We start from the raw sequence: 60,703 nt of genomic DNA on the forward strand, positions 1-60,703 counted from the left end.
CACAGAAGTATCACTTAGTATTCATCCCAAATGCTGGTGAGCAAATTAGTAACAAAACGTATGATATACAATTTATTCTTCGAAATTCAGTACTTATATCATCCACATGCATTTGTCGTAAAAAGTAAACAAGTATTATTCTAACTAATCAAAATATCACTGATTATCAGAAGAATCAGTATTCAGTGTCAAAGAAAGTGGGATTCTCTCCAACACTGTGGTGTGAGTTAAGTCCTGGTTTTCAGCATTATTTTTAGAGTATTTGTGCACAAAGGAAGTCAGTGGCTGAGGTAGAGAGATATAAGGATTGTTTTGAAGCTGTTGGACTGTTGTGAGGTTTTGGACTTAGGCGTATTTAGTAGATACATGTCGCTGGCACGAGATTCACCACTCTTAGCCAGGGAGGTGAGGAAATGGGGCATGCCCTAGAGATAACTTGGGAAAACTCATAGTTAGCTGATGTCATTCTGGCGTAATGGTCAGTGTTGCCATAACAGAGTCATGTGGTCTCTGGTGCTTCGATTGTACAAAAATCCACAACATAGATATATCAAAAGATAAGCTGGATCTAATGGCGACCTTTCACACAAAGGCGAATGAGAAGGAAGTTAACATTACTAAGACAAGTGAAGAAAAATGTGGAGAGAAAAATGGAGAAGCAAAGTGCTAAATAGACCTCAAGGGTTCACATGGACTACAACTATCTCATTTCCAGTATGCGAATCAACTACCACAATTCTGCCAATGATCACTAGCAAGCATAAATCACTTAAATAAAAGATAATTCATCAATTGAAAAGTCGAGGAGAGAAATTGCTCCTAATCCCCTGCCTAGTGGAGCAACAAGCAGTGGGGTGAATAGTGAAACCCTTGAAGACTGGCCTGCCCGAGGTCCACCGGGTAAGTTACCAAGTCCACCCGGCATGGCGGCTCAATACAACCTGGTCTCTGCATCATTTGAGTACATCTCGTGTAACAGCAGCTTATGCTCCGCGTGATATGTTAAGCTTGCTTAAGCCCTCCGCAAAAGACTCTATATACACCTCGTATATAAACACCTAGTATGTGCCGAACCCGACACTGGGAGAAATCAAGGCCTCATCACTGCAGTCTTCTGCTGTCTACATAACAAAAAACTGAGCAGATATCACCGACACAGTCGTCGCCAGTGAATAATTGGCGATCAGGTCCTGTGTTTTTCTTTTCTTTCATCTGCCTGATGACGGAAGCTACTTCATGACGGGCAAGCTCCGGTGCACTGGGCGGACCTTCTACGGAGTTAAGACATTCACATCGGTGTTAGGTTGTTTATAAGTCCTTCATCGAGCTGCTCCCTGAATGCGTGTTCAACCACTTGATCCTCCAGTCATTTGGTGGTTAGCTACTTTTGGAGGCTCGTTGCCTTCTCCGCTTTGAGGCGAAATGAAGGGGGGCATTTGCACTGATGAGCCAAGAAAAATATTCTCAGATTGGTCTAAGCCTCTCATGGTTCTTGTAAGGAAGACTTATCGTCGATCTCTTTCAATGTTTAAATATGGTGTTGGTCATATCTGTGTTCAGCACACTTACGGAGGAGTAAGCCATTGGGATTACAAGTGCCACTCCGTTTCTCCCTATGATTCCATGCCATAATTCAGTATCTCTGTATACTCTGGCAATGAAAAGTCGCCCTAGAGCACAACTTTATCTTCTCTGGAGATAAAGACTACCATTCTGATAAGGTCAGTGTGAAAAGCCTCCTTGATATCATGCTTTTGCATTTAGTGTTGGGGCTTGTACAATAATGAAGGAATCAAGACGTGTGTCGTTCAGTGGGACTCAAGAGTTATGTGGCGCTCGTTGACCCCAACAGGAATTTCAGTCAGCCTATGCAAATGGATTGGCGAATAGCAAAGTCAACTCCGTAAATGCAATTTCACTTCTTAGAGGCCTTACCCTTCCAGACGAAGGTATAGCAATTAACTCCTATTCTGTGAATCAACCCAGTTAGGTAAGTTTTAGGCAGGCGATGTTAAGGGCACCCTTTCTAGCCCCCTCCTCATGTGGGGTGAGCTGTAAAGGTCTGCTCAGTCGTATAGACAGCACCAAATTGCTCTGCTGCCAAGATCCCAATGCATAAACAACCATTTTACCTGTGTCTTCTGTGTGCAGAAATTTTGATACACACACACAAACACATACCACTACTAATTTGCTTTCACTCGGAATCGAGTATGATGATCTTCCAGCTATGGTAAAATGATATGAGTTATTATGGATTTTACCTACGTTGGTGAGCTCTGAGGTCACTAGAGAAGCCAATGCGGAACCGGCAGTGTCGATCACAGATGTTGTACGTACATGTAGAGGGAAAATGTAGTGAGGGAAGGGCGGCGGCAGCAGCGTCTTTCCAGGGTTGGCGCTTGTCTGCCATGGTTTGCAGTCGGTCTAACTCGAAAGTATTGACACCTTCTCGTGTGGTGCTCCTCCAAGCGTCATGGTGTGGAGTAATCGTCTCCTAGGTGAGGGAGTCGATTTGGCACTTTCTCAGGTTTGTCTCAACTTTTCAATTGCCCACCATCACTGCATTTACTCTTCGTTAGGTGACTGTGAAGTAGCTCCTATGGCTGTCTACTTTCGTCCATGCGAGTAACATGGCCAACCAAACGTGGTTGTTCATGGATGCTCCTACAGTTGGTGTCAGCGAGAATACTGGCATTTGTTCCCTTGTCTTCCCAGTGAACTCGGCGGACTGAAAGGAGACTACGTTAATGAAAGTTTTCAAATGCCTTGAGGTGCCTACTGTATCTGACCCATGTCTTGCTGCCATATAACAGGATAGGAAGGTCCACTCTTCGAAATACATGCAACTTTGTAGATAATTTTATCTCCCAACAGCTGAAAACATTGGTAGGGAGTCTGCTAAAGGCTTGAGATGTACAGTCTCGTTCAAGATTCTTCGAACATTGCTGGAAACAACTTGCAACTCAAGGCTGTTTATTTACTTTAGTACATAGTAAAAATTATGAATAAATGCAAAAGTGATCGGTGATTGGTTACTTAGTGCCCCGTTGCTTAATTTAACTGTTAGACTTTGTTGATTCGTATTATATTATACTACGTACTATAGTAAACAAACAGCCTTGAGTTGCCAGTTGTCTCTAGCAGTGTTCCAAGAATCTTGAATGATACTGTACATCTGATACGATGTTGAATCTCTTTATCGATGTCCGTGGTGGTGGACAGGTGGTGGCCGAGATCCCGAAAGTGGGTAACATTATAGAGGGTAGTACAGTTAAGCTGAATGGATGGTAGAGGTGTGCCTGAACCAGGGGCAGCTTTAAAGAGAGTCTGAGTATTTTGTAGACACCGCAGCTGGCGCCAGTACACATCTTTGTTTTACCCCCGTTTGGATGGGGAAGAACTCGGACTGGTTACCATTGTGCAGGACACTGCCTTTCATGCCATCATGGTGATGCCTCACAATGATCATGAATTTTGGTGGAGAGCAAAAATGGCTGAGGGTCCACCAGAGGCCTTTCATGTTGACCGGGTCGAAGGCATTATTAAAGTCGATGAAGGCCATGTACAGGTAATGACGATGTTCTTCGTAATTTTCCTGGATCTGGCGGGCAGCATAGATCACGTCAGTTGTGCTACGTGATGGTCTAAAGCCACATTGAGATTCTGGGTGAAGTCTTTTGCCTCAGGAAGAAGTCTCTTTAGGAAGACTCGGGCGATGATCTTCCAAGCTACAGACAGCAGGAGGACCCCACGGTAGTGCCACAGTCTGACTGGTCTCCTTTGTTCTTATAAATATTGACAATGGAAGCGTCTTTAGGAGCTTGGGGGGATTTCTTCCTTTTCCAGTATGTTCTCCAGGAGAGAGTGGAGACGGCTGGTAAGCAGAGGTCCTCTTGCTTTATACACCTAGGCTGTGATTCCATCAGGCCCTGAGGCATTGTTATTTTTCATCTGTTTGATGGCAGTAGCTACCTCATCCAGGGATGCAGGATAGCTGTGATAGGTCCATGCTGGATGCTCATGGACATGCTGGGTGTCAGGACATTCACATCTATGTTTCGGTTGAACAGCAAATGGTAGTGCTCTTTCCAGTGCTGAAGCATACCTTCTTCGTCTTTAATTAGGGAGTCACCGTCGGAAGAGCGGAAGGGGGCTACACCACGGGTGATTGACCTATAAAATGGTTTAGTGGAATTAAATAATTCGTGCATCTTGTGTTGATGTGCAAGTTTTCGTGCTTCACGTGCTTTATTTTTAAACCAGCTTTTGGTCCGAGACTAAGGGTTGTTCAGCCATTCAGTTAAAGCAGACTTTTATCATTGACGAGTACATTGTTTTCCGGGTCATTTTCATCAAACCATTCCTGGTGTATTCTTTCGATCTGGCCGAGGGTCTCTCTGCAGGTTTTTGTCATGACATTGTCGAAAATACACCATTCAGCCCTGGGATTTAGGTTGTTTATCAGCACATGTTCGAGCTTTTCTGTGAAAGCACGTTGCTACTGCCGGATCCTCCAGACAATTAATGTTAAAACCTCTTCTGGAGGCTTGTTTTTCGCCATTTTGGGGAAACATGAAGTGAGAGCATGGCTTTGATGAGCCGATGATCAGTGTCACAGTCGTCTGAGCCACGCATAGCTCAGGTGATGAAGACAGCTCGTCGATCTCTTTCTCTGACATGATAGAGTCAAGGAGATGCCAGTGTTTGGATCGTATGTGTTGCCACGAACCCTTGAACTTGTCTGTTTGCCAAACAAGGTATTGATGATACTTAGGTTGTGTGCAACACACTTGCTGAGGAGGAGTAGGCCGTTGGGATTAAACTTGCCAAGTTCATTTCTCCCTATGAGTCCTTGCCAAATGTTAGCATCTCTGCCAACTCTGGCATTGAAGACATCAAGGAGCACAACCTAATCTTCTCTGGGGATACAGGTTAGCACTCTGTCAAGGTCGGCGTAAAAGGCCTCCTTGATGTCATCCTCTGCATCCAGTGTTGGGGCGTATGCACTGATGAATAAGGCATTACGTAAGTGATTAAGTGGGACTCTGAGCTTCATGAAGCGCTCTTTGACCCCAATAGGCATTCCGGTTAGCCTGTGGAGGATGAACTGACAGATGGCAAAGTCAACTCCATAAATGCAGTTTTTCTCCGCAGCAAGCTTACCCTTCCGGAAGAAGGTGTAGCCAGACCCCCGTTCTGTGAGTTGGCCCTCATCTGGGAGGCGGGACTTACTATTGGCTGCTATGTCGATGTTATACCTAACAAGCTCTTTTGCCACAAGGGCGGTTTTTCTTTCAGGATGCTCATTTGTGCCAGCATCCAGAAGGGTCCTGACATTCCATGCAGTGACCATAAGAAGTTGTTTAACTTATTTTTGCTTTGATCTGTGATTAGGATTGTGTTTTCAACCGCATAAGGATGACCTTACGGGGTGTAATTGTCCAGTCAGGTTGGGTATTTAGGCAGGCTATGTTTAGGGCATCTTTTCTTGCCCCCTCCCCATGTGGGGTGAGCAGAGTGGCTCCTCAAAAATGGCTGTTCCGTCGCACAGACAGGACGGGATTGCACTGCTGCCTAGATCCCAGTGCATAAACGACCATCTTATCAGTGCCGCCCATGTTCAGAGTTGTGACTAGAGACTCCGGCAGCCATCTCTGCCTTTCCCCGTCACCGCTCGTCCATCGCCATAGGACTATTGGAGTACAGGGGTTTTGATGATGATGATGATGAGGAGTATGACGAGCTGGATAATGGCTGCGCGTGAGTCGATAATATTACCTAACCTTATCTATTCAACTGAAACTCAACGTAACAAACCTAACCGAAAGTGACATAACATCACCTATCATGATCTAATTTATTTATAATACCCTTAATTCTGTAGGAGGGGTCATTCACTATCTCACATCCCTAACTTACTATTAAAACCCATACAGTATTCGGCTTACTGGTCATCTCTTCAGTACTGCTACGAGTCCTTCGTGCGTCCAACCTACATATCGGTTCATCGTAAATACTAAGTCCTTACCTTTTTTCTGTCCTCTGGGTCTTGTACAAGCCTTAGCTATGCTGTGTGTAATAACTGAATTCTAAGAGCCCCCTACTTTTTGTGAAACACCGATCAACTAGTGACGAGACAAACTTACCTTACTGTCATTTAGTTGTGTATTTATAAGACTGTCGCCAATACGAGGGAATCTTTCTGTAACATAAGAGAATCATTGTCTTTACTTACGTGGTTCTTAGTGCCAATACACAGAGAATCACCTTCTATCATTCTTACCAGTGTTTACCTAATGTATAATCATGTACTTCTGTGATTTTAGTAAGAATACATGACAATTTTTTACCTGCTCCTAGGACTCATTATGATTATTGTTTGTACAGGTTGTAAATAAGCATTTTTAAGTATAATATAACTGTCACTGTTTGTTTTACCTACCCTCTACCATACTTAGTTGATAACAATTTAATTAACTGTTATTACCTTAAGTAAACTTTGCCTTGTCTACGGTGTTGAAACTTCTGGTGGACATCTTCCCTAATTCTCAAGTGATCATTGGAAGTGTTGTAACAAATCACTGTTAACTCGAGGTTAACCAAGCTTAACCTAACCATAGCCACCCTACCTTAATGGTTGTTAAACTAATCTAATGTACAAAGCTAAAATTCAATCTACCCGACCCCAAACTTGTCTCAGACCAACCACAGTTCATAAGATCATAAGAATGGAGACTGCAGCGGGGGCCTATTGGTCCCATACTAGGCAACCCCTATCGCTCATATATTCATGCAACCTATATGTGAAGGTATCCAGCGAGTTCGATTTAATGATGATATTTGGTAACCTGTTCCACTCATCCACTAATCTATTCCTAAATCAATGTTTACCTATTTAGCGCCTAAAGCTAAACTGTTTAATTTAAAACCATTGCTACAAGTTCGTTCCTGGTTGGATAATTTAAATACCTTTGTTATATCACATTTGTTTAACCCTGAGTTCCATTTATACACCTTTATCATATCGCCCCTCACTCTACGTCCTTACGTTTAGTGGTAGTGAAAGGAAGGTGATTGGAGAGACACATGTCATTGGGCTTAGCTAATATTAACCAAAAAATATCATGTTCAACAGGTCTGGTGTACTCTGGCCAGGGGGACGCCAAGATCCTGAAGGTGGAGGACTTCATGGTGTCTTACATGTGTGACTTTAACCTGGCTCTCTACCCCTTTGACATCCATCAGTGCTTCTTCAACTTCTCCATCATCAACCATGGCTCCTTCATCTCAGAATTTGTGGAGGAGGTATGGTCATGGTTAGGTTAGATTAACTTACGTTACGTTAAGTTACGTTAGGTTAGAGTGTCTTGCCTTCAGGTTAAGTGAGGTTAGTTTAGGTTAGGTTAAGTTAGGTTAGCATAGGCGAGATTATAAGGTTAGTCAGAGTAGGTTAGGTTAAGTTAGGTCAGGTTCGGTTAGATTAAGTTAGGTTAAGTTCGTAAGATTAATTTAGGTTATGGTAAGTTTGGTTAGAATAGGTTAAGTCATGTTAGGCTACATCAGGTTAAATTAACTTAGGTTAAGTTATCTTAGTTTAGGTTAGGTTGGGTTAGGTTAGGTTAGGTCCACATTATAGCCAGTCTCTCTGTCACCGTCACAGGCCATCAAGGTAGAATTGAGTGAGTTTTCTACTTCGGGGCTGTTTCATGTGTCAGAGCTGAGGAAGTCCAGGACGGGGTCGGCCACCTCCACCACAGTCTCCCTCAAGGTGTGTGATGGAGGGTGAGAGAGGGCGGGTGAGTGATGGCAGGTGAGTGATGGCAGTTGAGTGACTAAGGGTGAGTGACGGTGGGTGAATGATAGCGGGAGAGTGATGACAGATGAATGTCGGTAGGTGAGTGATGGTGGGTGAGTGACGGCGGGTGAATGATGGCGGGTGAGTGATGTCTGGTTTATGACGGTGGGTATGTGATGGCGGGTGAGTAACGATGAATGAGTGATGGCGGGTGTGTGATGGCGGGTAAATGACTGTGTATGAGTGACGACGGGTGAATGATGGCGGGTGAGTGCCGGTGGGCGAGTGACGAAGGGTGTTACGGCGGGTGATTGATAACGGGTAGGTGATGGAAGGTGAGTGACGGCGAGTGGGTGACCAAGGGTGAGAAACGGTGGTGTGAATGATGGTGGGTGAGTGAATACGGGTGAGTGACGACGGGTGAGTGACGGTTGGTGAATGACGGCGAGTGAGTAACGGCGGGTGTGTGACGGCACGTGTGTGCCGGTGATGTGTGATGGCGGGTGAGTGACGGTGAATGAGTGATAGCGGGTGTGTGTCGGCGGGTGAGTGACGGAGGGTGTGTGATGGCGGGTAAGTGATAGCGGGTGTGGATGGATGGTGGACGGAGTGGAATGATGGCGGATGAGTACCGGTGGGTGAGTGACGAAGGGTGTGCGACGGCGGGTGAGTGATGGCGGGTGAATGACGGTGGATGAGTGACGACGAGTGAATGATGGCGTGTGAGTGCCGGTGGGTGAGTGACGAAGGGTGTGTGACGACGGGTGAGTGATGGCGGATGATTGATGGAGGGTGAGTGATAGAGGGTGAGTGATGAAGGGTAAGTGACGGCATGTGACTGACGGCAGGTGAGTGACGGCGGTTAAGTGATGGCGAGTAGGTGACGAAGGGTGAGTGACGACTGGTGAGTAACTGTTGGAGAGTGAAGACGGGGTGAGTGACAACGGGTGAGTGCCGGTGGGTAAATGATGGCGGGTGAGTGACAGAAGGTGTGTGATGGCGGGTGAGTGACAGTGGGTATGTGACGGTGGGTGTGTGACGGCGGATGAGTGACGGTGAAAGAGTGATAGCTGGTGAATGACGGTGGATCAGTGATGACGGGTGAGTGAAGGCGGGTGAGTGGCGGTCGGTGTTTGACGGCGGATGAGTGATGGCGGGTGAGTGTTGACGGGTGAGTGATAACGGGTGAGTGACGAAGGGTGAGTGACTGTAGGTGTGTGATGACGGGTGAGTGACGAAGGGTGAATGACGGCGGGTGAGTGATGGTGGGTGAGTGACGGCGGGTGTTTGACGAAAGGTGTGTGATGGCGGATGAATGACGATGGATGAGTGATGCTGGGTGAGTGTCGGTGGATGAGTGACAGTGGGTGAGTGATGGCGGGTGAGTGACGGTGAATGTGTGACGTCACGCCACTCTTAACTACGGGGTTTCATTTGTTCCTGATCTTCAGAACAGTGACGTTCCCTCCTCCCCTGAGCACTGTGAATGAACCTTAGTGTAAGATCCATTAACCCCTTGAGTATGATAGCTTAACCCCTTGAGTACAGCCACTTATTTCCTTGAGTACAGTCAAATAAATCCACGAGTACATCCACTTAATCTCTTGAAGTTGGGATTTTCTCAGAGGTACGTGTATACAGTAGGTTAGTCTGTAACTTAATACGAGTACACCACCATGGCTCTTATATAATTACTAATTTTGTGATCGTCATTAGTTTATTCTTATTAAAGTCATCATTACAATATGTCTCATCATCCAATGCTGACAGATTAAGCGGACACGTATATTCGTGGGGACACTGCTGAAGGCCTTCCTACCCTGCGCTATCCTCAGCATGTGGGTGAGGTTAGGCTAGGCTAGGCTAGGCTAGGTTAGGATAGGTTAGTTTAATGTTATGTTATGTTAGGTTGGGTGAGGTTAGATAAGGTTATGTTATGTTAGGTTAGGTTTGGTTTGGTTTTGGGAAAATGAGATTAAATTAATGTTAGGTTCCGTTACATGCCGAAGGTTTATTTAGTTCCTTAACAAGTTCATATACAATGAGTGTATCTTCCTACCAGTCACTAATTGTCATAAGTGTTGCCACTCACACAGTCACTCACCCACTAGCAGGACCAGTCCAGGTATGCCAGTCCCCACCACACAGTCACTCACCCACTAACAGGACCAGACCAGGTATGCCAGTCCCCACCACACAGTCACTCACCCACTAACAGGACCAGACCAGGTATGCCAGTCCCCACCACACAGTCACTCACCCACTAACAGGACCAGTCCAGGAATGGAAGTCCCCACCACACAGTCAGTCACCCACTAACAGGACCAGTTCAGGTATGCCAGTTCCCACCACACAGTCAGTCACCCACAGGACCAGTCCAGGTATGCCAACACACAGGCCACTAACAGGACCAGTCCAGGTATGCCAGTTGCCCCCACACAGTCACTCACCACTAACAGTCCAGGTATGCCAGTCCCACACACAGTCACTCAACCACTAACAGGACCAGTCCAGGTATGCCAGTTCCCACCACACAGTCAGTCACCCACTAACAGGACCAGTCCAGGTATGCCAGTCCCCACCACACAGTCAGTCACCCACTAACAGGACCAGTCCAGGTATGCCAGTTGCCCCCACACAGTCAGTCACCCACTAACAGGACCAGTCCAGGTATGCCAGTTCCCACCACACAGTCAGTCACCCACTAACAGGACCAGTCCAGGTATGCCAGTCACACCACACAGTCACCCACTAACAGGACCAGTCCAGGTATGCCAGTTGCCCCCACACAGTCACTCACCCACTAACAGGACCAGTCCAGGTATGCCAGTTCCCACCACACAGTCAGTCACCCACTAACAGGACCAGTCCAGGTATGCCAGTTGCCCCCACACAGTCACTCACCCACTAACAGGACCAGTCCAGGTATGCCAGTTCCCACCACACAGTCAGTCACCCACTAACAGGACCAGTCCAGGTATGCCAGTTCCCACCACACACTAACCTCCTTCGTCAATATTAAGAGAGCCAGACTCGAAATAAATTAAGACTGCTATCATCACCTGTTCCTGTCTACTCCTTTATTCACTTCCTCACTTCACAACCTTCTAATTACGATTAATTATATCACCTGAGCACTAATTGGACTTTCATAATAGATGAGTCTCACTGACTGTATTAATGAAGGGAGTTAAACCAGGTGATTAGGGATTCTCATCTGCCTTAACTGCACCACCGACATTTATTAATGGCTAAAGTCACGGGTGAGTAATATTTTATGGTTCCGTCTACAGTTGTCTTGCTGTCTCACCTGTTGACATTTACAGAGTACATTAATTGGTAAAAGTAACTCTGAGAATAATTACTGCTGCCTCAGGAGCCACGTGCAGCTCTTTGGTCTGGTCATTATTATTAGTAGTAGTATTAGTAGTAGTAGTAGTAATAGTAGTAGTAGTTGTAGTTGTATTATTATTGTTTCTTTTTATTTATTTATTATTATTATTATTATTATTATTATTATTATTATTATTATTATTATTATTATTATTATTATTATTATTATTATTATTATTATTATTATTATTATTATTATTATTATTATTATAGTAGTTGCAGCAGTAGTAGACTAGTGTTAATAATAGTAGTTGTAATAGTAATGGTTGTAATTTAAATATGTTATCGACAATAGCATTATGCGATACGAAACCTAACCTAAATTGTCCTATCCTATCTTAACCTAATCTATATTAACTAAATCTATCATAACTTTAACTTAAGTGGTGTTGGCAGCAGATATCTAACTTCGATCACTTAATAAACTTGATATCTGTAGCGGTAATTCAAGTTTAATGTATAACTTTAACTTAAGTGGTGTTGGCAGCAGATATCTAACTTCGACGGGGGTGGTGATATCTGTAGCGGTAATTCAAGTTTAATGTAGATAGCGGCTGACGGGGTGGGTGGTACGACGGGGTGGTGGTGGCTGACAGGGTGGTGGTATTGACGGGGGGTGGTGGTGGTGGCTATCGGGGAGGGGTGGTGGTGACCGACGGGGTAGAAGGCCGGTACGATGAGGTGGGTGGTGGCTGACGGGGTGGTGGTGGCTGACGGGGTGGTGATGGCTTGACGGGAGTGGGGTGTGGGCTGACGGGGCGGTGGTGGCTGACGGGGGGTAGTAGTGGCTGGTGGCCGACGGAGGTGGTGGTGACTGACGGGGTGGTGGTGGCTGGAAGGGGGGTGAGGCTGGATTTGGAGGGGTGGCTGACGGGGCAGTGGTGTACGACGGGGGCAGTAGTGGCTGGTGGCCGACGGAGGTGGTGGTGGGGCACTGGGGTGGTGTTACGACGGGGGTGGTGCTGGCCGACGGGGCGGTGTTGGCTGACGGGGTGGTGGTGGCTGGTATTGACGGAGGTGGCGGTGGCTGACGGGGTGGTGGGTGGCTGAAGGTGGTGTTGGCTGACGGGGTGGTAGTGGCTGACGGGGTGGTGGTGGCTGACGGGGTGGTGGTGGCTGACGGGGTGGTGTTGGCTCACGGGGTGCTGGTAGCCGACGGGGAGTCGTGGTGGCTGACGGGGTTGGTGGTGGCTGACGGGATTGGTGGGAAGGACGGGGTGGTGGTGGCTGACGGGGTGGTGGCTGACGGGTGGTGATGGCTGACTGGGGTAGTGGTGGCTGACGGGGGTGGTGGCGGCAGACGGGGTACTGGTGGCTGACGGGAGTGGTGGTGGCTGACGGGGGTGTTGGTGGCTGACAGGGGTGGTGGTGGGCTGGACGGGGATGGTGGTGGCTGACGGGGGTGGTGATGGCTGACGGGAGTGGTGGTGGCTGACAGGGGTGGTGGTGGCTGACGGGGGTGGTGGTGGCTGACGGGAGTGGTGGTACTTTGATAATATTTCTTAAGAATATCAATCTGTGTGAGGCTGAGACACCGGCAACACAACAGGTCCGTTCTCCAAGATAAGGTTACCGTATAGGTGGCATAAGGCGCATGTCCGGCTCTCCCTCACGGTGGTGTAATGAACGCCTCCAGTGTGTGTAAATAGAGTGTGACGCATTGCCTGGGTCTTAGTCGGTGTGTAGCAGTGAAGTGGTGAGCTTCCCACACTCCAGCTGCTGTAGGTGAGTGGTGGTGAATGTAGTAGTAGTAGAAACAGTGGTAGTGAATGTAGCAGTACTGGTGGTTGTGGTGGTGGTTGTTTTTGTATCAATGAGCAAAAATTATGATTAACAAAGCTTTAATTCTTATGGTGATTGTGCACTATAAGTGAATCCTTAAGTATTATTATTATTATTATTATTATTATTATTATTATTATTATTATTATTATTATTATTATTATTATTATTATTATTATTATTCCTGAATTTGTAGCTTGTGTTACCAAGTTCAAGGAGTCACCAGACTGCTACCAAGGTAGATCAGAGTGACCACAGTGTTACCAAATAGGAGAGATGGCTCAGCCCCTGAGGAAAGTACTTGAGGACCCGGACGTGGTGCGTGGACTCCAGGAGAACCCCGGCACCTACAGGTAACGGGGTGGACCTGGGGTGTAAACCAACGTCCCTCGAGATGGAAGGTGAACGCTGTATCCACTCACCCACTGTGCACCGTCTATAATAATCCTATTACCATTATCATTTATATCATAGCATTTTTATCATTCTTATGACATGCTGCACAGATTACCATTATCATTGTCAATATCATAGTCATTGAATCTATGGTTATTATTTTAATCATTATTACGTCACACTCACAGATTTAAGAATGGAGCCTTCTTGGAGGTGTCAGCGGTACACTGGCCTCCCCATATAGTGGTGGAGGAGGCTGTGGGCGGAGGGGGAGAGCTCACTGTGGGCGGACCCATGGCAGATCTCCTCACTACCCTCGCCGACTCCCTTAACTTTACGTAAGTTATACTTATTTTAACACTATTCATTCTTGTCATGCTCAGTATAACATAGGTCTCTCTCTCTCTCTCTCTCTCTCTCTCTCTCTCTCTCTCTCTCTCTCTCTCTCTTAATAGAAACATACACAAGATGATAATAATGGTCATCTACTCACAGGTACAAGATTGTACAACCAGGAGACCGGGCATGGGGTGCCAAGCTGCCCAATGGTACTTGGTCTGGTATGGTCGGGCAGGTGAGCAGACAGGTAAGTGTTGGTGGTAGTACTTCCTAAGCTACACAATTGAACTTGAAATTCGCAATATCTGTATTTATGAATGCACCTTCATTATTTTTCCTTCACTTAAGAAAAACTGGACACTGAGACACAAACAACAATAACATTGTCTTCCCCCACAGGAGGTGGACATCGCTCTGGGACCTTTTGGAATCTCCGAAGCCAGATTTAAGGTTGTCGATTATACTAGCTCGTTTTATTACGACGACCGTAGTATACTGGCCATGAAGGGTCTGCCTGAGGTGGACCCCTGGGGGTTCCTGTACCCCTTTACGCCCCTGGTGTGGGCGGCGCTGGTGGCGGCGCTCCTGGTGGCCTGTCTGGCGGTGGTGGTCCTGGGCAGCAGACCCAAGACCTGGACTCACCTGTCATGGGTCTCACAGCTCCTCTTCCTACATTTCCGAATTGTCCTGCTTCAGGGTATTTTGTGCCATATTGTAATTAATGTAAAATGTTTTCTTGTTCAATATAGTCAGGTTATAGCGATATGATCATATTTCTTTCCCAGTAATGCTTTAAATCCTTAAATGTTATTTATATAACATATATTTCGCTATCTTAACGCAGCCATACTCTACTTAAATGGAGTTAAATCAGTGTGTTAGCGAAGGACAGATTTTATTCATTAATAGTTTGTATTAACTCTATGACCGTCCCTATACAGTCTACAGATGAGCTCCACATTTCAAGAAGATAATTGGTATACGGAAACTGTCGCTCAGTCTTTAGTATCCCAGGAACACATGACAGCTTCACCCGTCCCAGTGTCTTGGTCAATGTAGCGCCTCTTATACTGAACTTAAATAGGATGATATAACTTTCTATTTCATTACAATAATTTTATTCATTTGAACATTTGTCGGTTGTGTTTAAATCTTCCTGAGTACTTTAATTCTTGCTTCAAAATGTTCCGAAGACGTTAAATTTTATTACGAAAACTGTTTAACACAAATGAAAAATGTATCAGGGCTCGGTTCGACACTACCTACACGTCATTTGCATGGCTTAGTGTTGCAATATTAACTGTTTTCTTGCTAAATCTGGAGGTTTTTCTTTCAGTCTAGTGGATCTAGCGGCCACTGGGAATCTTAATACATTTGTTATAGCGGTTTTCTAGCGGGATGGCAGGGCATATCGGATGACTGTCGGTCATTTCTATTCACTCCTGGCTCTTCCATTCCCTCCCCCTGCCACACCTCTCCCGTTCCCCGTGACTCGGTCTGTTTGCTGCCCTGCTGGAAATCGGGTTTACTTTAAGTGATTAATGAATAATTAACGTTAATTGGGACAATTATTGGTTAACAGCAAAATGCCTAATACTCAGTATTCACAGAAGTTCCGAAAGGAGTGGCTACACTATCTAACGCTAGAAAACTGGTTGACTGAACAGAAAAAAGGAGGGAGGCGAGAGTATGCCACAGTGTAAATTCTTTCAGTTAGTAGTACTCGGTACTTTTAGCATACAAATTATGCGACCTGAAAGCTCATGCTAAATAAAAAGTATAAAGAATGTAAAAAAATTTTACCAGACAACCGACACTGCTATTTCAAGCTGTTAGAAAAACAAGTGAAACACAGGTGGCTAAAGGGTGAACGGCAGTGTTGATTGCAGAACATGCGTCAGTTGTAATGTAAAAAAAATTTTCACTGATAGTAAGATTGCATTTATGATACAAATTCGAAGATCAAAATGTAGTGGAGTAATTAAAAACATCATGTACCCTCATTATTTTCATGTCAGGCCTAACCATTGCTATTGGAGACAAACTGTACAGTTTACTGATAGAGGAGTCAACAGCTGTTAGTGTTTACAAATATCTTGGTATAGCAGTAGTTTACTCTGGCGAAATGAAGGTAAAAATAGTTTCTAATTGGCAGGTTAGTTGTGCGTAATGATATGCGTATGTCATTTATTTCTACAGTGTCCTTATAAAAAAAAATTTCTAATTTATTAATATTTCCATTTAGGTGATGTATGTAGGATTACCTGTTCTCTCTCTTTCGAATACTTGTGTTATTATTTTTTATGTAACCTATTTATAAAGAAATAATTCAAAGCAAATATATTTTTGGGGTTGATGTATAGGACTAACCCGCGGAGAAGTTTGTTTTATTACTGTTTTTTTATCTTACATTATTTTCATGGGTGAGTTCTGATATCATAATCATTTATTGTGGAAATTTTTCCTTTCATAGATAATTAGGCGCCTAGACGCGTACTAATTTGTTTTGCGGGCCGCAATAAGTCCTCGCTTAGCTGAGGCGCTTTTACCGCGCCCGGGGCAGTTGTTTTTCGGCATGTCGTGTGAAGGTTGTCGCCTGACTTACATGTACGTAATTTGCGAATTTAGGAATAAAAACAACGCGAGCCTTAAATTGTTCAAAGACCACGGCATTGTTCCTTTAAATAGAGACTGTCCACACCGCGGGAATTCCTTTGCTTACAGACTGTAAAGAAATTTATTCATTACTTCCTCAACGCCGTGGCTGGACGTTTCCCGCCATCAAAATAAATCACTCCACCGCCGGGGCTGCATAGTGAGGATGCGGCCGTATCATCTCACATCCAGAAAATACCTCAAATTTCACCATATCATAGTAAGTTCACGCAAGAAAATTAGGTAAAGTTAGGTAGGTTTGCATGGTTAGGTTGATAAGGTCTGTTTTTCATACCCACAAAAGTTATGTAAAGTTTATTTGAAAAATATGCAAATTTTAACATATTTCCACAAACTACAACAATGTCCACTATAATAAAACAATAAAAATCCGGCGTTTTTATTATTGTTTTCAATCAATTTCGCTCGCGTTTTAGTCCTATATAATTACCATTTGTTCTAGCAACATAAAAAAAATCAGAGGGTTTGGTCCTCAGTCAAACGTTTTAGGGGAACTAGTCTGGCAGGAACTTACATTTCCATTCATGTCATTACTGTCGCCTTATATTACAGCTCTACAAGTACCACGGTTACAGGACACACGTATATTAGGTTCCTCACCCACAACACACATCTCTTATATTACGAGTATCTGTTTGAATGTTTCCAGATCTGTCGATGAAGACAAGCAGTGGGCGGGAGAGGCTGGTGGTGGGCGGGTGGATGGTGGTGGCTATGATGTTGATGTGGAGTTACAGTGGTACTCTCATCTCCCTCCTGGCGGTGCGTCACGTGCCTCAGCCCCTACAATCTATCAGAGACGCCGTCCAAGACTCCAGCGTCACCGTCATCATGACTCCCAACACCGTCGTCACAGACATCATATCAGTGAGTGCCTGCCAAGTACCTGGTAGAGCCCAGCCATGAATTTGAAATTTACTATGTACATCGGCTAGTTTATTGTGCACCATATAGTCATCCTGTGAGCGGTAGCACAAAAGGATTACAAAGTAGAGGTCACAAGTGGTGTGTCTAACAAACCCCAGTGGTCAGGATATTATATCATTGACTGTTACAGAGTATTATATATACATTGTTTGTTTAGTTCTGTACATAGAGGGTGACTTTTTAAAAACTGCGTGAGTACAGCAGTGTGAGGCAGTATCTGGCCGTACACTGTTATTCACATCTGTGTATAATTCTGAAGGCTGTATTTTGCATTTTTGTTCGGGCCTTTTAATATCTTTACCGCCACGAAGGCCCAGGGCTGGTGCGTGGTCCATCAAAGATCTATTGAATAGCCTGGGTACTTTGTTTTAACAATTCTAATATTAGCACCATAATGTAGGTTGTACGCCGCTACACTTCTAAAACGTTTAAGTCTGTCATTGGCGGGTCAGCTGTTGTATGGCAGGTAAGGTACAGTTACTCATAAAAGTTCCTGGGGGTCCGTGTGTGTGTGCGCCAGTCCAGTCCCCACCTCTTTCTGGACGGCGAGTCTGTGTATAGCGATGTGACAACGCGCGCACACACACACAAGGCAGAACTGTGTCTTTTATGTAATCAGGTCAGACAGGATTATGTTTGTCAATCAGTTAGCCATAATCAGGTTACACATTCAGTGTTCTATGATAAGATATGAAGGTTAGAGCCCCTTTGATTTCTAAGCAGTAATTAAGCAGCAGAGACGACGGTAATGCAGGTCGAGGTGCATTCCAATCCGTTCGAAAACTTGCTTCGTATCCACATGAATAATATTGTTAACCGTTAAGAGTTCAACTCAGGCAGTATCTACCATTAACGGAGTATAATTTATCTTCTTCATATATTCCTCTATATATCCAACACAAACCCATTCTGAATAATAGGTAATAAAACATTCGAAGTAGACGAAGACTCGAAACAATGAGCAGTGAAGCGGTTGGCCAACGTCGTAATGGAACAGTCCCGAGTCTAAGGCAACAGTCTACTGGAGCAAACACACCGAGCCATTTATAGAGAGTAATCGGTCGAATTAAAAGAACGGAACTGTGAAAGTTTCGTATGCTTAACATATATAACATAACATTGTCATCTTTATTAATATAAGAATTTTACCTCAATTAGTATAGCAGAGCGGCAGCTAAACACTTCACCCCTCTCGTCTAGTCTCCACCTGGCAAGACCTCCTCTTTACCCCCTCCTCCTCCACTCCCGCTCTATGGTATTGCTTCGTCTTCACATATCGAAGCGTCTTATGGTTCAGGTAACAGAGGACTGTGGTCATATTGCCCACGACAATTTTAACCTTCATATGCTGTAACACAAATGGAAATGTGTAAACATTATATGACATAAACCAATATTTGCGTGGACAAATATTCCTGTCAAAAAAAGGTCTTAATTGAACACAGTTACAACAGTTTCACCATTTATGTTCGTGTGTGCATTGTCCCGTGCCCAGAGACCTGTCGTCCAGAAAAGGGTGAAGATGGGATTCACCCACACACACGGAGACCCCCACGAACTTTTATGAGTGACTGTACAAGGGACGGAAACACCAAGATATTTAAAAGAAGAAACATAGACAATAGTGTTGTTACCTATCTTAAACAAGGCGGGTACACATTTACCATTACCACCTTCATTGTTGAACACTTTAGGTTCTTGCAGACTGCGTGTACGTGGTTCAGGGTGGCTTGCATTTCACGATGAGATTTAGTATGTACAAGAATATCAGCATATCTGAATATGATACTGCTGGGAACTGCCTGGAAGTGACTTTGATAATGCATTCATAAGAACAGTGAACAAAGTTGTAAAAAATCTCGTCTACTGAAGTAAATGAGCTTAATAATAAGAAGACCTCTTACTAAATATTCGCAGAAAATTAAATCCGGTGATCTGAAGGACCTGAATGACCTGAAGTACGTAGGCCGTGTGCTGTACCAGCTGGCCAAGGACAACCCCCACTCCATGAACACACACGTGCGTCACCAGCGTCACGTCATCATCGGCCCCACCCTCTCGGCCGACCTCCTCATCGCTAACCTCTTCGCCAAAACAGGTACTTCGATACACATGTTCCAGTTTCACAGAATATACTCTTCTCTCTGTATACTAGAGCACCAGCTTATCTGTGATCTTGCCTAAACTGATTCAGAGAGCTGTGGTGTCTTTTGGAATCTGTTACTCTCTCTCCTCCTCTGAAATGCCTATCTTTTTTCAGAGACCTGTTCCCTTCATGGGATGTAACTCTGCCTTCTGGAGTTTGTGGTAAAATCGTGTGTGAAACGATGAGTCTAAATCAGTAATCCAGTGCTGACTCCCGTCTTCCCTTCACACCAAAACACTTGCCCATTGATCTGTTTCTCACTCTTCCATCGTAGTTTAATGTTCAATTTGTTCATAATATTTTATTATTACTTTAGTGATCCATCCCAGATCTATTAGTTGCTCACTCAACCATATACTATTTGAACACCACAAAATAAGATCTTCCTCTGCGGTGTGTTGATCTCTACACTTCTCAGCTGTTCTCTTCCCTGTGTCTCTCTTACATACACCCACAACCACATTAGTGTAAACAGTTGACTAGTAACATTCTTCTAGTCATCTTCATTTCAGCAAAGACAACAATAAGATGAAGATTACTTTGTTCATGTGTTTGCTTCTGTATTTGTCTTCTCCATGATGCTCCATTAGCAGAAAATAGGATTAGATGAAGATTAGACACCCCAGCTAATCTCACCTAATAATGAAACACTCTAATGCTAACTTAATCTAACCATACTTAACCTAACCTAACCCTTCATGTTGTTATTAGTGGTTAATCATCAGCTAAAATAAACTGGGGTGTCTTTATGTTATCCGAAAAAGATCTTTATAAATTATTATCAATAAATGGCTGTGGGTTTTAGTTATAACAACACTGATATTTGCTGGTTGTTGCAGGAAAGTGTGACTTCTACAAGGCCCGTCAGACATTTTTCACCACCCACCACTGCATGATCGGCCAGAAAGGGAACCCGATCGTACCAGCCATGAGCCACAGGTGAGCAACACACGACCTTGTTTATAAAATCCTCAACCATCATCTGGTCCTGCCTCTGAGCCCTGCATGTTGTTAGGTTAGGTTACCTTTAGGTTTGGTTAGGTCACCTTTAGGTTAGGTTAAGTTACCTTTAAGGTGTGGTTACGTTAGCTTTGTTAGGTTAAATTAAGCGAGCATTAGGCTGGTTTATATTACGATGAAATAACGTAGTCAGCTCTTAATATGTACTGAGCAGGTAATTCATAAATATTCCACTTGTGATAACTGTCTTTCTCATTGCTTATATAGTTGTTTACTTCTTTATACAGGGTTCATAAAGTATCTGGTCCAACTTAAAATTTAATAACCATAAACACATTATATATACAGCTAAGGATTTTATTAGAATTAATGAACAACTCATAAGGTTTTATTTTTCTCAGACTTCCACATGTGTACTGTGTTCTCTCTGTGATATTTGTTGAGGTCATTATGTTTAAAATTGGGTCAGCTAACATACAGACACCCTGTATAGTGATTGTTTTCTGTAGGTTACGAGGACTGGTGGAGTCTGGGGTGTACGAACACTGGCTGTTTAATAGTATTCCCTTCATGACCAGCTGTCGCCTCTCACCCTCCAAGATCACAGTCAAGGAGGCTCTCACACTCAAGAGCCTCTGGGTGAGTACCTACCTTGTCCTCACTCACTCACTCATTGAAATTTGTCATGGACATACACATGTATCCCTAAAATATCACTAAGGTAAAATTTTCGAGTGTTTAGCCCCAGTGGTCGGCCTCAACTCACAAAGGTGAAGCTTCCTTATTACAAACTCAAAGCGCTTTTCCCGTTTATTTACTTTACACGGCCACAGTTCTTAAGACAGAGCTCACATTTAGTTTGCTTATTTTTGCAAGTGTACTTAATTTTGTCTAAGGACGGACGTGGGCTATGAGATGCCTTGTTAACACTAGGACTAGGGGTTGGCCCCTGGGGGCCTACGGTCATTAATAGTAGTGTGTGTGTGTGTGTGTGTGTGTGTGTGTGTGTGTGTGTGTGTGTGTGTGTTTTCTCCCCTCCTACATCTTAACATAAAAGGGTAAAACTTACTATGGTTACGTAACTGAAGGTAGGTGTAATTGGGAGAGGAAGAAGCGGAGCCTGATGGAATTGTTTTGCTTATGCTAACTTTACGTCGTGAGAAGGAAATCCGGCCAGCCCCGGGTACTCCAGCTAGTAGTGATAATAAAGCACTAACACGTGTACTTCCTGCAGGGTACAGTGGTGCTACTGGCAGCTGGTCTTCTTCTCGCCTTCGCCTCCTTCTGCCTTGAACTCTTTCTCGCCAACTACGTTTTTGTGTAATTTTCATCAAAAGTGCCTAGTGAGCGAGAGGTCATGAACGGTACCTTGGAAAACAGTAGCTAATGAACCGAGCCTCGCGAACGGTGGCTGGTGAACAGCGTGCAATGTCAAATGTATTCATTAAACTGGTATTGATTGCTACAATTATTATTATCATTATTATTATTATTATTATTATTATTGTTATTATTATTATTATTATTTATAATTATTATTATTATTATTATTATTATTATTATTATTATTATTATTATTATTATTATTATTATTATTATTATTATTATTATTATTATTATTATCATTATTATTATTATTATTATTATTATTATTATTATTATTATTATTATTATTATTATTATTATTATTATTATTATTATTATTATTATCAGTATTATTATTATTATTATTATTATTATTATCAGTATCATTATTATTATTATTATTATTATTATTATTATTATTATTTAGAGATTTTCTTTATCACAGTAATTTTAACACTTTCATTATGGGAGCCCCACCTTTAATACGTAATTTGACTAACGCCAAACAATTTCTTCAGCACAGAGGGTGTCCAGTACACAAGGGGTTAACTGTCCCTCGTGTACATCTGTTGACACTAGTAAACTAAACTTAACACCTACTTTTTCTGATGAAACTTTCACTGTAATGTTAGCCTAACATAATGTCTCTAGTCTGTCTAATAATAAAAATATGCTATTTTTCGTTGTCTTGTCTAACCTAACCTAACCATCCTTAACCATTCTCACATAAGTCAAATATAATTTTCCTTCTCTAATTAACCTAACCTAAGCCACCCACACACCTGGTACTGTGATACTCAGGTGAGGTCCTCCTTCACCTACATTATGTATTGGATCACCTTCCAGACGACTCCCCTAGATGCTGTTAATACTTTACTCGGGAAACATTTCACTGATGTTGTTAGAACATAAGAACATAAGAACATAAGAAAGTGGGACACTGCAGGAGGCCGACTGGCCCATACAGGGCAGATCCCTTTCACACCCATCCCAGCACTTCCATGTGCCTATCCAACTTCGTCTTGAAGCTCCCTAGCGTCCCCGATCCTACTATAGCACTCGGTAGCCTATTCCACATATCCACAACTCTATTACCAAACCAGTGCTTGCCTATATCCTTTCTGAATCGGAATTTATCTAATTTAAAGCCATTTGTTCTAGTTATTTCGTTATTACTGAGCTTCAGAACATCTTCCATTTTACCCTTGTTAATCCCACTTACCCACTTGTACACCTCTATCATATCTCCCCTAACTCTACGCCTCTCTAATGAATGCAAGCCCAAGCTTTTCAGTCTTTCCTCATATGGAAGGTTTCTAATATTATGGATCATTTTTGTCATTCTTCTTTGTACTCTCTCCAGAGAATCTATGTCCATTCTATAATAAGGACACCAGAACTGAACCGCATAATCCATGTGTGGCCTCACTAATACTAGGTAAAGTTTCAAGATAACGTCAGCAGTTCTGTTACTCACAGATCTAGATATGAACCCAAGAATCCTGTTTGCCTTGTTGCGAACGCTAATACATTGTTTTCTAGGTTTCAAGTCGTTGCTAACAAATACACCTAGATCTTTTTCACAAACTGAGTTTTCTATTTCCGTGTTACCTAGTTTATACTTAACGTTTGTATTCGTCTTCCCTATCTGTAGTACCTTGCATTTATCAGTATTAAAATTCATTTGCCAGTCTACTGTCCACTCATGTAAGGTATCTAGATCTCTTTGAAGGTGTTCAAAGTCACTGTCTGAATTTATCACTCTCCCCATTTTGGTATCATCTGCAAATTTACTAATCCTACTAGTTATACCTAAATCAAGATCATTAATGAATATAACAAACAGCAGAGGGCCTAATACAGATCCCTGGGGAACTCCGCTTTTGACCGCACCCCAGTCTGACTTTAATCCATTTATGCTGACTCTTTGTTTCCTACCAGTTAACCATGACCTAATCCATTTTAATACTGATCCACCTATTCCATGTGCTTCTACCTTCCTTATCAATCTCTCATGAGGGACTCTATCGAATGCTTTACTGAAATCTAAATAAATTATATCATATGACTTATCATTATCTACCGCTTCATATATTTCTGAGCTAAGCAAATTTGTGAGACAAGAACGTCCCTGGGTGAACCCGTGCTGAGAAGAATGAATTAAGTTGAATGTTTCAAGGTGGCTTCTGATTTTTGTAGCAATAATTGACTCTAGCAACTTGCCTATGATTGACGTGAGACTAATGGGACGGTAATTTGATGCTATTGATTTATCACCCTTTTTGAAAATCGGAACTACATTTGCAAGTTTCCAAGCTTCTGGCACTAGGCCCGATTCTAATGACTTATTAAATAAAACTGCTATTGGATTACTCAACTCATCTCTACATTCTTTTAATATTCTAGCATATACCTCGTCAGGACCAGGCGATTTATGAGGCTTCAGTTTGTTAATTACTTTAAGCACATCGTTACTAGTAATATTGATATTCATCAACATATTTTCTATACTGTCGTTATATACCTTATGAACTTCTGGAAACTGTGTTAAAATAATTGTAGCACAGTTAAGATTTTGCTAAAGGGAAAATATTATGTTAACTTTTTATTGTGATCATATAAATGTAAGTTTCGGATAGAATTGTATTTAACAACTGCCAAACTGTAGGAGGTGACCCCCGTGCCAGGCGACCTCGCTGGTCAGGAGTCTCTCAGCCGGGTCTCTTCACCAAGTTGTCTTGTTTCATCGCACTGGGTCTGTTGACTCTAAGTTATAATGTATTGTTTAAATCCCACATAAGTTTACGTTTTATGGAACTGGAGTCTAAATATTGGGCTCTAACTATACTGAAGTAACTTTACCTATCTTGTTAACAACTCAAAATTTATAATAAAATCATCACATCTAAAATTTTGCCATAAGAATAGGCTTAGATTTGTTTTGTTTTTCGTTATATTTACCAAATAACATCTGGCATTAAGATTATTTTCGGTCAGGTGGTTTTATATTATTATCAGCTGGGATAAGAGAGGCATATCTCACCTTGATGACATCTGTTTGTGGTATAACAAAAGTCAAAGTCAAAATATAACACCTCTGTATATGAACAGTACTCCTCCCGTACACTATATGACGGACCTGACCTTCAGTGTTGAAGTATCGGTTATTGCTGACCAAGTTCTATAAACTAGACAAACAAAAACCTCTACCATCTCTGTAATCCAAGGGAACCCTCTGGTATAAACTCCACTACCGAATCCCCAGATTCTGAACCCCTAACCTCTTATACAGGAAATAATAAATTAAGAACAATATCAAGGGGTCCTACACAGGCCACTGGGGCTCTATTCGTTGGCATCGCCACCTCTAGTGGGTGGCCAATGGGCAAATAAGGTAAAAAATAATGAAACCTGAAACTGTATTTGTTCTGATAATTTATACTTCGAAATTCAGTACTTATATCATCCACCTATATTTGTCGTGAAAATAAACAAGCATAATTCTAAGTAATTTAAATATCACTGATACAGAAGAATCAGTATTCACTGTCAAAGAGAATGGGAATTTCTACAACAACACTGTGGTGCGAGTTAAGTCCTGGTTTTCAGCATTATTTTTAGAGTATTTTTGCACAAAGGAAGTCGGTCGCTTAGGTGGAGAGGTATAAGTATTCCTGGACTGGTTCGAAACTGTTGGACTGTTATGAAGTTTTGAAGTTTTGTAATTAACAGTATTTAACAGATAAATACACCACTCCTGGCCGGGAAGGTGAGGCATGCCCTCGGGCCAAGGCCAATATAGAGAGGTCGGCCGGAAAGCAGTCTAGTTTTCGCTCGTTGTGCAGTGACGTCACGTGAACTATAGCTGGCTGGCCCACTCCATCTCTCCCTCCACTAGTCTGTCTATCTTTACAGTATGATCATCATAACCCCGTTTCCTATATCCTGGTATTGGGAGGTTTAGCTCGGAAAGAAGGAGAAAGATGTAGCTATAGTAGGAGAGGCTGTCTAAAAGGGTGTTATAAAGGGTCTGGCCACTTTCGTCCCTTCATTGTGGAGGGAAGGACAGCTGCCATTATTTGAATATTCTAACTAATTTCCTGAAATTCATCCGCTTATTTCAGTGCAATTTATCTGTGCACTTGAGTTCATAACTGCCTCTTCTGAAATGTTTCCGTATCATTGCTACGAAAATCAGAAGCCACCTTGAAACATTCAACTTAATTCATTCTTCTCAGCACGGGTTCACCCAGGGACGTTCTTGTCTCACAAATTTGCTTAGCTTTTTCTCAGAATTATATGAAGCGGTAGATAATGATAAGTCATATGATATAATTTATTTAGATTTCAGTAAAGCATTCGATAGAGTCCCTCATGAGAGATTGATAAGGAAGGTAGAAGCACTTGGAATAGGTGGATCATTATTAAAATGGATTAGGTCATGGTTAACTGGTAGGAAACAAAGAGTCAGCATAAATGGATTTAAGTCAGACTGGGGTGCGGTCAAAAGCGGAGTTCCCCAGGGATCTGTATTAAGCCCTCTGCTGTTTGTTATATTCATTAATGATCTTGATTTAGGTATAACTAGTAGGATTAGTAAATTTGCAGATGATACCAAAATGGGGAGAGTGATAAATTCAGACAGTGACTTTGAACACCTTCAAAGAGATCTAGATACCTTACATGAGTGTTCAGTAGACTGGCAAATGAATTTTAATACTGATAAATGCAAGGTACTACAGATAGGGAAGACGAATACAAATGTTAAGTATAAACTAGGTAACACGGAAAGAGAAAACTCAGATTGTGAAAAAGATCTAGGTGTATTTGTTAGCAACGACTTGAAACCTAGAAAACAGTGTATTAGCGTTCGCAACAAGGCAAACAGGATTCTTGGGTTCATATCTAGGAGTGTGAGTAACAGAACTGCTGATGTTATCTTGAAACTTTACCTAGCATTAGTGAGGCCACACATGGATTATGCGGTTCAATTCTGGTGTCCTTATTATAGAATGGAGATAGATTCTTTGGAGAGAGTACAAAGAAGAATGACGAAAATGATCCATAATATTAGAAACCTTCCATATGAAGAAAGACTGAAAAACTTAGGCTTGCATTCATTAGAGAGGCGTAGAGTTAGGGGAGATATGATAGAGGTGTTCAAGTGGGTAAGTGGGATTAACAAGGGTAAAATGGAAGATGTTCTGAAGCTCAGTAATAACGAAATAACTAGAACAAATGGCTTTAAATTAGATAAATTCCGTTTCAGAAAGGATATAGGCAAGCACTGGTTTGGTAATAGAGTTGTGGATATGTGGAATAGGCTACCGAGTGCTATAGTAGGATCGGGGACGCTAGGGAGCTTCAAGACGAAGTTGAATAGGCACATGGAAGTGCTGGGATGGGTGTGAAAGGGATCTGCCCTGTATGGGCCAGTCGGCCTCCTGCAGTATCCCACTTTCTTATGTTCTTATGTTCATTGTTTATGCTTCTAGAAGGGGAATAAATATATCACTATCCTCTAACTATCGCCCAATCAGTCTAACATCAATAGTAGGCAAATTACTGGAAGCAATCTTTTCAAACTCTATTCGAAATCACCTGGAGAAGTACAGATTGATCAATGATTCCCAGCATGGCTTCACAAGCGGACGTTCTTGTCTAACTAATCTATTAACATTCTTTTCATCAGTTTTCGAATCGGTGGACGAGGGGCACAATTATGATGTGGTATATCTCGACTTTAGTAAAGCCTTCGACAGAGTCCCCCACGAAAGACTAATTAGAAAGGTAGAAGCTCATGGCATCAAAGGTAACATCCTTAAATGGATTAGGGCGTGGTTACAGGACAGGAAACAGCGAGTGAGCATTAACGGCACTAAGTCCCATTGGAGCAACGTCACAAGTGGAGTTCCCCAAGGCTCAGCACTTGGACCATTATTATTTATTTTAAACATAAACGAAATGGATATCGGCATAGACAGCAACATAAGTAAATTTGCTGATGACACTAAAATAGGACGTGTTATTAAATCTGACGAGGACTCAGCAAAACTACAGGAAGATCTAAACAAATTTTTCGAATGGTCTGAAAAATGGCAGATGAAATTCAACGTGGACAAATGTAAAGTACTCAGTATAGGAGATGTAAACAGGGAAACCAGATACCAGATGAACAACGATGCCGTAGAGAAATCCGACTGCGAGATAGATTTAGGAGTAATGATAAGTAGGAACCTTAAGCCAAGTAAACAATGTGTTTTTGCTCGTAACAAGGCAAATAAAGTACTTGGGTTCATACAAAGGAGTGTTAGTTACAAGACTAGCGAGGTCATCCTGAAACTATATCTTGCTCTTGTGAGACCACACCTGGATTACGCAGTTCAGTTCTGATCACCGTATTACAGAATGGATATAGAATCATTGGAAAGAATTCAGAGGAGAATGACAAGACTAATCCAGGGCATTAGGAACCTTGAGTATAGAGACAGGTTAAAGCACCTTAATTTGCACTCCCTCGAGAGACGTAGAGTGAGGGGCGACCTGATAGAGGTGTATAAGTGGAAGTCAGGGCTAAACAAAGGGGACATTACAAAGGTACTCAAACTATCCAACCAGGAGCGAACTCGTAACAATGGTTTTAAATTAGACAAATTTAGATTTAGGCGTGAAATAGGTAAACACTGGTTTGGAAACAGAGTAGTGGATGAGTGGAACAAGTTACCAAATATCATCATTAACTCGAATACGCTGAATAGCTTCAAACATAGGGTGGTCAATAGGCCCGCTGCAGTTTCCTCCATTCTTATGTTTTTATGTTTGTGTAAGACCAATATTTCTTGACAAACAGTCAAAATTATCTTTAGTTGTGTTAGATTTCTCAGAAATTAGTGAAACGTCTTTTTCCGGGAGTAACTTCTTGAGCCTGAACTTAAAATTGACAGCATTTGGATGGTCGTAGGTTCCATGTATCTGTCTTATGCACCCAAACAAATGCTCCAGACAATCTTGATTTAGTTTTCTAGTTAGAATGAATTCAGGATTTAAAGACTTCTGGAGCATTTTGTACAACCTTATAAATGATAGAGATGATAATTTTACCCCTTTCTGAAACTTGTGGTTTTTTACTCTCATTGTTGTCACCACTTCAATAATTCTATGCAGAATATTTACTTGGTCACATAAATTAATTCCAAATACTTTAAGTGATTGTTTTTCACCAAACTTATGAGAAGAATCAATAATGTCAAACCATTCGTCCACCAGATTTATGAAGTCAGAAGTTTCCTTCCAATTTCTACTCTCCAGTAGTCCTCTTTCTCCAAGATATTTCAGTAAGCTAGAGCATGTTTTGACAACAATTGGACTGCATATTTAACCCGTTGTCATTCTGGCCCCATACATTTAAATGTATTTCACTTAGTTTGTATGCTAAACCATACTCTGTCTTACTTGCTGTCACCATTTTCCGAATAGAGGAATCAGTTATAAAGCTTCCATCTTTTTGGTAAAATCCTGAATAGAGAAAATTATTCCTAATTAATTTAATCAAATGTGGCCTGGGTAGGACTGGGGTCAACTTGTCAAGTAAAAGTAGACGCAGGCAGAGTGGTTCATCTGACGTCATCACTCCAGCCCGCCTCGGACCTCACCTGCGCGCCTCGGGCTAACTAAGGAAAATCCCTAGTTAGCTGACGTCATTCTGGCGTAATGGTCAGTGTTGCCATTACAGAGTCATGTGGTCCCTGGCGCCTCGATTGAACAAAAATCCCCACCATGGATATGCCAAAAGATACGCTGAATCTGGTGGCGACCTTCCATACAGAGTTAAATGACTTTGTCAAAAGTTTATGCATATTATTAAGAACATAAGAATGGAGGAAACTGCAGCGGGCCTATTGACCCATACTGGGCAGTCCTGTTTACACCCAACTCCTATCGCTCATACTGTATATCCATCCAACCTATGTTTGAAGCTATCCAGCGTATTCCAGTTAATGATGAAGAAAATGGTAACTTGTTCCACTCATCACTACTCTATTTCTAAGCCAATGTTTACATATCTCGCGCCTAAATCTAAATTTATCTAATTTAAACTCATTGTTATTAGTTCGCTTCTGGTTGGATAGTTTGAGTACCTTTGTTTTATCACTTTGTTTAGCCCTGACTTCCATTTATACACTTAGATCCAATCGTCCATCACTCTACGTCTCTCGAAAGAGTGCAAATTGAGATGATTTAAACCTGTCTCAGTACTCAAGGTTCCTAATGCCCGAGATAAGTCTTGTCATTCTCCTCCGAATTCTTTCTAAGGATTCTATATCCATTCTGTAGTACGGTGACCAGAACTGAACCGTGTAATCCAAATAAGATCTCACAAACGCAATATAAAGATTTAGGATAACCTCGCTACTCTTGTAACTAACACAAAATTTGTATAAGCCCAAGTACTTTGTTAGCCTTGTTTCGAGCAAGTACACATTATTGTCTTGGTTTAAGATTTCGGCTTATCGTTACTCTTAAGTCTTCTCACAGTCGGATTTCTCTATAACAACGTTGTTCATCTGATATCTGGTTTCTCTATTTACATCTCCTGGGCTAAGTACTTTACATTTGTCCACATTAAATTTCATCTGCCATTTTTCAGATCATTCGAAGTTTTTTTAGATCTTCCTTTTGTGGAGTCCTCGACAAATTTAATTATACTCCCTGTATTAGTCTTCAGCAAATTTACGCCTATATCTATGTCGTTTATGCATATATTAAATAGTAATGGAGAACTCCACTAGTGACGTGACCCCAATCGGATTTAGTGCCGTTAATGCTAACTCGCTGTTTCCTATCCTGTAACCACTCTCTCATCCATTTTAGAATATCTCCTCAAATTCCACGAGCTACCACTTTTCGTATTAGTCTTTCGTGGGGAACTCTGTCGAAGGTTTTGCTAAAATCGAGATATACCACATCATAATTGTGTTCATCATCCACTGATTCGAAAACAGTTGAAAAGAATGTTAATAGATTAGTTAGACATGAACGCCCACTTGAAATTATTGCTTCCAGCAACTTGACTACAATTGATGTTAAACTAATTGGATGGTAGTTTGAGTATAGTGATAGTGATCTCTCTCCCTTCTTGAAAACCGTTATCACATTTGCTATCCTCCAGGATTCTGGGACTACACCCGTTTTTAAGGACATGTTAAACAAATTAATACTCTGGCAAATATCTCATCGGGACCTGATGACTTATTAGGCTTCAGCTTGTCTTTTTGCTTAACAACATCTTTAATAGTCACTACTATCTCGCTTAATCTATTTTCTTGACTATCTTCACTATCGTTGTATATAGTCGATGCCTCGGGTATTATGTTTAAATTTTAGGTGGTGAAAACTGTTGAAAATTATCTGTTCAGATTATTGCTCAATTCTCCGTCGTTATCCGTTAGCTCGCCGGTATTTGACTGTATTGGTCCAATCTTGTCTCGTGTTTTAGTTTGATACATTTGGAAGAATCCCTTTAGGTTTGACTTCGCCTCCCTTGTTACCTTCAGTTCATTATTTCTCTTTGCTTTTCTTATCTCGGTCTTAACCCTACTGGCCAACACCTTATAATAATCTCGGAGGTAAACTTCACCACGATTTATTCTTCTACCTATAGCCTTCCTTTGTCCAATAAATTATTTAAATAATTATTTATCCATTTAGGGTCATTGGTATTTGATCTGAGTTTTCTGTATGATATATTCTGCCTTTGTGTATTAAGTAACTCATTATTTAAATTGTTGTGGAACTCGTCAACCTTAGATCTCGTGATCAGGTTATCCTCAACCGTCATATTTTGTAACATTATCGTTGTCAGGTCACCAGGTAAAGTGAGGTGTGAAGTCACCTCACGTGAAGTCATGTAATTCACCCCCAAACATCATATCCCTTCCCTCAGCTGCCTTTTCAACTTATCAAAGTTTGCCCTTCTGAAATCTGGGAATTTAATGGAATTTTCCTTGTACTGACATTAAGTACTACATTAAATCTCACTTCTTTGCAATCGCTGTTAGCTATCTCGTTCCCTACCTCGACATTACTCATGAGGTTAAGCTATATGTTGACTTAGGAGACAGTCCTGAACTGTTTCAAGAAAATCCTCTGATTCTGAGTTACCTGTAAGGTCGGTCCAGTCTATTTGAAAGTGAAAGTCGTCTACTATACAGTACCTACATGGCTATGTCTGGAGGCCCTGCGCATTTCATCCCAATAAGTCGCTCATTAACTCCATCGAGATTAGGAGGTCTATATATTACTGTACTCCTCTGATTAATTTTCCTTACCATAGATTAATTATGACCAAGTTGTTTCTGTATTCATTTCAGTTTTCATTCCCCTATATATATTACACACTTCAGATTATCCCTGACATAGATTGCTACTCCCCCTCCTTTCCTAATCTGCCGATCTGTATGGAATAATTTGTAACCTTTAATTTGGTATTCGACAGGTAACTCACGTGAGTCTAGGTTTATCCATGTTTCAGTGAATGCTATTATATCGATTTTTTCGGTACATACCAACGTCCTGATTTCATCCATTTTATTTCTTATACTTCTACTGTTTGCGTAGTAGACATTTAAGTTAGTCATGATCTGAGTCCTCTCTTTGACGCATTTAGGTTTTAACTTCCTGCTTAATTTAGCTTTGACATCATTCCTAACACCATTTCTCTGTAACCTTTCACTTTGTTTACCCACGCCCACTGCAGTCTCCTCAACCCCTGTGTTCATATGTTCTCCTAGCAGTTTAAAGACTTCGGCATCTTTTGAACTGCCCTCTCAAGAGAGCCAGCCAGGGTTGCCACCCCATCCCTAGCATAAAGGTCCCTTCTGCTGTAAAATTTGTCCCAGTTGTCAATGAATGGGACTGATATTGACTTGCAATATCTGCCAAGATGGCCGTTGACACCAACTGCTCTTGACAACCATAAGCTTATGAATGGGTGTTTAAACCATTTTGTCTTTGGTATAACCTTATTTATCATTTTGTAAAGCACTTTTTCTGTGGTTTAAACTCAACTAACTGTCTTTTAACCACTTTGTAAGAAGTCTATGTTTATTATACGGTATATAAACCACTTTATAGTTGGTTTAAGATATTTAAATGGTTTGTAAACCACTTTTTGATGGTTTAAGTTCATTTATGAGTCTCAATACCATTTTGGTAGTGTTTTAAGCTCATTAACCTGTCGTCTAAACCATTTTTCGCATGTTTGAAATTTATTAATTGACGTTTAAACATTCGCTTCAGTAAATTGTGATAATTAATCGATTTTTAAACCACTTTGTTGCCCTCTAAACTTTTTCAGTGGTTTAGGGTCATATATTGGCCTCTAAAACACCTTTTCTGAGATTTAGACTTATTATACAGCCTCTAAACCGCTTAGTTGGGGTTTAAGTTTATTACTCGCCGCCATGAAAGACACTTTGTCGTTGGTTTATGCTTATTAATCGGCATGTATGCCACTTTGTTTGTAATTTAAGCTGGCTTAAGCTTATTAATCTATATCTAAACCACTTTCTCGATAGTTTAATTAGCTGCATTATATCTACGACTCTCAACATGGGTTTACAAAGGGAAAATCTTGTCTAACAAATCTGCTAACGTTTTTTAGGAAAGTCTTCGAGGTAGTAGATAATGACGAAAATTACGATGTTATTTACTTAGACTCTCACCGCACATGGGTTTACAAAGGGAAAATCTTGTCTAACAAATCTGCTAACGTTTTTTAGGAAAGTCTTCGAGGTAGTAGATAATGACGAAAATTACGATGTTATTTACTTAGACTTTAGCAAAGCATTTGACAGAGTACCGCATCAGAGGCTTCTGAGAAAAATTAAGGCTCATGGTATCGAGGAGAAAGTTTTAAATTGGATAAAATCATGGCTCACCGATAGAACGCAGAGGGTCAGCGTAGATGGTGTTAAATCTGAGTGGGGCCGTGTAACCAGTGGGGTTCCCCCAGGGGTCAGTACTAGGCCCACTCTTGTTCATAATCTACATAAACGATTTAGATACTGGGATCAGCAGTGACATAAGCAAGTTTGCGGATGACACCAAAATAGGGCGGCAGATTAATTCAGGGCAGGATGCAAATGCATTACAGGAGGATCTAAATAAACTGCAGGGGTGGTCTGAAAAATGGCAAATGAAATTCAACACCAGCAAGTGCAGCGTACTTAATATTGGAAGAACAAATACTTATCATGTATACAGCCTTAACAACATCAACCTAGAGAAGTCGACTTGTGAAAGAGACCTAGGGGTACTTGTAAGCCCGGACCTACGGCCTAGAAAACAGTGCATTAATGTTCGAAATAAGGCAAACAGAGTATTGGGTTTTATATCTAGAAGTGTATGTAACAAGAGTGCAGAGGTCTTATTGCAACTATATCTTGCGCTAGTTAGGCCGCACCTCGATTATGCGGTTCAGTTCTGGTGCCCCTATTATAGAATGGATATAAATTCACTAGAGTCGGTGCAGCGAAGAATGACAAAAATGATTCCGGGACTTAGAAACCTTCCATATCAGGATAGGTTAAAGAAACTTAACTTGCATTCCCTAGAAAGACGAAGAGTGCGGGGAGATATGATAGAAGTATTTAAGTGGGTGAAAGGAATCAATAAAGGGGATATAGATAAAGTTCTTATAATATCCGAGCAGGATAGGACTCGGAGCAACGGATTCAAATTGGATAAGTTTAGGTTTAGGAGGGAGATAGGAAGAAACTGGTTCACAAATAGGATGGTGGACGAGTGGAACAAGCTTAGCAACTTTGTAGTAAGTGCGGGAACTCTGGAAAGTTTCAAAAGGAGGCTAGATAGATTCATGGATGATAGAGAGTGGTAGTAACTCTCGACAGGAGCTGCCATGCACAGGCCAACCGGCCTATTGCAGACTCCTTATTTTCTTATGTTCTTCTTATGTACTGCCAAATGAGTTTGTTTATACTAGACATACGTATAATGGGCTATTTTGTAAACAATGTTACCTATAGCTACATATTGCCAACTGGCTGTTTGTTTATATTATACTGTAAATACCTTTAGTAGACTATACTGTAAAGAATAACATTAGTAGGAAAAAATGACAAACGTTGCTTGTTGGACGGCATGTCAACAAGTGTGTACAGGGGCTTTTGTCATGACGGTTGAAGGACGGCGGATGTATGAATGTGGGTCACAGTGTGAGTGGAGGCGGGTGAGTGATGGTGGGTGTATGACTGTCGGTGAGTGACGGTGGATGTATGAGGGCGTATGAGTGATGGTGGGTGAGTGACGGTAGGTGTGTGACGTCACGCCACTCGCAACTACGGGGTTTCATTTATTACTGACCTTCAGAACAATGACGCCCCCTCCTCCCCTGAGAATTATGAATGAATCTTTTTCGGTAAGATCCATTAATCCCTTGAGTACAACCACTTAACCCCTTGAGTACAACCACTTAACCCCTTGAGTACAACCAATTAATCCTTTGAGTACAACTAGCTAACCCCTTGACCAAAACCAATTAACCCCTTGAGTACAACCACTTAACCCCTTGAGCACAACCAATTAACCCTTTGAGTACAACTAACTAACCCCTTGACCAAAACCAATTAACCCCTTGAGCACAACCAATTAACCCCTGAGTACAACCAATTAACCCCTTGAGTACAACCACTTAACCCCTTGAGCACAACCAATTAACACTTTGAGTACAACTAACTAACCCCTTGAGCATAACCAATTAACCCCTTGAGCACAACCAATTAACCCATGAGTACAACCAATTAACCCCTTCAGTACAACCACTTAACCCATGAGTACAACCAATTAACCCCTTCAGTACAACCAATTAACCCCTTGAGTACAGCCAATTAACCCCTTGAGTACAACCAATTAACCCCTTGAATACAACCACTTAACCCCTTGAGCACAACCACTTAACCCCTTCAGTACAACCAATTAACCCCTTCAGTACAACCAATTAACCCCTTCAGTACAACCAATTAACCCCTTCAGTACAACCAATTAACCCCTTCATTACAACCAATTAACCCCTTCAGTACAACCAATTAACCCATGAGTACAACCAATTAACCCCTTCAGTACAACCAATTAACCCCTTCAGTACAACCAATTAACCCCTTCAGTACAACCAATTAACCCCTTCAGTACAACCAATTAACCCCTTCAGTACAACCAATTAACCCCTTAACATAAGAACATAAGAAAATAAGGAGTCTGCAATAGGCCGGTTGGCCTGTGCATGGCAGCTCCTGTCGAGAGTTACTACCACTCTCTATCATCCATGAATCTATCTAGCCTCCTTTTGAAACTTTCCAGAGTTCCCGCACTTACTACAAAGTTGCTAAGCTTGTTCCACCCCTCCACCACCCTATTTGTGAACCAGTTTCTTCCTATCTCCCTCCTAAACCTAAACTTATCCAACTTGAATCCGTTGCTCCGAGTCCTATCCTGCTCGGATATTGTAAGAACTTTATCTATATCCCCTTTATTGATTCCTTTCACCCACTTAAATACTTCTATCATATCTCCCCGCACTCTTCGTCTTTCTAGGGAATGCAAGTTAAGTTTCTTTAGCCTATCCTGATATGGAAGGTTTCTAAGTCCCGGAATCATTTTTGTCATTCTTCGCTGCACCGACTCTAGTGAATTTATATCCATTCTATAATAGGGGCACCAGAACTGAACCGCATAATCGAGGTGTGGCCTGACTAGCGCAAGATATAGTTGCAATAAGACCTCTGCACTCTTGTTACTTACACTTCTAGATATAAAACCCAATACTCTGTTTGCCTTATTTCGAACATTAACGCACTGTTTTCTAGGCCGTAGGTCCGGGCTTACAAGTACCCCTAGGTCTCTTTCACAAGTCGACTTCTCTAGGTTGATGTTGTTAAGGCTGTATACATTATAAGTATTTGTTCTTCCAATATTAAGTACGCTGCACTTGCTGGTGTTGAATTTCATTTGCCATTTTTCAGACCACCCTTGCAGTTTATTTAGATCCTCTTGTAATGCATTTGCATCCTGCCCTGAATTAATTTGCCGCCCTATTTTGGTGTCATCCGCAAACTTGCTTATGTCACTGCTGATCCCAGTATCTAGATCGTTTATGTAGATTATGAACAAGATTGGGCCTAGTACTGACCCCTGGGGAACCCCACTGGTTACACGGCCCCACTCAGATTTAACACCATCTACGCTGACCCTCTACGTTCTATCGGTGAGCCATGATTTTATCCAATTTAAAACTTTCCCCTCGATACCATGAGCCTTAATTTTTCTCAGAAGCCTCTGATGCGGTACTCTGTCAAATGCTTTGCTAAAGTCTAAGTAAATAACATCGTAATTTTCGTCATTATCTACTACCTCGAAGACTTTCCTAAAAAACGTTAGCAGATTTGTTAGACAAGATTCTCCCTTTGTAAACCCATGTTGAGAGTCGTAGATTAATTTGCTTTTCTCTAGATGCAATCGGATACTATCTGCTATAATAGATTCAAAAATTTCCCCACTACTGACGTCAAACTGATCGGCCGGTAATTTGACGCTGATGCTCTGTCTCCCTTTTTGAATATGGGTACTACATTTGCCTGTTTCCACAAGTCTGGCACAACTCCAGTGTCTAATGATTTTGTAAATAAGTTTACGAGGGGTCCGCTAATCTGTTCCCTACACTCTTTCAAGACTCGAGGGAAAATTTCATCCAGCCCTGGGGATTTTGTTTTCTTTAGTTTATTTATCTTCTTGAGAACATCCTCTTTTCTGATAGTGATATTCTTTAATTTCTCTTCTTCCTTTCCCTTAAATATCAGTTCCACCCCTTGAATACAACCAATTAACCCCTTGAGTACAACCAATTAACCCCTTGAGTACAACCACTTAACCCCTTGAGCACAACCAATTAACCCCTTGGGTGCAACCACTTAACCCCTTGAGTACAACCACATAACCCCTTGGGTACAACCACTTAACCCCTTAAGTACAACCACTTAACCCCTTGGGTACAACCACTTAACCCCTTGAAAACAACCACTTAACCCCTTGAGAACAACCACTTCACCCCTGAGTACAGCCAAATGGTTAAACCACCGAATTCAGGGGATTTTATTTCAGGTCATGTCAGGACAGATACGGTCAGGTTAGGTTAGGTTACATGATATACGTTTATTTAGTTCCTTAACAAGTTAATATACACTAAGTGTATCTTCCTCCCAGTCACTAATTGGCATAATGTCTCGCAAGCCACACAGTCACTCACCCACTAACAGGACCAGTCCAGGTATGCCAGTTCCCACCACACAGTCAGTCACCCACTAACAGGACCAGTCCAGGTATGCCAGTTCCCACCACACAGTCAGTCACCCACTAACAGGACCAGTCCAGGTATGCCAGTTCCCACCACACAGTCACTCACCCACTAACAGGACCAGTCCAGGTATGCCAGTCCCCACCACACAGTCAGTCACCCACTAACAAGACCAGTCCAGGTATGCCAGTCCCCACCACACAGTCAGTCACCCACTAACAGGACCAGTCCAGGTATGCCAGTTCCCACCATACAGTCAGTCACCCAACTAACAGGACCAGTCCAGGTATGCCAGTTCCCCCACACAGTCAGTCACCCACTAACAGGACCAGTCCAGGTATGCCCAGTTCCACCATACAGTCAGTCACCCACTAACAGGACCAGTCCAGGTATGCCAGTCCCCTCAGTCACCCACTAACAGGACCAGTCCAGGTATGCCAGTCCCCACCACACAGTCACACCACTAACAGGACCAGTCCAGGTATGCCAGTCGTCACCACACAGTCAGTCACCACTAACAGGACCAGTCCAGGTATGCCAGTTCCCACCACACAGTCAGTCACCCACTAACAGGACCAGTCCAGGTATGCCAGTCCCCACCACACAGTCAGTCACCCACTAACAGGACCAGTCCAGGTATGCCAGTTGCCCACCACACAGTCAGTCACCCACTAACAGGACCAGTCCAGGTATGCCAGTTCCCACCACACAGTCAGTCACCCACTAACAGGTACCAGTCCAGGTATGCCAGTCCCCACCCACAGTCAGTCACCCACTAACCGGACCAGTCCAGGTATGCCAGTCCCCACCACACAGTCAGCCACCCACTAACAGGACCAGTCCAGGTATGCCAGTCCCACCACACAGTCAGTCACCCACTAACAGGACCAGTCCAGAATACCAGTTGCCCCCACACAGTCAGTCACCCACCTAACAGGACCAGTCATGCCAGTTCCACCCACAGTCAGTCACCCACTAACAGGACCAGTCCAGGTATGCCAGTCCCCACCACACAGTCAGTCACCCACTAACAGGACCAGTCCAGGTATGCCAGTTCCCACCACACAGTCAGTCACCCACTAACAGGACCAGTCCAGGTATGCCAGTTCCCACCACACAGTCAGTCACCCACTAACAGGACCAGTCCAGGTATGCCAGTCCCCACCACACAGTCAGTCACCCACTAACAGGACCAGTCCAGGTATGCCAGTTCCCACCACACAGTCAGTCACCCACTAACAGGACCAGTCCAGGTATGCCAGTTGCCCCCACACACTAACCTCCTTCGTCAATATTAAGAGAGCCAGACTCGAAATAAATTAAGACTGCTATCATCACCTGTTCCTGTCTACTCCTTTATTCACTTCCTCACTTCACAACCTTCTAATTACGATTAATTATATCACCTGAACACTAATTGGACTTTCATAATAGATGAGTCTCACTGACTGTATTAATGAAGGGAGTTAAACCAGGTGATTAGGGATTCTCATCTGCCTTAACTACACCACCGACATTTATTAATGGCTAAAGTCACGGGTGAGTAATATTTTATGGCTCCGTCTACAGTTGTCTTGCTGTCTCACCTGTTGACATTTACAGAGTACATTAATTGATAAAAGTAACTCTGAGAATAATTACTGCTGCCTCAGGAGCCACGTGCGGCTCTGTGGTCTGGATGTGGTTATTATTATTAATATTATTATTATTATTATTATTATTATTAATATTAATATTAGTTAAAGTAGTAGTAGACTGGATGAGATATCGGCTGTCCTTCACTCTCCTTAGGTCGGCTTTGCTCTGCCTCAGGGGAACGAGAGCATCGGCCCCAAAGCCGACAACAGTTGCAGATATTGACTATGAGGCAACAGTCACTGAATGCTGCATAGATCTGCAACTCAACAAACTCAACACAGCTAGGATAGCTACTTATGTATTAGGATATTTAATATCAAGGTAATAAAATGGCGGCGAAGGTGTGGCTATTATTGTTATTATTATCATTATCAATGTCGTCATCACCATCATCATCATGGTAGTAGTAGTAGGAGTAATAGTTGTATAGTAATAATAGTAGTCCATTACGATGATTTATCCTCCTGCATACTACGTCATCGTACTCAGGGGTACAGTTTATGAAAGCATACTTGTGAGATTAATTATCGTGTTTATTTGGGTAATTCACTCTACTCACGGGGTTGGCATCGTACTCAAGGACTTAAGTAGTCATACTTGAACGTGAAAACTCTAATTTTAGCATCTGTTTAGAATAGCGTTATACGATACAAAACCCTAACCTAACCAAACTTTAACTTAAGTGTTGTTGACATTTGAATCCAGCATTTAAAGGACCTATTAGTACAAAACTAATATTAACGTAAAAGAAATTAATGCCACAAATTGTGTATAAATAAATTATTACATCAAGAGAACAATACTGGAAACCAAACACTCCATAAAAACTAGTGTCATTATGACCACTGAATAAATTCCTTCACTTGACATTTGTAGGGGAAATCAATGTTTAATTCAGGTGGCTGCTGACGGGGGAGGTGGCGGTTGACGGGCCTGGTGGTGTTTGATGGTGGTGGTGGCGGCTGACAGGAGTGGTGGCGGCTGACGGGGACGGTGTTGGCTGACGGGGGTGGTGGTGGCTGACGGGGGTGGTGGTGGCTGACAGGAGTGGTGATGGCTGACGGGGATGGTGTTGGCTGACGGGGATGTACCCCACAAAATACTTTGATAATATTTCTTAAGAATATCAATCTGTGTGAGGCTGAGACACCGGCAACACGACAGGTCCGTTCTCCAAGATAAGGTTACCGTATAGGTGGCATAAGGCGCATGTCCGGCTCTCCCTCACGGTGGTGTAATGAACGCCTCCAGTGTGTGTAAATAGAGTGTGACGCATTGCCTGGGTCTTAGTGGGTGTGCAGCAGTGAAGTGGTGAGCTTCCCACACTCCAGTTGCTGTAGGTGAGTGGTGGTGAATGTAGTAGTACTGGTGGTGGTGAATGTAGTAGTAGTAGTAGTGGAGGTTAATGTAGTAGTAGTGGTGGTGGTGAATGTAGTAGTAGTAGTAGTGGAGGTTAATGTACTAGTAGTAGTGGTGGTGAATGTAGTAGTAGTAGTAGTAGTGGTGGTGAATGTAGTAGTAGTAGTGGTGGTGAATGTAGTAGTAGTAGTAGCAATGGTGGCGAATGTAGTAGTAGTAGTAGTGTATTAGGATATTTAATATTAAGGTAATTAAATGGTGGCGAAGGTGTGGCTATTGGGGGAGGCTGAAGGCCACGTTTATTAAAAAAAAGTAGTAGTAGTGGTGGTGAATGTAGAACTACTGGTAGTTGTGGTGGTGGTAGTAGTGTAATTATAACAAGGCTAAGAGAGCATCCAAATTTATGTACATCATAATTGACTAACAGTGATTTATTATTATTATTATTATTATTATTATTATTATTATTATTATTATTATTATTATTATTATTATTATTATTATTATTATTATTATTATTGTTATTACTGATTTTGTCGCTCCTGTTACCAAGTTCAAGGAGTGACCAGACTGCTACCAAGGAAGATCAGAGTGACCACAGTGTTACCAGATAGGAGAGATGGCTCAGCCCCTGAGGAAAGTACTTGAGGACCCGGACGTGGTGCGTGGACTCCAGGAGAACCCCGGCACCTACAGGTAACGGGGTGGACCAGGGGTGTAAACCAACGTCCCTCGAGATGGAAGGTGAACGCTGTATCCTCTCACCCACTGTGCACCATCCATACTAATCTTATTACCATTATGATCATTATCATCATTGTATTTTTACCATTCTTATGCCATACTACACAGATACTCACAATATTTTTGATCATTGTATTGCTTTTATTCTTATTATGCATAAGTTATCATTGTTATTATCATAGTCATGGTTATTATTTTAACCATTATTACGTCACACTCCACAGGTTTAAGAATGGAGCCTTCTTGGAGGTGTCAGCGGCACACTGGCCTCCCCATATAGTGGTGGAGGAGGCTGTGGGCGGAGGGGGAGAGCTCACTGTGGGCGGACCCATGGCAGATGTCCTCACTACCCTCGCTGACTCCCTTAACTTTACGTAAGTTATACATATTTTACAGCAATTCTTTCTTGTTATGCTCAGTATAACATAGGTCTCTCTCTCTCTCTCTCTCTCTCTCTCTCTCTCTCTCTCTCTCTCTCTCTCTTAATAGAAACATACACAAGATGATAATAATGGTCATCTACTCACAGGTACAAGATTGTAGGCCCAGGAGACGGGGCATGGGGTGCTGAGCTGCCCAATGGTACTTGGTCTGGTATGGTCGGGCAGGTGAGCAGGCAGGTAAGTGCTGGCGGCCGTACTTTCCATCCAACACAGTTAATGGTTTATCGATATATGACCAATGAGATTATTTCCATTCCACAATAACATTGTCTTCCCCTACAGGAGGCGGACATCGCTCTCGGGCCTTTTGGAATCTCAGAAGCCAGGAGAAAAGTTGTTGATTTTACTCGCTCTTTTTACTTCGACGACCGTAGTATACTGGCGAGCAAGGGTCTGCCGGAGGTGGACCCGTGGGGGTTCCTGTACCCCTTCACGCCCCTGGTGTGGGCGGCGCTGGTGGCGGCGCTGCTGGTGGACTGTCTGGCGGTGGTGGTCCTGGGCAGCAGACCCAAGACCTGGACTCACCTGTCATGGGCCTCACAGCTCCTCCTCCTACATTTCCGAATTGTCCTCCATCAGGGTATTTTGTGCCATATTGTAATTAATGTAAAATGTTTTCTTGTTCAATAAGGTCAGGTTATAGCGATATGATCATATTTCTTTCCCAGTAATGCTTTAAATCCTTAGATGTAATTTATATAACATATATTTCTCCATCTTAACATAGCCATACTTTACTTAAATGGAGTTAGGACAGTGTGTTAGCGAAGGACAGATTTTATTCATTGATAGTTTGTATTAACTATATGACCGTCCCTATACAGTCTACAGATGAGCTCCACATTTCAAGAAGATAATTGGTATACGGAAACTGTCGCTCAGTCTTCAGTATCCCAGGAACACATGACACCTTCACTCGTCCCAGTGTCTTGGTCATTGTAGCGCCTCTTATACAGAACTTAAATAGGCTGATATAACTTTCTATTTCATTACAAAAATTTTAGTCATTTTAACATTTTTTGTTTGTGTTTAAATCTTCCTGAGTACTTTAATTCTTGCTTCAAATTACTCTGAAAACGTTAAATTCTATTGAGATAATTTCTGACATAACTGAAAGATTTATATATCTTGTTCTGTTCGCCACTCCCAATACGCCATTTGTAAGTGATTTCGTGTCATTACTGTCGCCTTATATTACAGCTCTACAAGTACCACGGTTACAGGACACACGTATATAAGGTTCCTCACCCACAACACACATCTCTTATATTACGAGTATCTGTTTGAATGTTTCCAGATCTGTCGATGAAGACAAGCAGTGGGCGGGAGAGGCTGGTGGTGGGCGGGTGGATGGTGGTGGCTATGATGTTGATGTGGAGTTACAGTGGTACTCTCATCTCCCTCCTGGCGGTGCGTCACGTGCCTCAGCCTCTACAATCTATCAGAGACGTCGTCCAAGACTCCAGCGTCACCGTCATCATGGAACCTGGAATTATCGACAACGATATCATATCAGTGAGTACCTGCCATGTACCTGATACAGGCTTGACCTGGTACCAGGGTTTGTGTTGTGTATAACAGTTGTAGACAATCTGATCTAGGGATGTGAATGAGGTTAATAAGAAGAAAATATTTTATCAAATACTTGCAGAAAATAAAATCAGGTGACCTGAAGGACCTGAATGACCTGAAGTACGTAGGTCGTATGAAGTACCAGCTGGCCAAGGAGAACCCCCAGTCCATGAACACACTCGTGCGTCACCAGCGTCACGTCATCCTCGGCACCACCCTCTCCACCAACCTCCTCATCGCTAACCTCTTCGCCAAAACAGGTACTTGGATATACACGTTCCAGTTTCACAGAATAACTCTTCTCTCTGTATACTAGAGCACCAGCTTGTCTCTGATCTTGCATAAGCTGATTCAGTGAGCTGTGGTGTTTTGGGAATCTGTTATTCTCTCTCCTCCTCTCAAATACTTATTTTTTTAAAGACCTATTTCCCCTCAAAGGATATAAAGCTCTCCATCTTCTCACAAATGTTTAATCATCAGGTAAAATTAGCTTGGATGCTTAATCTTCAGGCCATCCGAAAATATATAAATTGTTCTTAATGAAGAGTTATGGATGCTGGTTATAACAACACTGGTATTTGCTGGTTGTTGCAGAAAAGTGTGACTTCTACAAGGCTCGTCAGACATTCTTCATCACCCACCACTGCATGATCGGCCAGAGAGGAAACCCCATCGTACCGGCCATCAGCCACAGGTGAGCTCCACCCGACCATTGTTATGAAACTCCTCAACCATCACCTGGTCCTGCCTCTGTGCCACACAACCAAATATGTTGAGTCATACAAGTTTATAGATATACAGACTTTATAAGACTAATAATATTATTTATATCGTGATGTTCTGGACGGCTTCACACACACACACACACACACACACACACACACACACACACACACACACACACACACACACACACACACACACACACACACACATACTCTCTCTACTTTGCTGTCACTCGGAATCGAGTATGACGATCATCCAGCTATGATACAATGATATAAGTTATTAAGGATGTCACCTACTTTGATGAGTTCTGAGGTGAGTAAAGAGGCCGATACGGGACCGGCAGAGTAGTTCACATATGTTGCACATGTGGAGGGCTACATCTAGTGCGGGAGGGGCGGCAGAAGCTCGGTGCTGGTGCTTGTCTGCCTCGGTATGCAGTCTGGCTAACTCGAAAGTATTGACACCTTCTTGCATGTGCTCCTCCAAGCGTTACGGTGTGGAGTAATCGTCTCAAGGCCGAAGTGTGCATACGCATTTGCATAGGTGTTCAGGATTTCCTGTAGGTCGCGTTCAGTATGAGCGACAAGGGTGGGGTCGTCTGCATACTGAAGTTCAGTAATGGAAACTGCTGGCCCCTTGTTCCTGCCTGGAGTCGTCTTATGTTGAAAAGTTCCTTCATCCGGTAATCGATATCCACCCCAGCAGCTAAATTGACACTGGCACGAGTAAGGAAAGCAGCCAAGATATTGGAAAAGAGAGTTGGTGCCAATACACATCCTTGTTTTACCTCCGTTTGGGTGGGGAAGAACTCAGACTGGGTACCATTGTGCAGGACACTGCCATTCATGTTATCGCGGAGTTGCCTCATAATGGCGATGAATTTTGGTGGGCAGCCAAAATGGCTGATTGTACGCTAGAGGGCTTCCCTGTTGACCGAGTCAAAGGCCATGGTTAGGTCGATGAAAGCCATGTACAGGTCACGACGCTGTTGTCTTCGTTTTTCCTGTATCTGGTAGGCAGCAAAGATCATGTCAGTGGTGCCACGTGATGGTTTAAAGCCACATTAAGATTCTGGGTAAAATTTTTCCGCTTCAGGGAGAAGTCTGTTCAGGAGTACTCGGGCGATAATCTTGCCAACTATTAACAGCATCGAGATCCTAATAATAATAATAATAATAATGATAATTAACGGTTTATTGAAAGAGCTTGGCAGCCAGAAGGCTGAAAATATACAGTTACATATCCTGTGGTATTTGCCACGCTGAAGGCGTCCTTAAGAGCTTGTGGGATTTCCTCCTTTTCCATATATTATCCAGGAGGGAGTGAAGACGGCTAGTAAGCAGAGGTCCTCCAGCTTTATACACCTCAGCTGGGATTCCATCAGGCCCTGAAGCTTTGATATTTTTCATCTGTTTGATTGCAGTAGCTTCCTCATCCAGGGATGGAGATAAATGAGATGGGTCAGCTCTGGATGCTGGGGGACCTCTTGGGTAGTCAGGGCATCCACATCGGTGATTTGGTGAGCAGCAAATGGTAGTGCTCTTTCCAGCACTGATGAGAGCCTTCTTCATCTTTGATTAGGAAGTTACCGTCAGACGAGCGGACGGGGGGCTGCGCCATGAGTAGTTGGTCCATAAAATGTTTTAGTGGAATTGAAAAATCACACATCTTGTGCTGATCTGCAAGTTTTTGTGTTTCACGTGATTTATTTTTAAACCAGTCGTTCTTTAGTTTGCGAAGTTCCCGCAGGGCCACAGCTTTCTTCTTGGGGAAGGTATCAGCTTTGGTCCGAGACTGAGGGTTGTTCTGCCAGTCAGTTAAACCAGCACGTTTATCATCAACTAGTACGTTGATTTCCAGGCCATTTTCATCAAACCATTCCTGATGCTTTTGTACACACACACGTCCTCCAACTCGTGTTCAAAACTCTCTCATTTCACAAAATACGTGAAAATATGTATTGACGTAAATATACATTATTATCTTTGAAAACATTTTTGTTCTCCCTTGCTGTCTGTATTTAGCTGTAGTTATAATGTGTACAAGAACATAACTTGTTCATACAAGGTCCAAATAATACTACAACTTATATTATTATGGATAAACAAAAGATTACCCACTCAGCTTATTTCAACTGATGATTAAACACCTTAATGCTACCTCGAGTGATTAGGTTAGGTTAGGTTAGGTTAGGTTAGGTTAGGTTAGGTTAGATTTGGTTCGGTTAAGTATATTAGGTTAGCATTAGGTTATATTAGGTTGGCATTATGATACATTAGACTAGCTTAGCATTAGGTTATGTTATTTAGTATTAGTTCATATCAGGTTAAGTTAAATTATTCGGTTAGCTTAGATTAGGATAGGTTTGGGTTAGAGTGTTGAATCTCAAGATGAAATAAGCTAGGTGGCTAATCTACAGGTGGTAAAACATTAACGTCATTATCTTGAACTAACTTTACCTTTCTAGATGTTTATATAATTAACGTTTGTTTATACCAGGTATCCCTGAACTTTGTCTCATGTAAAACTTAATAATCTTAAAAACATTAATGGTAGAACACGCTGGTTTTATTAAACTTGAGGAACAACTCGTAAGTTTTTTCTTGTATTCTTAGACTTCCACATGTGTACTGTGTTCTCTCTGTGATATTTGTTGAGGTCATTATGTTTAAAATTGGGTCAGCTAACATATAGACACCCTGTATAGTGATTGTTTTCTGTAGGTTACGAGGACTGGTGGAGTCTGGGATGTACGAACACTGGCTGTTTAATAGTATTCCATTCGTGACAAGCTGTCGCCTCTCACCCTCCAAAATCACAGTCAAGGAGGCTCTCACACTCAAGAACCTCTGGGTGAGTACCTACCTTACCCTCACTCACTCACTCACTCATTCATTCATTGAAATATTGTCAAGGAATTGCGCATGTAACCCAGAAATGTCACCAAGGTAAAATTTTCGAGGGTTTGGCCGCAATGGTCGGCCTCCACTCGCACTCCACTCGTTAAAACCCAAACGTCTTTTCCCGTTTATTTTCTTTGCACGACCAAAGTTTTTAAGATGGAGCTGATATTTAGTTTGCTTATTTTTTGCAAGTGTACTTAGTTTTGTCCAAGGACGGACGTGGGCTATGAGATGCCTTGTTAACTCTAGGTCTAGGGGTTGGCCCTTGGGGGCCCACGGTCATTAATAGTAGCGCGTGTGTGTGTTTGTGTGTGTGTGTCTTTGTTTGTTTGTTTGTTTGTCACCCACATTTTAACCTAAAATCTTGAAACTTACTATTGTTACGTACTGAAGGTGTAATTTTTGGGGGGGAGAAGCGGCGCCTGATGGAATTGTTTTGCTTATGTTAACTTTACGTCGTGAGAAGGAAATCCGGCCAGCCCCGGGTACTCCAGCTAGTAGTGATAATAAAGCACTAACACGTGTACTTCCTGCAGGGTACACTGGTGCTACTGGCAGCTGGTCTTCTTCTCGCCTTCGCCTCCTTCTGCCTTGAACTCTTTCTCGCCAACGACGTTTTTGTCGAATTTTCATTAAAAGTGCCTAGTGAGCGAGAGGTCATGAACGGTACCTTGGAAAACAGTAACTGATGAACGGGGCCTCGTGAACGGTGGCTGGTGAACGGCATGCAATGACAATGTAGACATTAAACTGGTACTGAGAGTCACTATTATTATTATTATTATTATTATTATTATTATTATTATTATTATTATTATTATTATTATTATTATTATTATTATTATTATTATTATTATTATTATTATTATTATTATTATTATTATTATTATAATTATTATTATTATTAGTATTATTATTGTGTAGACATTGTCAGTCTTGGTTTTAACAAACAAATACTAATTGTCCCTCATATATTGTATATATGTACATCAATTGACACTAATAAACTAAATTTAACACCTACTTCTTCTTATCAACCTTTTATTGAACTTGTTACGAACCACGCCATCAATTGTCATGATCTACCTACCCAGCACTACGAACCACGCCATCAATTGTCATGATCTACCTACCCAGCACCACGAGCAACGCCATCTAGTGACGAAACCCGAGTATGACTAGTCTTAGTTACCACTCCTGGGTTTCCCTTCTCCATATCCTGGTTGTTGCGTCACCTCCTCCAAGTCTTCCTCATCTGCTCCAGTTCGAGGAGAGTTCAGTTCACTCTGGGAAGTGACCTCAGGATCACCTATCCTGGAAACCTACGGCACAGTGACTACCTACCATCTTCTTCAATACTCAGCCTTACTCGTCAGCCATCTCAGCACTGCACTTGAGTATTTTGTAATCTTATATTGCCTCCCCACCTCCACCTTGCTTCAGATTGTTGTATGTTGTGTAAATATGTATATACTGTTAAGCCAATGTTGTGTATGTTTAGGTTAAGTATGGTTAAGGGTAAATTATAGAAAGCTGAATATTTTCTTAAGGAATTTATGGTACTTTATTATACACAACAAAAACTCGCATCCTTTGTCTACCCTTTTATAGTCCGATTGTCTTTGTTTTTTTTATTGTTGTTGCCTGTTGGGATCTGGGTAGACTTTTAACTATATTCTATATCCCCAACTCGTAACAAACTTATTAACCTAACATAATGTCTGAAGTCTGTCTAATAAAGAAAAAATATTTTGTTTAACCTAACCTAACCTAACCTAACTATCCTTAACCATTCTCACGTAAGCCAAATATTATTTTTCTTCTCTAATTAACCTAACCTAAGCCACCCACACACCTGGTACTGTGATACTCAGGTGAGGTCCTCCTTCACCTACATTATGTATTGGATCACCTTCCAGACGACTCCCCTAGATGCTGTTAATACTTTACTCGGGAAACATTTCACTAATGTTGTTAGCATAGGCAACAACATCTTTACCTGTTAAAATAATTGTAGCACAGTTAAAATTTAGGTAAAGGGAAAATATTACGTTAACTTTTTATTATGATCATATAAATGTAAGTTTCGGATAGATTGTATTTAACAACTTCCAAACTGTAGGAGGTGACCCCGTGCCAGGCGACCTCCCTGGTCAGGAGTCTCTCAGCCTGGTCTCTTCACCAAGTTATCTTGTTTCATCGCATTGGGGTAAAAGTTTGGGCTTTAATTGTACTGAAGGAACTTTACCTACCTCGTTAAGTCCTTCAGGTGTTCACTGTGGCCCAATATTTGTAGTTAACATTTAGCAAGTTTTGGTTATCTGGTGTGGATGAGCAAGTAACTAATGGTAAAGTTTGTAGAACCCAAACTCTCAGAATTTGTGTGAATGAAAAATGACTATCCTGTGAGAAAAGTTTTATACCATACTGAGTAAGGCTACAGGAGCAGATGCTCCTACCAATGGTGTAAAAATATTCAAGTAGTATCACTGCATTGTAAAATGTAAATCTAGTTCAACAATTTTCACAAGATGTGAAAATATAAACATTTTCTTAGAGGGATGTTTACCAAGTACCGAGGTGGAAATGTTATGAAGGTTACAGTCGTCTTGACAACAATGTTTACCTCTGCTACCATAACGTTGATGAAGAGTAATTTGTGCTAAGATTTACTTCAGGGGACTTTGTTATCACGTCTTGCCAAAAGTTCCTTACCAAGGTTGACAAAACTAATAATATTGATGTTCTAGAATGTTAATAATTACAATACCTGATATAGTCTCTTGGTTTATGCTGTATATGAGGATTAACAGAGAAGGAGTAAGTGATTTACTACTGATGATAATTTCACCATAAATCATCTACAATTCTCTTACACGTCAGTAACACAATTTCCTTACTGTGTTGTGGCCTTAGACAAGTGAACCGTGACAACGGTGAATCCCTTGTGTCTAAGACAGCTGAGAATCAGGTAGATGTGTGTTAGAGCTGAGTATGAAGTGGACCGGAGTGTGACACAGTAGTCAGTGATGTAGAGTAGGGTGTAGGCGCTGCTGACTCATCTCCTGTAGCAGATGTTGCAACTATTCACAGGAGGTTTTCTGGTCTACCACTTGCCAGTCGGACACATACTGGCCAGTCTTGGAGAAAGCGCGCACCTTGATTTCATAGTCAGTGCAAGGTTCGAGGCCTGTGATTGTGTCCAGTCTGTATTTATCGTTCAGTCGTCTTGTTGTATGTGCATTATGGTCCAGGTCGATTTCCATGATGTCGTACCCAGCAACACACTGTGGGTTGGAGTTGGGCTCCTCGAAGTACACCTTCAGAGAGGTCGGGTGGACCTCGACCACACTCAAGCCCTCCACGTGACCAGGTGCTGTGGAACACAGTAATTAATAGTAACCTTTAAAGCTGCAATCGAGAAAGTGTTTATTTCACCTTGCTTAAGAAATGATAACTATCACTGTGGGTAACACGGGCTACTTGTGGGTAATAAAGTTACTGTGGGTAAAGCAAGGTAGCTGTGGGTAACACAGGGTAGCTGTGGGCAACACAGGGTAGCTGTGGGTAACAGAGTTACAGTGGGTAAAACAAAGTAGCTGTGGGTAAAACAAGGTTGTAGTGGATAACACGGGGTAGCTGTTGGCAACACAGAATAGCAGTGGGTAAACAGGGTAGCTGTGGGTAACACAGTCTAGCTGTGGGTAACAGAGTTACTGTGGGTAAAACGAAGTAGCTGTGGGCAGCACAGAATAGCTGTGGGTAAAACAGGGTGGCTGTGGGTAACACAGGGTAGCTGCAGGCAACACAGAATATCAGCGGGTAACACAGAATAGCTGTGGGCAACGCAGGGTACCTGAGGCTGAGAGTAACACAGGGTAGCTGTGGGTAACACAGAGAAGCTGTGGGTAACACAGAGTAGCTGTGGGTAACACAGGGTAGGTGTTGGTAACACAGGGTAGGTGTGGGTAACACAGGGTAGCTGTGGGCAACACAGGGTAGGTGTGGGTAACACAGGGTAGGCGTGGGTAACACAGGGTAGGTGTGGGTACACAGGTGTGGGTAACACGGGTAGTTGTGGGTAACACGGGGTAGCTGGGTAACACAGGGTAGCTGTGGGTAACACAGGGTAGGGTAACACAACAGGGGTAGCTGTGGATAACACGGGGTAGCTGTGGGTAACGCAGGGTAGCTGTGGGTAACACAAGGTAGGTGTGGGTAACACGGGGTAGCTGTGGGCAACACAGGGTAGGTGTGGGTAACACTGGGTAGGTGTGGGCAACACAGGGTAGATGTGGGTAACACAGGGTAGGTGTGGGTAACAGGGTAGCTGTGGGCAACACAGGGTAGGTGTGGGTAACACGGGGTAGGTGTGGGTAACACAGGGGTAGCTGTGGGCAACACAGGATAGCTGTTGGCAACACAGGGTAGGTGTGGGCAACACAGGGTAGCTGTGGGCAACACAGGGTAGGTGTGGGTACAGGGGTAGCTGTGGGCAACACAGGGAAGGTGTGGTTAACACAGGGTAGGTGTGGGTAACACAGCCAGGGGTAGCTGTGGGCAACACGGGGTAGCTGTGGGCAACACAGGGTAGGTGTGGGTAACACAGGGGTAGGTGTGGGTAACACGGGGTAGCTCTAGGCAACACGGGGTAGCTCTGGGCAACACGGGGTAGCTGTGGGCAACACAGGGTAGGTGTGGGTAACACAGGGTGTGTGTGGGCAACACAGGGTAGGTGTGGGTAACACAGGGTAGGTGTGGGTAACACAGGGGTAGCTGTGGGCAACACAGGTGGGTAACAGGTAGTGTGAGTAACACAGGGTATGTGTGGGCAACACAGGGTAGGTGTGGGTAACACAGGGTAGGTGTGGGTAACACGGGTAGTGGGCAACACGGGGTAGTTGTGGGTAACACGGGGTAGTTGTGGGCAACAGGGTAGCTCTGGTAACACGGGGTTGCTGTGGGCAACACAGGGTAGGTGTGGGTAACACGGGGTAGGTGTGGGTAACACGGGGTAGCTCTAGGCAACACGGGGTAGCTCTGGGCAACAGTAGCTGTGGGCACACAGGGTAGGTGTGGGGGTATGTGTGGGCAACACAACAGTAACACTGTGGGCAACACAGGGTAGTGTGGGTAGGGGTGTGGGTAACACAGGGTAGGTGTGGGTAACACGGGGTAGTTGTGGGTAACACGGGGTAGCTGTGGGCAACACGGGGTAGTTGTGGGTAACACGGGGTAGCTGTGGACAACACAGGGTAGGTGTGGGTAACACAGGGTATGTGTGGGCAACACAGGGTAGGTGTGGGTAACACAGGGTAGGTGTGGGTAACACGGGGTAGTTGTGGGTAACACGGGGTAGCTGTGGGCAACACGGGGTAGTTGTGGGTAACACGGGGTAGCTGTGGACAACACAGGGTAGGTGTGGGTAACACAGGGTATGTGTGGGCAACACAGGGTAGGTGTGGGTAACACAGGGTAGGTGTGGGTAACACAGGGTAGGTGTGGGTAACACATGATAGCCGTGGGTAGGGAATTAAAGCAAGGATCCATCGTCAACTCACCAGCTTCGCCAGTGTTGGTGAAGTTTCTGACGGTCTCACTATGGATGCCTCCCGGGGTGACCACAGTGATGCTGACGTCGTAATGGGTACAAGCGAGGAGGTCGGTGATGGTGTATTTGCCACTGGTATCCGTCACATTCACACACGTCTCGACAGCAGACTGGTCGTCGTTCCAGCAGATAATATAGAAACCAATACAGCGGTCAGCCTCGTTTTCGGCCCAGCTCACTTCGATAGAGTCCTCGCTGGTTGTGTCCACCACAACGTATTTGGGCGGCAAAGGCTCTGCCAATACAAACTTTACTTAAGGACTTAACAGTGTTGACTCTCTGGCTACTAGAAGTCACACACACTTTTCATAGTCTGAAGGTAAAGAGAATAACAGCAGATTATGCTATTCAGAATGGACGAGTGACTTACTTACGTCAGCATCTTCAACTTGTATAATATTCAAAGTCCACGTGTGGTGGTGTGTATCTGAGCTTAGTTGTATCAGGATTTTAAAACTTTCAGGTAAAATGAACTTAACAATGAATGAAAGAGAAACTATTATTTTTACTGAGATAAACTAAAATTCCTTTAGTTCACTACGTAAGAGTTTCTACACACACACACACACACACATATATATATATATATATATATATATATATATATATATATATATATATATATATATATATATATATATATATATATATATATATATATATATATATATATATATATATATATATATATCTTCTCTACACGAAAAATACTTCCTTACCGGTGTCATTGGTAGCTGCCTGTTTGCTGATTGAGACGCTTTCCTGGCCCTTCTTGCCGATAGAAGTTATGTTGATGAGATACTCAGTACAGGGTTCGAGGGGGCCGATGTTAGCGTGGTGATCGTAGTCATCACCAAAGTCCTCCACCTGGTGGTAGCTGAAGCGGCGTCGGGATTCGACTTCACCATAAGTGATGGAGTAACTGTGGACAAAAGTAAGAATACTTGAGACAAGGATGTACTTGAGGGAGTCTCACTCGAGAGGGTTGGTCGTCTTTAACGCAGGACAGTGCCATTCTGGAAGGAAGCTTTTAAAAGAAGGGCACTACCTGGATGTGTTGGTTATTATCATTACAATTATTATTATTAGTAGTAGTAGATATGATAACTAATATTTTATACACAAGCTCTATATGGAGAGTTCAAGGGCTACATATAAATGTGAAATATGAAGAAGGTATTAAGACTCTTCAAGAAGGGAATATAAAAACTAGCTATTTTCAACCTTGAGGACGTACATTTTCGTTTGGGTCATCCCTCGTAGTTCATTTAGTTTACCTATGTGTAAGGTCGTCCATGTCAGTTTACCTATGTCTTCAGTCGTTCCTATTAGTTTACCTGTGTGTGAAGTCGTCCCTGTTAGCTTACCTGTGGGAGGTCATCCATCTCACTTTACCTGTGTGTTTATCTGTCAGTTTATCTGTGTTTGAGGTCGTCCCTGTCAGTGTTTGAGGTCGTCTCTGACAGTGTTAAGATGAATTACTTACTCCTGAACACAGAGAGGGTTGATGGCAGGGTCGTTCCACTCCAGTTCGATTGTACTTTGGGTAGTAATTCCCACCTTCACGTCCTGGGGCGTCCCGGGTACTGTTCATAGTAAACCTTAAGTATTAGTATTTCACAAAAATATACCTCCTGTATGACCTTCCTTCACAAATCTTCTGTAACTTTTAAAAACTTCCGAAACTTCCCTTTGGCTGTATTTAGCTAGATACTAAGCTTTGTTATCTTATCCTCTTCTACCATATTACTGTATATTTATATTAATGACAACCTATTTCTTTATCTATCTTGTTATCTTTTAACTTTATCTTAGATACTTCCCTCTTACATCTTTTAACTTTATCTCAGATACTTCCCTCTTACATCTTTTAACTTTATCTCAGATACTTCCCTCTTACATCTTTTAACTTTATCTCAGATACTTCCCTCTTACATCTTTTAACTTTATCTCAGATACTTCCCTCTTACATCTTTCACTAAACCTCTCCATTCCTCGTCATTCAGTCAGTTTATTCTTTCTTTCCCAGTCTACGTATCTCCTCCGTTGTCTGTAAACACTGACTTTAATATATCATGTACACTCAATTTGCTCAACCTGACACTCTGCGTGTTCTTGGTACAATACATTTCCTCACCTCGCACACTCTCAGTGCTGCTTTCTCTGTTGTCTCCCCAGCCTTTATTTTTATGTCCAATCTCCTTATTGCTGACTTACACACTTCAGTCACACTATTTTACACTCTTCAGCTCCTCCTGGTCATCTGTTGGTACATACCTACTGTTGACCTAACCCAAATTGTTGACATGTGCACATCAACCAACACTGACTAACAACTAAGTGACTTATGTTCTTCCAAACACTGTTTAATTCTAACCTTCACACACTTAGCCACAGAGCACACCTCTGTCTTCTCTACTTTGATATTTTATTTTTACCATAATAAAGGTAATGTCCGTCCGTCCGTTCATCCATCCAGTCCTACACGGAGTTGCTCCCGTTGTGTAATCAACTTCCTCATCTTCCATGAAAGTTTCAGTAACGAATCACGTGACTTATGAGGGATAGAAATATATTTTCTAACATGAATTATGTTGCATAATTGTAACCAGCATTTACCGTGTTTAGAGCTTCGATTACATCTCTAAATTTTGAATACAGCATATATGCTGAACTAAACTCAGCATGTCTAATAATTGTGGCTGAGGTAACAAAGAGATCGACCTACCCCCATCCCTGGTAGTGACGTCCTGCTCCAGCTGGGGTCCCTCTGTATCACTGGGCGTCACGGGCGTCACAGTCACGTGATACTCGCCGCAGGCTTGTAGACCAGCCAGGGTGATGGTGGTGTCCTCTGTCTGTGTGAGGCGAACATCACCAAAAACTGGTATATATAACACCACCTACCATACTGCCTCACCACCACCTACCACCACCTACCATACTGCCATACTGCCTCACCACCACCTACCATACTGCCACCACCACTGCCTACCATACTGCCCACCACCTACCATACTGCCACCACCTACCATACTGCCTCAAGACTACCTACCATACTGCCTCACCACCACCTACCATTAACCCCTCCACACCACCTACCATTTTGCCTCACCACCACCTACCATTTTGCTTCACCACCACCTACCATACTGCCTCACCACCACCTACCATACTGCCTTACCACCACCTACCATACTGCCTCACCACGACCTACCACTCTCTCTCACCACGACCTACCACTCTCCCTCACCACCACCTACCACTCTCCCTCACCACCACCTACCATACTGCCTCACCACCACCTACCATACTGCTTCACCACCACCTACCATACTGCCTGACTACCACCTACCATACTGCCTCACCACCACCTACCATACTCCCTCACCACCACCTACCACTCTCCCTCACCACACCTGTTCACTTACCGTCTCACAGGTGGGTGTCGGGTCCTTATCCAGCCTGTAGCAAACCTTGTAGGACTGGACACATATTGGGTTCTTGGTGGGGGCGTCCCATTGTAGAGTTGTACCCGAGTCGTCCTCCGAGAGGACCCTCAGGTTGGAGGGGGAGCTCGGCGCTGCTCGAGTGAGAAGTTATGCATAAACATTCATTCAGTTGACTGTATAAGCATTAGTGTTTGCTTAGATACTTATATGGAAGAAAATGTATTCTGTATTTTAAGAGTAATACGTATCTCCAAAATACATATACATTGACACCAATACAATAACACAATACGTAATGTACACATTCACAGGATGATATACATAAACATTCACACAAGGTAATATATTAACACATGCAGTATTCCAGTCCCAGACTTACGTAGATCGTTAGTAAATCCACTGATGGAGGAGGTGTCTCCGTTAACTGACCCGCCATTCACTGTGTCATCAAAAACAGGAGTTACATCAAAGGTGTGTTCCTTGCAGGCATCAAGGTAGTCTATGATGGTTGTACAGTGAGCAGCAGGACAGCGGAGATCAGTGCTGAAGTCATTATCGGTAAGAATAGTGTACTTGTGGAGCTTGTATGTAGGATCTCCTGCCACGAAGTCCCACTCCAGTGTTATGGAGCCATCACCACTCGTTACCTGCAGGTTCTCGATGTGACCTGTTGAGGAAGATGTTGCTTACGAGTTTTGTTATGGCTAGATTTACAAGATCTTATTAACTCGTTATGTTTTGTAAATTATATTGAATTATGACATTCCTTGAGTGAGCCAGTGAGGATGACACTTTCATCTGAGCATTGTGAGTCTGAGAGTGAAGGACGAGAAGCGGGCTTTGTACTGTTACATTGTGTCTTGTAAACTAAGAATGTCTCCTGCCTCCTGGGTGTGTGGAAGGGGAACGTCATGTGATTTATGCATGGAACAAAGCGCTGTGTTCATTATCCATGTGTGGAACAAAGGTCTCTACCTCCGTGTTAGGAACAGTCAACACCTCCCTCGTGTAGGGGAAGGCAGAGGTCATCATCGATCTGTGAAACTTGATAAACTTTCCCAAGGACTTGTGGAAGACAACTTGTGAACCACTAAAGTGTTAACTAACTCCCACTCGTATAGTTTATTTCTCAAGACAAACTTCACAAGTCCCCAATTTTATCCACAGATAATAAATCTTTAAAATATAAAATATGTTAAAAATGTTACAAATAATGTGGATTAAATACAACTTTGTTGTTAATAAAAGCCTCACCGAAATCCTGCGCAGAACAGAGAGCAACGGCCGCTAAGTAGAGGAAGATTTTCATAGTGCAAATGACAGCTTCACCCAGAGAGATTTTGTGCAGTTGTTCTCTGGTTCAGTGCCGGAGAATCTCTGGACTGAAACCATTACGCTGAGGCTATATAAACCTGACATCTTCACGAAGGCTTAAAAATGAAAAAATCCGAAACTGTCTGAAAATTATTTGACAAACTGTTTACGTGAGAACGTCACACAACTTTAGCCTCTGTGTCCTGGTAGCAAAGTGTTCAAGAATCAGTAAGACACAACTGACGCACTGCTCTGATTGCTGACGTCTCTGGTGTGAATAAACAGGTGTGTGCGTGCTTGAGTCCCTAAGATTGTGCCCTTCAGTGTGAGTGTGTGTGTGTGTGTGTTTTACGAATTAAAATGCATCCGCCACACTTTAGAATGAGAGTGGCCGCTTGTTGGCTATGTCCCTCTATAGCCAAAATTAAGTGCACCTGCAAAAGATAAAAAATAAAATATAAATCAGCTATGTTAAAAACTGTTTCAGAAGTGACAGTATAATTATCTAAGAATAAAAAAAAAAGCCTTGAACATGATCTATAGTTGCCACACCAGTGATTCCTGCCTTTGTTATGTCCTAAAGCAATGTGTTTTTTCTCGTTTCTTCCACCTCGGTTAATGATGGGAAACACCACAAGAGAGAGAGAGAGAGAGAGAGAGAGAGAGAGAGAGAGAGAGATCACACCGTTAAAGACAGTTACATGATATTAAATACAGTTAAAGGTCAAAGTCTTTCGTTGGCTGTTGACGTGGGGACACAGCTGTTGTCTTTCTGATGACTTGTCGGGGAGGGAAGGAGGGAGGGGCGCTGTGAACCTGTGCCTCTGCTGATTGGGGCGACTGTGTGTTAGTTCCCTTCAAGGACACTGCCGACCTACTCTGGGGCTGCTGACGCACAATGAACTAGGGGACTTGGGTATTTACACTGTCCCTTTATTCCCATTGTTTCCTGACTTCCTTGATAATTATGTTTACTGAGTTCCTTGATGCTTGTGTTTACTGAGTTCCTTGATGCTTGTGTTTACTGAGTTCCTTGATGCTTGTGTTTACTGGGTTCCTTGATGCTTGTGTTTACTGGGTTCCTTGATGCTTGTGTTTACTGAGTTCCTTGATGTTTGTGTTTACTGAGTTCCTTGATGTTTGTGTTTACTGAGTCCCTTGATGTTTGTGTTTACTGAGTTCCTTGATGTTTGTGTTTACTGAGTTCCTTGATGTTTGTGTTTACTGGGTTCCTTGATAATTATGTTTACTGAGTTCCTTGATGTTTGTGTTTACGGAGTTCCTTGATGTTTGTGTTTACGGAGTTCCTTGATGTTTGTGTTTACTGAGTTCCTTGATGTTTGTGTTTACGGAGTTCCTTGATGTTTGTGTTTACGGAGTTCCTTGATGTTTGTGTTTACGGAGTTCCTTGATGTTTGTGTTTACTGGGTTCCTTGATAATTATGTTTACTGAGTTCCTTGATGTTTGTGTTTACGGAGTTCCTTGATGTTTGTGTTTACTGAGTTCCTTGATGTTTGTGTTTACTGAGTTCCTTGATGTTTGTGTTTACGGAGTCCCTTGATGTTTGTGTTTACTGAGTTCCTTGATGTTTGTGTTTACTGGGTTCCTTGATGTTTGTGTTTACTGGGTTCCTTGATGTTTGTGTTTACTGAGTTCCTTGATGTTTGTGTTTACGGAGTCCCTTGATGTTTGTGTTTACGGAGTTCCTTGATGTTTGTGTTTACCGTGGACAAGGGGCTGGTTACTCTGACCTATAATGGCTGCGCGTCTATACGGGATCAGGTACCTGTGAAAGATGACACTTTTCATTTGTTTCTTATTGTTGCTGTAGTTGTTTTAGATTCATTTTATTAAGCAACATTCTTTGGTCTTCGTTTCTAGAATAAACCGCGGTGAAGTTTGACAATTAGCTCGCCACATTATCATTGAGGGATCGGGGTTATATCGGCCTGGTAAAGCAACTCTTAAGGCCTCCATCAAAAATTGGCGAACGATATATCATAAGTCTCTAGCCATGGATAATGTGAACTTAGAGCTATTTAATGTTGATCCGTTAAGAAATATACGCCACCAAGGGTAAAATATCCCTTTTTTCTAGTGTTATTTTATGACCTGATTGTGTGGGAAAATCCAAGTCAGTTCTTCAGTCAGTCTAAAGTTAAGATTATTTTACTTTTAAATCTAAACAATGACGCTTTCAATCAAGTATGTGAACTTCTCTACTAACACACACACACACACACACACACACACACACACACACACACACACACTCTCTCTCTCTTAAGGACACACATGTTTATTCCCATCAGCCCAGAACAAAAAAACAAACATATTTTTAGTCGTTGCTGTTAAAAGGCCTCATCAGCACACACACACACACACACACGCAGGCTCAAACCCGTGTAAATTACTTTCTTAAACAACCATGGAAGATCTTAGCATCTACAGGACATTAAAAGGTTTAGATTATCTCAGAGGAAGGGGGTGCCAGGTGTATCAGAACCATGGATATCTCGTGCGTGTACCGTACCTGGTGGCGGTCGTCTCACTACCTGGTGGCGGTCGTCTCACTACCTGGTGGCGGTCGTCTCACTGTACCAGGTGGCGGTCGTCTCACTGTACCAGGTGGTGGTCGTCTCTTGGCTGAATCTTGGGGAGGTTTTTTTTTATAAAGTTGAGACGTAATTAACACTCATGCTACAAGACACACTCGGGTAGCACAGACAAGGACTTTCTTAAGATACGTGTGTTTACATTATACGGGTCAGGTGTGAGAGAGTAAGCAA

At 42.5% G+C, this 60,703-nt stretch overlaps 4 protein-coding genes across 4 annotated transcripts; 2 read left to right on the plus strand and 2 right to left on the minus strand.

The window, feature by feature from the left end:
* Nucleotides 1-278: 278 nt before the first annotated feature.
* On the minus strand, nucleotides 279-4,031 carry LOC121876143. The gene is made up of 4 exons (XM_042381080.1): nucleotides 3,976-4,031; nucleotides 3,418-3,647; nucleotides 1,156-1,271; nucleotides 279-425 (listed from the first exon to the last, which is right to left on the minus strand). Exons 1-4 carry the CDS (start codon nucleotides 4,029-4,031, stop codon nucleotides 279-281), a joined length of 549 nt encoding a protein of 182 aa, XP_042237014.1.
* An 8,781-nt stretch (nucleotides 4,032-12,812) lies between these two features.
* LOC121876246 (probable glutamate receptor) lies at nucleotides 12,813-21,879 on the plus strand. The gene is made up of 10 exons (XM_042381262.1): nucleotides 12,813-12,916; nucleotides 13,170-13,326; nucleotides 13,558-13,707; nucleotides 13,865-13,955; nucleotides 14,108-14,405; nucleotides 17,034-17,251; nucleotides 19,229-19,409; nucleotides 20,297-20,396; nucleotides 20,927-21,056; nucleotides 21,652-21,879. Exons 2-10 carry the CDS (start codon nucleotides 13,250-13,252, stop codon nucleotides 21,739-21,741), a joined length of 1,335 nt encoding a protein of 444 aa, XP_042237196.1. The 5' UTR covers nucleotides 12,813-12,916; nucleotides 13,170-13,249; the 3' UTR covers nucleotides 21,742-21,879.
* A 19,172-nt stretch (nucleotides 21,880-41,051) lies between these two features.
* Nucleotides 41,052-48,318, plus strand: LOC121876339 (probable glutamate receptor). The gene is made up of 10 exons (XM_042381409.1): nucleotides 41,052-41,126; nucleotides 41,699-41,841; nucleotides 42,114-42,263; nucleotides 42,419-42,509; nucleotides 42,615-42,912; nucleotides 43,630-43,847; nucleotides 43,984-44,164; nucleotides 44,499-44,598; nucleotides 47,357-47,486; nucleotides 48,073-48,318. The coding sequence occupies exons 2-10, from the start codon at nucleotides 41,765-41,767 to the stop codon at nucleotides 48,223-48,225; spliced, it is 1,398 nt and encodes a 465-aa protein (XP_042237343.1). The 5' UTR covers nucleotides 41,052-41,126; nucleotides 41,699-41,764; the 3' UTR covers nucleotides 48,226-48,318.
* Nucleotides 48,319-49,937: 1,619 nt separating this feature from the next.
* On the minus strand, nucleotides 49,938-57,993 carry LOC121876336 (tyrosine-protein phosphatase Lar-like). Its single transcript, XM_042381407.1, has 8 exons — nucleotides 57,854-57,993; nucleotides 56,979-57,266; nucleotides 56,579-56,730; nucleotides 55,876-56,005; nucleotides 54,634-54,733; nucleotides 53,867-54,069; nucleotides 53,098-53,382; nucleotides 49,938-50,912 (listed from the first exon to the last, which is right to left on the minus strand). Exons 1-8 carry the CDS (start codon nucleotides 57,906-57,908, stop codon nucleotides 50,620-50,622), a joined length of 1,506 nt encoding a protein of 501 aa, XP_042237341.1. The 5' UTR covers nucleotides 57,909-57,993; the 3' UTR covers nucleotides 49,938-50,619.
* Between the last annotated feature and the right edge of the window lie 2,710 nt (nucleotides 57,994-60,703).

The sequence above is a fragment of the Homarus americanus genome, unplaced genomic scaffold (genome assembly GCF_018991925.1).
Source record: "Homarus americanus isolate GMGI-L3 unplaced genomic scaffold, GMGI_Hamer_2.0 scaffold34921, whole genome shotgun sequence".
Taxonomy (NCBI): Eukaryota; Metazoa; Arthropoda; class Malacostraca; order Decapoda; family Nephropidae; genus Homarus; species Homarus americanus.

What these genes read in the sequence shown, in the direction of transcription:
- LOC121876143 (XM_042381080.1), bottom strand. Translation starts at nt 4,031, where the DNA reads ATGTCCATGAGCATCCAGCATGGACCTATCACAGCTATCCTGCATCCC. An exon ending in AGGCAGTGTCCTGCACAATG is followed by an intron (nt 1,272 to 3,417) that starts GTAACCAGTCCG and finishes TTAACTCCGTAG; the next exon opens with AAGGTCCGCCCAGTGCACCG. An exon ending in TATTCACTGGCGACGACTGT is followed by an intron (nt 426 to 1,155) that starts GTCGGTGATATC and finishes AGTTATCTCTAG; the next exon opens with GGCATGCCCCATTTCCTCAC.
- LOC121876336 (XM_042381407.1), bottom strand. Translation starts at nt 57,908, where the DNA reads ATGAAAATCTTCCTCTACTTAGCGGCCGTTGCTCTCTGTTCTGCGCAG. An exon ending in CGACACCCACCTGTGAGACG is followed by an intron (nt 56,006 to 56,578) that starts GTAAGTGAACAG and finishes CGCCTCACACAG; the next exon opens with ACAGAGGACACCACCATCAC. An exon ending in CACCAACACTGGCGAAGCTG is followed by an intron (nt 50,913 to 53,097) that starts GTGAGTTGACGA and finishes TGTGTTCCACAG; the next exon opens with CACCTGGTCACGTGGAGGGC.
- LOC121876339 (XM_042381409.1), top strand. Translation starts at nt 41,765, where the DNA reads ATGGCTCAGCCCCTGAGGAAAGTACTTGAGGACCCGGACGTGGTGCGT. An exon ending in CCGAATTGTCCTCCATCAGG is followed by an intron (nt 42,913 to 43,629) that starts GTATTTTGTGCC and finishes GAATGTTTCCAG; the next exon opens with ATCTGTCGATGAAGACAAGC. An exon ending in TCACACTCAAGAACCTCTGG is followed by an intron (nt 47,487 to 48,072) that starts GTGAGTACCTAC and finishes TACTTCCTGCAG; the next exon opens with GGTACACTGGTGCTACTGGC.
- LOC121876246 (XM_042381262.1), top strand. Translation starts at nt 13,250, where the DNA reads ATGGCTCAGCCCCTGAGGAAAGTACTTGAGGACCCGGACGTGGTGCGT. An exon ending in GCCGACTCCCTTAACTTTAC is followed by an intron (nt 13,708 to 13,864) that starts GTAAGTTATACT and finishes ATCTACTCACAG; the next exon opens with GTACAAGATTGTACAACCAG. An exon ending in TCGGGCAGGTGAGCAGACAG is followed by an intron (nt 13,956 to 14,107) that starts GTAAGTGTTGGT and finishes CTTCCCCCACAG; the next exon opens with GAGGTGGACATCGCTCTGGG.